Source organism: Urtica dioica, chromosome 1 (genome assembly GCF_054948205.1).
Source record: "Urtica dioica subsp. dioica isolate 48M chromosome 1, U.dioica_male_clone48M_v1_H2, whole genome shotgun sequence".
Lineage (NCBI taxonomy): Eukaryota > Viridiplantae > Streptophyta > Magnoliopsida > Rosales > Urticaceae > Urtica > Urtica dioica.
Genome location: NC_142756.1, coordinates 3,325,779 through 3,397,135, shown reverse-complemented (window position 1 = coordinate 3,397,135; position 71,357 = coordinate 3,325,779). Strand labels below are relative to the sequence as shown.

Genomic DNA, 71,357 nt, shown 5'->3' with positions numbered 1-71,357 from the left:
AAATTATCAATATAATATAACCTTTTTTTTCTTAATTTCAACTCAACTTATTGGCCATTCACTTGAGCCCCGTAAGAGAGCAGGAAGGAAGGCGGTAAGTTTTCTATTTATCGATTTTTCATAGTAGTATTTTCAAATTGAAATAAAATGATAATTTATTATTTCTAGTATTACCTTTTAATTTATATTCATTTTTTACATTCTCACTCTTTTTTTTTAATAATATATGTGATAAGTATGTTACCCTGTTTTTCAATATTTGCTTTTCAAATTTTAGACAAAGAGAAAAAACGAAGATATATCGCTGAACATTTCGGAGTTATTAGATACTATGAAGAAAAGATATATCGCTGAAATTGGATTGCTCCAATTTGTTACAAAATCTGACAAAGCTATGAGATATTTATAATCACTTTAGGCAACAAAATTTTCTTTACAATTTCGATGTGGGACTTTTCTTTTTGTACAAGTCACGAGTTGGGAAACTGCCTCACAACTTATATATTGATTTCTTTTTTTAAAAATCATCATCATCATCATCATCATCATCATCATCATCATCATTATTATTATTATTATTGATATTTAGTATACATATATTTTCATTAGTATACATAAGTTGCTTTGTTAATATAAGTATCTTAATAACATAAAAATAAAATGTTTTAAATGAGTACAAATTTTACACTCTTTATATAAAAAAAAAATTATTTTATATGAAATTATCGATATATCTATCGGTATTCGATATATCATTAATTTTGGATCAGTATAAATCGGTAGTGGTATTAAAATTACTATGACCTACCAGCGGTATACCCGTTGGTAGCCGATATATCAGTAAAATTTGAAATCTTATTTATATTTTTAGTTTGCCATTTAATCAATCTTTAGTAAATTTTTGGTAAATAAACATTCACAATATATTTTTTTTATTGAATATGAACAATATTTATGAATGAGTTATATACCAAAAATTTACAAAATATTTGTTATTTAGAATTTGTTTTAGTTTCGGTGGCTTAATTTGCTAATTTTTGTATTTTAAATTATCAATATAATATAACTTTTGTTTCTTAATTTCAGCTCAACTTATTGGCGATTGACTTGAGCCCAGAGAGCAGGAAGGCGATAAGTTTCTATTTATGGATTTTCATAGTATAAAGCTAATTTATTAGTATTCTCAAATTTAAATAAAATGATAATTTGTTATTGCTAGTATTACGTTTTAACTTATATTCATTTTTTACACTCTCACTCTTTTTTTTTTTTAAATAATATATGCGATAAGTATGAGACCTTGTTTATTAGTATTCTCAATTTTTTTTTAATAATATATGTGATAAGTATGTGATCCTGTTTTTCCTTTTAAGTTATTTAGTTTATTTATATTTATTTTACAATGTAATCAATTATTTTTGTTAAACTTGTGGTTTATATATTTATTTTTGTTAATTGAGATTTGCTAATAATTTTTCAATATTTGCTTTTCAAATTTTAGAGACATGTTTTGCGAATGCTACGGCGGCATGCATTGAAGCGCGATTCCGCAAAGAGAAAAACGAAGATATATCGTTGGGCATTTCAGAGTTAATAGATACTATGGAGAAGCAAGGATATTTCAGGAACTCGGAGATGGCTGTTTATCTTATACATAAATTTGGAATGGTAAGATAAGATTTTTATAGTATTTTTTTTATATTATTTGAATTACATGCTAATTTACCGTTCATCTATTTATATGCTTAATTAAAAAAAAAAGGACGGATATTACGAATATCCGATTTCGTCCTACGAAATTCTTTACAAGGCCAAAGACATCATCAAGGCCATCGACGGAGATGGGCAAGTCATCGTGTCGGTGGAGGTTCGGCCACGTTTCAAAAAACTGATCGGGAGCATGGTAATTTTCTATAATCTAACTTGCTTTTTATTATTTGTTATAGATATAATTGCTTGTAATCTATTTATAAGTTTATATTAATAAATAATTATACGTGTAGGAGATTTACTATCCGGAACCACCCGCGCCGATTTTCAGGAAATATCATGCTATGGTCGATTTTGGCCATGGTATACGTGGTAAAAAGAGGTATTATTTTTTTCAAAACAGCCACGGAGTCGATTGGGGACATAATGGCATGGGACGTTTGCTGTGCGACGACAAAAGTTATCCCATATCCGCGATCAGAATCAAGCTGTAGAAATATGCATATGCTCTCGTATATAATATCTTGCCATGATATTGGATTATATTAGTACAATTTTCAAAACTTTAGCACTTGGTTTGTCTTTATTTTTCATTTTAATCAAGAGTTATGTGATTTAGAGTATAAAATAGTTGATAATTGGTCAATTTAATGCTTTCACAATCAAACCTTTTATTTTTTTTATATGCTTTGATATAAGTGTTATATGCTTGATATAAGTGATTTCGTGTTAATTATTCATTGTTTTTACACTATGGTACAAGTTTTCCCTCTAAAATAAGTTCTTACTTGAGGTCTATATACAACTTGATGATACTATTGTTTTCCTGATAAGAAATCTATCCGCTAAAAATAAAAATACTATTTTGGGGCTTTTGTTATTAGTAATTTACAGATTTTTCAAAGGGTCTCATGCATAGACATTCCATGTTAGAATATCTTACCAAACTAGATATCAAAACCTATACATCTGCGGCCCGAACGAATTACGTACAATTTTCATGACTTTGTCATCTTAAATCATTATCTCTTTGTTTATCTTACAACTCTTTGACTCGGTATATAACGAAGTGATTGTGTTATAATATTTTATCATTGTGCTATTTTTTTAGCATGAAGATCCATACTTATTGACTAACATCGAAGAATAATAATGACAAATTTTAGGTAGTCAAATTAAGGTATAAACACTATATACATCTTTGATGACATATATATAAATATATATTATTGTTTGCCTGATACTCGATAAAAAAAATTCTCAACGTTGGCTCTCTGTCTGATTGTTAATCAATCGCAGAAATTGCATCATTTGGGAAACTAATTAAGAAACTAGCTACTGACTACTGATTGGGATTTGTTTATCTATATTTCTTTTTCAAACATTCCTTCAGATCTTCTCAATATGTGCAGTTTAGTCAAGGGTGTGGCTAGTTGAGATCACGTCACGTCAATTATGTCACAAACACACATCGTCAATATGTAATACAACATTTTGATTATATCCTGAATCTAGCTTTTTGCACATTTTGATTTTTAAGGAGTAGTACAACATTTGGCAAAAAGCAACAAAAAAGAAAAGTCATTTGATATATGTGAATGAATGAAGGTAAAACAAAATATGTTATAAAATTGTCTAGCTAGGCTCAGTCATTTCACCAAATCATCACCAAACCCATCGTTTTGAATATACGATAAATCGATCAAACATCACATCCGACGCATAAAACAAACAAGCAAAAAAAATAAAGCTCGAGGTACTTCTCATCAAAACCCAAGCTGTGTACTCAAATGACGTCACTCTCTCTCCTTCATGCTTAGCGTTAGGTCTTAGCTTTTGTTACTTGTTTATGTAACCAAAATATTCCGATGAACACAAGGGTATTCTCGGAAATGACGCATAAAATTGAACTCAAGATCCAGATAATAAACACAAACACACAGAAGAATAAGAACGAAGAGATTGTAGCAATGACGATGAGTGAGTGTAGTAGTTACAATAATAGCTAAAATCTATTCATTTTTCATACTAATTAACCATTTTATTCAAGTAACAAACTAGATGTAGAAGAAAAGAAGCACTTAAACCCTGAAATTAAACTAGTTTTGAATCGAAGAACAACCCAAACCAACACACAGAGACATTCGAAGCTAGATCGGGTATAAAGAAGAAAGAGATATTTTAAGGAGACGATTCATTATAAGCGATTCGATGATATGAGTGAGTCCGGTTACAATAATATATCTGAAATCAGCACATTTCCAAACTAATTATAACAAACTAGAGAGAGAAACACTTAAGCCCTAAGTAATCAAAGTAGCTTTGTATCTATCGGCGATAACAACCCAAACACACATACAGATCAGACCTAGATCAGATATATCTCTCTACATATATATGTATTTAATTATATATGTGTGGGAATAATGAGAAGTACTACAAGTGAAGCGAGAGATCCAGAGGCTCCGAAGAGGAAAAGAGAGCTTCGGCGGTGGAGGAAGGAGAGAGAGACTCCGGCGTCGACGCGGCGGCGCTGTGGAGATGGTGGTGGTTGTGGTACTGGTAAAAGTACTCCTCGGCGGCGACGTACCTGGTGTAGTCCTCGCGGCCATGGATTTGGTGAGAGTCCTGAGCCGTCGCGGTGGGCCCCACTCCCACCCAGTAGTGCACCGGCGGATTCGTCGGCGGCGGCGGTGCGGCGGCGGAGGGGACGGAGCGTCTGGCGGCGGCTCTCTCGCGCTTGTGGGCGTTCTGGTGGCCGCCGAGGGCTTGCGAGGTGTAGAACTTGCGAGGACAGTACAGGCACGGGAACAGCCGCGACGAACCTCTTTTCGTCGCCGGAGCCGCCGGAGCCTCGTGGTGGTTCTGGTACTGGTACTGGTTGTTGTTGTTGTTCAGAAACTCGTACTGAGCCATTTCTCTCTCTCTCTCTCTCTACGCTCTGTTTTTTATTCTCTTTAACGGCCAACTTTTGCTTTGTTATTGGTTTGTTGTGTGTGTGTACTGTGTATATGTATATATATATAGAGATAGAGAGCTATATACTACACACTCACTCACACTGACACACATACAAACACCGCTTTTCCGTTCTCTCTGCTACGTGATATTCCTTCTCCTCTTTTTTTTTTTTTTTTTTTTTTTTCTCTCTCTCTCTCTATCTTATTACGGATTTGCCCTTATTTCACGCTTCGCATACATTTTTAACCACATTAATCAAATGGCGGATTTGCCCCCCTCTACTTTCTTCTTCTGCGTTTTGTTTAGTTTTTTTTTTTTTTGAAAAAGCGTTTTGTTTAGTTGATGTTGTTCTTTATTGATTTTTTATTTTATTTTTTAATATCCTATCTGTAGTGGGTAATGTAAATGGACATTTTCAGTATTATTATTATTTTGTTGGAAACATGTTTATCCAAATATGAGCATGCAGTTAAATTTAATGTTCATGCAGCTTTTATATATTTTTTAGTCATTTAAATATAAAGTATAATCGGCTACATTAACCACATGTCCTATTCGCCCCTACCTTATTGTATTATTAGCTTAAATATTTTCAACCTTTTATTTTTGTTTCGTTAACTGGCAAAGAGAGTAAATTAAATGCTAATTTTGACTACTGATTTCTGTATATAACTTTTACGTATTTAAAAATACAGAAGATTTTTTTTTTATGGGGAATAAAAAATAGAAAAGATAATATGTACACGACAACACTCATCAGGGCATGGCTTCACATTATTTTCATATTACATAATATATATCATGGATCAGCTGTGATAGGACACGTGTACGAATTGCAATAATTCAAACTACCACGCAGCAACAGAATATTTTAGTGAAGGAAGGTCACAGTTACTGTGGAGCTGTTGGCAAAAAAAAAAAAAAAAAAAAAAACTGATAGAAGCATAGCTGTCGTTACTGTGAAATACTAGCCGAGAAAGTGAGGGTGAGGGCAAAATGGGAAGAGTGTATGAAACTTTGAATGAATGATAACGCAATCCCCAAAAGGACACAGAAAGTGGTGACTACTACACTATACGCTCACTTCATTTCATGATCCAATGCAAACCACTTTCTCTCTCTCTCTTTTATTCTCTTTCTCTCTATTCTCTGCATTTGTTGTGTCGGAAACCAACTGCGTTCGATTATCCCCTCCCACTCTCTTTTCCGTTATCCTTTTTCATCAAATAAATAAAATCACCGCTAATCACACCGTACACGTAGTTAGGCACGACACGTGTCTTAAATTGATTGGCAAGTTCAGTTAGCGTTATATAGGCGTGGTCGCGCGCAGGGACGGAGGGGACTTTGTTTGTTAGAGAGAGAAGAGCGATCATCACGTCCCAAAAATAATAGTCTGTCTCTCTCCTCCCACACACACACATATATATATATATATATATATATATATATATATATATAGAAGAAAAAAAATGATAAAAAAGAGGATCATCATCATACCTCCTAGGAGAAACAATCTCACCGTGCATGCAATAATGATACTACAAAGGAAAACAATTTCACCATGCATGCAATATATTATGCAACGTTCGATAAAATATATATATATATATATATATATATATATATATATATATTATGCAACGATTACTTTCTTACATTTATAAACACACATTAACTATACATATACCTTTCCCTAAAAAAGAAAAGAAAATACATGTACCAGCTTTTATTATTAATACAGATTTTTTTTTTTTTTTGGTATGAATATAATAATTTGCATGAAAGAATGCTACCTAAAATATATATTTATATAAACGGATTAATAAATGAAATATTTGTATGAGCGATTAATTATATATTTTGTATATGCAAGTAGTGTCTTATATGCATGCATGGGAGACATGCATGGGAGGCATAGCTGCCAAACGTATCTTTACTATTTATTGCTTTACAAAATAGGGGTTGATACTTTTTGTTAGACATGTCTACTCTTTTTCCTAAAAACGTGATAAGAAAAGAAACTCTCTCTGTCTCACGAGTCACAAACTTACACCATATATAATCAAGCATGATAACACACAAACCAGTTATATAATCTGATTTGCTTCACCATTGATATAATCTTCCAAGGTTTCCCTTTTTGTGTTTTAGAGTAAACGACAAACGTCCATCTCTGACTCCGCCTAATTATTCAGATTCCAATTCCACTCCCACCGTCACACACACTGCCACGTCATTTCGACCAAATTGGACCTTCTGAACACAATCGGCCCAAAATATAAGTAATAATAGGCCAATATTCTTGCCCATTTTGATGATACTGCTGACACGGAAGGCGAATTCTTGCGGATTTTTTATACTTAAATCGTGATTTTGTATGTAATTTGTGCTTTGGTAAGTGATGAATATTTATAGATAGAGAGAGAGAGAGATTTAAAACGTCATATCATATTTCCAAACGCTTGCACGTAATTTTTTTTTTTTTTTTGCACTTTAGCTTCTCCGTCACTATGCTTTGGAAACCACCTATTCGGTATTGGAGGACCAATTTAAAAGAGAGCGTACTTAAAAAAAAAAAAAAAAAAAAAAAAAAAAGAGAGAACAGATTGTCACTTTTTTCTGACAAAATTCTGTTCTTATTAGGATTTACGTAGCTACTGTCTTAAAAATGTTGCAGTTTAAGTAGTAATTATTTTCCTGAAATTGACGTTGCGAATCAAATAAAACATGTGCATTATCATATAAAAGGATAAGTTAATCGCAACATATTCCGAGTTTGTAAAGAAATTCTCGATGACGCGCGTCCAATATTTATCCAGATCGAACAAACCTCCACGACATGAATAAATCCTGTAATCTGTTGATCATAAACGATCATGTTTATAAAACCGGTGATAAGGAAATTAATCAGCCACGTCGCTCTTCGGTGCTTCCCTATTGGTCAGTTTGATTATGGCCTCACCGGTCATTTGTCCAACTTTACTCATCAACCTAGTTCATGATGCTGATTAAGATATCATATATGTGATTTATTTGCGCAAGTTTACAAACTCTAGTGATAACTCAAACAATATTTCCTTAACGGACAGAGCTTCCTTGAAACTCCAAAGCTAGTGTACTAATGTGTTAAGCTCACAGTACTCTAGGCTCTAGCTAGATAATAATGTTTCAAATTCGTACACCGACTCGAACGAGTGATTTGTGTCGGTTATGGTACTGCATTTCACATGTTAAAATTCATGGATTTGCGAGTTTGTTTATGATTGTGGTGGGACATAAAATGTGATAGAGAAAAGAAAATAAAAAAATTGGCTACGTAAGCCACCTAAACTATAGAAATTGTAAATTAATCAACTTTTGGTAAATACTTTGTAAATAACCAACTTGCATACGTGGCAGCCTATTAACTACTTTTTTTTACATGTTTGACTGGATTAAATAAATCTTTTACTAATCTGTTAATAAGTTAACTTGGCTATTTACAATAAATTAACGAAATGTGTGCTATATCTCAATTCACTATAACCGTGTGGCTATATAACTTAATAACCCAAATAAAATTGAGGTTTCAAAAATTAATAGGAAGACTCTTTCAATTAAAGAAAAAGGAACACACTTTTTTTTCATTGATTTAATGTTCAATATTCTTAGAGAAATTTCGTAAAGTCGACTAGATAATGAATATAAAAAAGGACCGGTTAGTTATCTAGCCCAAATTGACCACCTCATTTAAAATTTTAGCCGTCAACTATTACTTAAATTAGGTAACTAGCCCAATTCACTACCAAACAATATTATATTCCTATCTTACCCCTCATCAGATACACACCAAAATTTCCGCATTCGAGTCCGAATCTTTCAATCCTTCGATATTGCCTCCGAACTCTCCGTCGATTTCGAATCCTTTAATCCTCCGATATTGCGTCCGACCTACTTTTTCGTCACAAATTTTCTGATTTCGCCACTTTCGAAGCCGACGAAAACGTCTCCGTACTCAGACTTGGAAAAAATAGTAAGTAAATATTATTTCCAATTCGATTAACCCATAGAACACCATAATTGAAACCCTAGCTCCCATCTCAGTTCTCTGTTAGATTAACTATTAAATATGGTAAATAATATTTCCAATTTGACTAACCCATAGAACACCATAACCGAAATTCTGAAACTTTAATGGTAAATAATATTTACAGTCGGGCCATTAGATAGTAAATATTATTTACCATTCGAAAAAGCAAAATACTTGTCTCCGATTTGGCGAATGATTCCATGATTCAAATCTGATGATGAATAACTGGAAAAAATTTGGAATTAACAAACAAATAAGAACGAAGTTTTATGAAACCAAAGAACCTAAACACCTACACTAGACAAATAGAAACTAAGAAGGATTAAATGACTAACCTAGACGAACAAATAATATAAGAACAATAGAAGAACATCTAAAAAATCGACGATCCTAAACATCTATTCAAAATGAGTCGTCGAATATCCTCGTTGCAAATCGCATGATAATTTTAATGGTAAATAATATTTACAGTCCGACCATTCGATAGTAAATATTATTTACCATTCGAAAAAGCTAAATACCTGTCTCCGATTTGGAGAACGATTCCATGATTCAAATCCGATGATGAATAACTAGAAAAAATTTGGAATTAATAAACAAATAAAAACGAAGTTTTATGAAACCAATGGCAATTTTGGAAGTATGAGAAATATGGGCTATTTCCCTAAATAAATAGATAGTTGAGCTATAATTCAAAAGTCCCATCTATAAGTAGGCTAATTGTTTAAAAATCTCTATAAAAATGGATCTCTTATTTAAGAAATCTATAAATATAAATAAAGATTTTTGACCTAATTTAGAATAAAAAGACTCTTAAACGCATTTAAACAAACTTTTTTTAATTGCCATTTCTAATTCCATCATATTTAATCTTATTTCATAGTATTTCCTCTTATTTCATCGTATTCCATCTTATTTATTTCATTGTATTCCATATTAAAAATCGTATTTCATCAGAGATAATAAAATACGATAGAATAAGATGGAATGAGAAAATGAAATGAAATGAAAAGGTTAATTTAAATGCATTTATCTTTATTTGAAATTTGGTCAAAAGTTCATATTTAGATATTTTTTAAATAAAAAGTATATTTGTCATATTTATCTACACAAAATGTATATGATTATTAGGTATATAGCCATATTTACAGTTTAAGATTACTATATAATCAATATTTTGTAAATATTTGGTAAATAGTCACGTCCACGTACACAAATACTCCACCTTTTTTATTTCAATAAAAAGACAAATCAGGAATGCCACGTCATGTTTGTGGCTATGTACCAAATATTCATCAAATGTTGACTATATAACAATCCCAAACGTCTAAGCTGTCTACTTACCTAAATTTCTTAATATAATAAATTATGCTATTATACAAACACATCACATAATTAAATAAATATGAGCGATATCGCGGATCGGTTTTGATTTCACCAATCTGTTACCTGATTTAATGTTAATTTTTTTTAATATATATATATATATATATATATATATATATATATATATTACTATTCTTTAATTGTTTACCGTTTCAATTGGGCAATATTTACGTTAGACTAAGCATAAAAATGGGTGGAATTTTAAAAAACGAAAAGAACAAAATACTTGAAATACTTTCTTTGCAAACGTAATCTCTTAAAAATCTCATTTATTTATTTATTTTCATTATTTTCTTTGTTGTTCATAATTTTATTATATAGTCTTTTAGTGGTTTCTCGGTTTAGAGTTTCATTAGAAATAAAATTAAAATGATATGAAAATAAAAATATATATAAGATATTTATCGAAAGTTTTAACATGTTGGGATATTGTAAGAAGAGTTGCCATCTTATTATTTATGAAATTTCCAAAAAAAAAAAAAAAAAAATTTAAAAAGAAAAGGGGGAAGATGATTAGAATAGTTTTTTAAAAAGTGCATAGTGAGTGTTTTAATGAATTTTTCTTACAAATAAAACTTAAATAAAGCCAAAAATAGTATAAAAAAATAAAAATAAATAAGAATATAAACATCAACATAAATAATTGTTTACATCTTTAAAACAGCTATGTTTGCGATAAAAGCTTTAAACATATTATTCCTGAGATTAGTTTCAAAAACGCACTAGATATGCAATTTCGACAGACAAAAATCTGCGAAGCCCAACTCGACCGTCGTTTCATCGCGGCCCAATTTTGATCGTCGTTTCTTTTTGTAAACGACATGAGCATTAGCTCGGAATGAAGACCTAATCTGATATAATCTCGTGTTTGTTTCGTAGCAGACTCGCGATTCTTCTCTCTCGTGCTTGTATTCGAGTGCGATTCCGGTCGACGGAGAGGACAGTCAGTGCGTGTTTGCTGTAATTGATAGTGCTGCGAAGCTTTGTAGCAATGGTGAGACCTCTTGCGGCGAAAGGGACGAAGAGAAAGAAGAAGAACGAAGATAGATACGACAGAGAAGAGGAATCAGAGAACGAAGCGTTCGAAGACAATGCGAAAGAAACCGCGGAGCTCGATGGAATCCCGATCGCTCCGAGCGACAATAGCCAGGCGAAAAAGCCCGGCGTTATCTTCATACTCGAGAAAGCTTCTCTCGAAGTAGCACAAGTCGGAAAGGTATGTGCTGTGTTTCAAATCCGCGTTTGTTATTGTTGAAAAGAGTTTGAGCTTGTGTTGCTTATTTATTTTATTTTCATGGCAGAAACCAAAGCTTCTGAGCTCCGACGAACACACTGAGTTCCTTCAGAGGAAAAACAAGAACCCCGCAGATTTCAGGCCTGATATTACTCATCAGGTTTTCAATTACTCTTCTTATTAGTCTGTAAGCTTATTGCAGTGCTTACTTTTTGTATAATTTTATTGCTGGTTTTACTAATTTGCAAATCATTCTAAGTATGTGAATATGGGTCTTTTTGTTAACCTTGGTTCTATATGCAAGATATCCTCTGCTAAGCTTTTTGATGCTCATTTTACTTGTCAATTAAATGGTGCTGATCGTGGTATATCTAGTTTTTTTTACCTAGATTATAAAGATAAGAAAATGAAAATAATAGAAAGAAAATCGGGGTTATGTGGTATTTATGAATTGTGGACTCAAGATGGGATGAGAAACGATAATAAGTTTGGAAATAGATTTCAATTGGAGAGTGCTTATTCTGACGTATGAGTCAAAACAATACACAGGCACTGTTGATGATATTGGACAGCCCGTTGAACAAAGCTGGGAGGATTAAAGGTGTGTATGTGAGAACAGAGAAAGGTGTTCTTATTCAAGTCAATCCGACCACTCGTATTCCGAGAACCTTCAAACGATTTTGTGGTCTAATGTGTAAGACTTGTTTCCAATTCATTCAACTTCTTTGCATGTCCGGTCTCTCACTGCTTCTTTCGTTGAGTCACTCTGTTGTTTGTTATGTTACACAGCTACGCTGCTTCAGGACATGAGTGTCAAAGCCGTTGGGAAGCGCGAGAAGCTTCTGCGAGTGATCAAGAACCCAGTCACGAAATACCTTCCGGTCAACTCTCGCAAAATAGGACTATCTTACAGCTCCGATAAGTTGGTCAAAATGCGAGATTACGTGGCCGGGTCGAGTGACGACACGGATCTCGTCTTTGTGGTATATAAATATTTGCTTGTTTTGTTTTTCAGGTGTAAATATTTGCTTGTTTTTTTTTATTCTAATCAATTTGCGTTCCAGATTGGTGCGATGTCTCATGGAAAGATCGAGGCGGACTATATCGATGACTTCGTCGCAGGTATATTTTTTAACTGACCAAATTGAGTGTTTCTGTAATTCTTAATATAAGATTAAATAAAAACATAAATATTACGAGGAATAATCTCAATAGCTAATTTGTTTTGTGTTGCAGTTTCTAGCTATCCTTTGAGTGCAGCCTATTGTATTACAATGATCTGCCAGGCTCTAGAAGACAAGTTTAAAATCTGGTGAACAAGAGAAAGCTAAATAGTGAGAGCTTTGCTAGGAATTATGTTCAAGCCACGTGGTATGGCAGGATATTTATATCGCAATTTTGAAGAGGGTAGTGTGTGTGTGTGTGTTTTTTTTTTTTTTTTGCCATATGATATTGGTTGTAATATGTATGGTTTGATACATAAATAGTATCAGTTCGATAAATGTAACTTGGAATCATAATATCATATTCAAAGACCAATTTTCCAATTACTTGAACGTTAGCCTCTCCATACGCATGGAAAAAACCAGCATCTTTAATATTTTTTTAGTAATTCAATATCCAATTTTCTTTAAAAATATATTTAAAAAACTGAAATTCAAGCTAAAAAAAAAAAAGATAATGGGCGCTGTTTCATATTCTCGGCTTTATATGCCAGCAAAGGCAAACAGAGGAATGTCCTTTTATTTTAAGGAAATTCTTCTTTTTATCCCTATTTTCACTGTCCAAAGAAGTCTTGCGGAGCTCTGTAGTCACGTGATATTTGCCGTTGACTATTACACATTTACAAGCAAGAACAAGTAGGAGCTAAAAAAAACTGCCATTGATGATATTTGACAATCTAATTTGGATGATATTTGACAATATAATTTGGTTTGAAGAAAATATCAGAAAGGTGTGGCTGCTGCTTCAATCATCTTCTTAACTCTAGTCAGCTTTTCAATCTCCTTGAGAACCTGAAAATAATCAAACCACACTTCTCAATCTCATCATCTTCTCTGAACATATAGAGAAATTAATTTACTTGCCTCCAAAACCATGTCCTCAGTTGTAACAGCTGTTAGGTCATCATAGCCTAATTTCGACGCCACTTCTGTTTCAGAGACGAGACAAACCAACCTCAGTCTCAATCTCAAAACAGTCACAACAAAAACAAAAATATAATGAAAAAAAGGGGTTTTTACTTTGGAGAGAGATAGTAGCATCAGCAGTGGCATAACCCCCTCTCAAATCTTCTAACTGACCCACCAACACAGATCACGTATTATTATTAATCAGCAACGGGTTTCCGATGAAGGAATATGCTAAAATTGACAAGAGTCCCTTCGTTCGTACCTCTTCATTGAGTTCTGTTTCCGTTGAAAAAGGTACATCAATCCACAACGAAAGCCCATATCTCAGAAGACCCCTGTAAAACATCACACATCGCAATAATGGCTTGGTGCGACTTGACTTGCATCGTAAGTAACTAAAAACCAAATGGAATAAAAAAAGGCATTTTCCTTATCCTTACAGATTGGTGGAGCTCTGAACCGCACCATTTCCGGCACAAACAACCAATCGCCCCATAGACGACAATTGCTTCAACACTTCAGTCTACCGAACATGATAATATTAATAGCACATAATACACATGGAAATCCACATTTTGAAATTACTAAACCGACCTCGGATTCGCGAAACCCTTCCTCGCTAATCTCCTTCAACCCGGATTTACCGCCGGCGGCTTCTTCCACCAAATTGTCACTGAATGAAATCAAGGCCAATCCACATACATTTTGACCACGCAAACATATATGTATGTATATTTTACATAAATACATACACAGACATACCTATCAAAGTAATAGTATCGTAGTGTTTCCGCTAAGAGTTTTCCCAAGCTAGTTTTCACGGAGTTGTTCATCCCTTTGAAAAACAAAAAAAAAATGAAAAGAAAAAAGGGTCATAATTTGGAGTTGGAATGGAATTAGAAAAGCGCGCGCAAATCTGACTAGGAAATCAAAATAAAAAGAAAAGAATAGAGAGAGATACTCATATACATACCTACGAGAAATATAGAGGTCCCTTTGAGTTGGGGCATTAAATCAGTGGCTTTTTTCTGAAACAAAACCCAACCATAAATACTTAGAATCAGCATCACTCATAACTTCTTCTAATGAATTGATTAATCGGAAACTGCACCTTGACGGCGAGTGAGCGATCAGGCACAACGCCGGTGGCGGTGGTGGTCGCCGCCGCCGCTGAGATCAAGATTTGAAGAGGTTCATAGTAAGTTACTAAGCTATAATCCTTTGGTCGAACAATCGGTGTTCGTCCGAATCAAGTACCAAAATCAAAGAGTCGATTCGGTGAACTTACGCGAAGAAGAACCATCGGAAAGAGAGCAGGTGAGAGGAAGTGTTTGTCGACGGAGCTTGAAAAGACGATTGACGGAATTGGGAGAGATGCTCCGAATTCCCGGAAGAGAGCAACAATGGAGGTTCGTTGTTGTTGGTAATGTCGTAATTGGTACTACGGACATCTCTCTCGCGCCCCTCGCAATTGATTATCCTCTTTCACTACACTAATCTTTCCTCTCACTTTGCTTCGGTTTTTTTTTCAGTCTTCTTATCCTCTTAGCTATTTCTATTCGAGAAATTTAATATATACATTTTTTTTTTTGCTTGAAGAAATTTAATATATGCATTTATACACATTATGACCTTCCTTAAAAAAATAAAAAATAAAAAGACCTGTAAATTATTTTCTTACCCGTTGAATTCGAAAATTAAGAAACAACATTTTTTTTCTTATGGAAACTATACTTAGTTCGTTTACTTTTCCTATTAGTTGTATTTTATCAACTCCTCAAATTATTTGAGAAATTTTATTAGTACACTGAAGAAAGTATCCTGTATATAATCTCCAACTTCAATACTCCTAATTTCTTTTCTCTTTTCAAGTTTTTTATTTTATTTTTTATCAAATCATTTTTCAAGTTCATTTTACTCAAAATCTCTATTGTTTAGCTTATATTGTCTCTTGTTCACTTATAAAACTAAAAACTATTTTCAAACTAAAAAATTGATTTTCTTTTTTCATCGTATTATTGTATATGTTTGACAAATGTTGAAGTTTGTAAGAAAATAATGAATTTTTTTTATCATTATTCATCACGATCCATCATTTTATTTTATTTATTTATTTTTGCGATTGATTCTGATGAAATTCACCGTGTTCTTCAACATTCTTCACCATGCCTCAAATAAATCGAAAATACGAAAAATAAATTTCTAGCTGAAAAATGAAATTTGAATGTGATTATTAGACTTTTGGGAGTGAAAATACAGTTAGAATGAAAGAAAAAAATTAGGTTGGTGAAAACAAAATTTAGATTAAAAACGGAGTTAGAGAAGAAAAGTAACGAAGTATCAAACTGAAAGACAGTTTTTGTCTAATTTGCAAGGATATGTCCACATCCCATCCATTACTGATGCTGTCACCACAGAAACCAATCTCAATGGAGAGATTGAAAGTTGAAGGCAGCTTTGGTCAAAAGATCCGTTTTACATTCTTTGGTATCTAATTGTCCTCTTCTCAATCATTATTAATGATTTTGAATAATTTATTTATACATTTACTATGGAAACATAAATTACGCATGTGCTTGGCGTAATTAGTGTTAAACAAAGCTCCAAATGTAACAGCACACATAGTTTGTTGTGTACGAAGGAGAAAAGAAGCGAAAAAGGATACATATAGCGTGGGGATGAGATTGAGAGGCTAAACTCAACTCAATCCATTTCCATTATAACATTAATATTTACACATCTCCACCTATCACCAAAACAATCTTCTTCCGCTGACCAAACTCCAAAATTTCAAATAATAATATAAAAATTTAAAAAAAAAAAAAAACTAAAAAAGATAAAGAAAGCACAGCTTCAATTTTTATCATTCAGCTCCCACCTGCATCCACTGTTCAAATCATCTACACCTTTAGCTTTCCACACACATATAACCACATTAATTACTCTCTAATTCTTAACTCAACTATCCTAGATTTATGGTCCTTAGTACTGTACGCTCACCTCGGATCGGACTAGACTGAGAGGTCGAATCAGAGACGGTCGGAATCGGGTTCACGTTCGAGAGTGAAATCGGAGTCAGCGGCGGTGAAGCTACATCTTCGCCCTTGCTTGAAGAAACTCCGTGTTGTCGAGGAGACTCGAACCGTTTGGCCACATGCAAAGCCATGTCTCTTTGAGAACTGGACGGGATCGAGAAGCTTCGAGGAATGATCAGCGGCGGCGTCGGAAGAGGTGACGCCATGCTTATTCTGTTTGCACCGCCGCCGAGCTCTTGATTTCTCGAAACCAACGGCGCAGAGTGGCCAATAATGAGGCTCGGAGATCTCGACGCCTTGGTTCCGAAACCGCCCGGTGGTCGAGGAAGCTCGTGAAGCTCGCTTATCTTCGGGGAAGAAGAGAGCGGAGGCGAAGCGCTCGGAGATAGCTTTGGGGAACCGATTGGGCCGCTAGAGGACGAAGGAGGTTTAGTCGAGGACGGTCTGCTGGTCAATGGGCCGGAGAAAGCTTGCCTCTTGATCTTCTTAGAATCGGACGAGGTCAACACATTATCGAGCTGTGGTAGAGCGAGTCCCTCGTTCAGAGGAGGTAACAACGCAGAAGCTTTATTACTGTTCTCCTTGAAGGTCAGCTGTGATCTCAACTTGTGGGGTCCGTGTGAAGTACCGTCGTTGTCGTGATCTTGTTCGTGTTTTTTCAGGTCCAACGGAGACGAATGCCATATATTGTGGGACGGTCCACTCGGCTTTGTTAGGCTCGACGTGCTATTTCTCGACTGTGTCAAGGCCTTTGCGTCGCGAGGAGTGGGAAGGACGTACGTGTGAGATTTTCGAGCGGGCAAAGGAAGTAGTTGTCTTGCTTTTTCGGCTGGATCGAACTTCTTCTCCGCGTATATTGGGGCTGAGTAGCTTGTGACTCGGTTTTCTCTACTCGGGATCTTGATATCTCCTTGGTCTCTATCTAGAAGCATCTACGAAAAAAAAAGGTATAGATAAGACCTCGACAGTTGAGAAAATTGGAATATGTCATATTTCAATTATTTCGCACAATAAAACTCAAACTTGGGATATGAATTTCTGATGGAAGGACAAATGGGACCATACCTCAGCATCTTCCACCTTCGAGCGCCGAGGAGATAGAGCTACATCTTCATCCATCTGCCAAATCAACCCCAGATGTCTTTAAAGAAAATAGAGGAAACGCAAGGTCACAAATGCGTAAGAATAGGGAATTATGAAATAATTAGACATTATAATAGGCTTTGTTCAGTGGTTACCACTTTTATTTAATTTTATTTATGTGGTGTCAAGATAGGAGTAAAATCAGCTGCAGCAAAACCTTATTTGCCATCTTCTATTCGTAAGGAGTTTCAGTACTTTTATTTCTCCGAGATTTGGCTACAAACCTGTGATAACCCTATAACAGAGCATCATCTAGAAAAGAGCCACATGTGATACATACAAATTGATCCAAACATATTTAGACATATACTCCTCCCTCAACCTCGTGTTCTTATTAAAATTTACTCGCCAGATAGATCAATGACTTTTCACCGCAAACTGCACTTCCTAATGAATATCATGTTATAAAGATGATACAGTGGCCAATTCTAGTAGTAACTATGATCCTTACAACTAAACTCATTTCCTAATACACTATTCTCAACACTCAAGATTACATTAGCAGTATTATAATTACCTCCAATGAATCCCTTGGTGGCAGAAAATCCATTGCTTGTTTATTTGGTCGATAGTCAAAACTTAACTCGCCATCCTCATTGTAATCATTTCCATTCCCACCATCATCCCGACCGCTTTCTCCAATATTAATATCTTCAAGGCCGCTGAATTGGTATTCAATATGTTGCCGCTCCGTAACCAACCTCACATGTGGCTCAACAGCCTCAAGTGATTTAAGTCCCTTCCGGAAGAAATTTAACTGAATTCAAAGTAGGACATGATGATACACATTAAAAAGAAAATCTCAAAGAAATGTACCAGATTCTGAACTTTGAGATGCAAAATAAAACCTGGGCTGCATGGTGACGAGCTGCCTGTGTGAGAAGACTCCGGGATTGTCCTTGCTTTAGAGATTTCAGACGAAAAACACATAAAGTTGCCTCTTCATCATATGCTTCATGAGCTGCTCGTAATTGCTGAGGACTAAAAGTTTCAATTTTTCCGCTTTTCGGTTTACCCTTTTCTTTTTGTTGTGCCAGCATGTAGTCGTATACAGACCTAGAAAAAGCTTTCAAAGTAAGAAGACAGTTTATTCCATAGCATAAAATTGGTTAACAAAAAAAAAACGGTAAAACGAGAGTTTGTTCCATAACATTAAATTGGGTAATGAGAAAAGGTACATACCTTTTCTCATCACATTGCCGCTTCATCTCCTGCACCAAAGAGCAGATTATCAGCCTGGTTGGATAAAGAAACAAAACACATCCTTGAACAAACTTTATCTGCTTGTTTTACATGTCTTCGAAGATACCAAATAGCAGGACAGCTTTTCAAGGGTAACACAAAGAAATTTGTAGAAAGAAACATATCCAATGCATTGACATGACAATGTATGGGAGGAAAAAGAAAGAAAAAAAAATGAGCAAGCACTAATATGAAATAAAACACGACTGAAAAATAGGAGAGATGCATTATCTTAAATCCTCCTGCAATTCTAGAAGTGTAGACTGCAAACACAAACCTCTACTGTGCGAAGCTCATTAAGAAGAGACTCTGATGGGTTTGTAACTGTCACAAATATATGAGCACGCTGAAGCAGAAAAATAATCAGTCAACACCGGAACAAGTCGAAACAAATACTAAACAAATTGTGGAGAGGGGATTTAATAAACTTCTACAATAGTAAGAATCATATACAAGTAACAGCACTGTTACAAGCACTCACATAGCTATCCACAAGTTTCTGAAGTTCAAATTGTACTTTCCCCAACATTAGCAAAGCATTACCTGCAATTAATAATCTCATTAATGCAAAAGTTGCATCTTATTCAGAATACAAAACATCAAAACCCATGCTAATTCTGTAAGAACGTGATTTTCAACACAAAACACAGAGTGGTGACACTAAAAACTTAAATCGTTCAATCAACAGATTTACCAATATTTACCAAGATTTACCCTTAGCTTGCAAAGAGCTGCAAAGAATAAATTAGTACCCGGAACCACATTTACCCATTTAACTGTCACCTATAGAAATGTCCACTTACCACTTTCTTCGTCTTCTTGTAATGGAACTTTTTCCATTAAACAAGCTCCCATTTCCTGCAGTGATTCGGAGAATTCTGCAATATAACTTGAATCAAAAAGGGATTCTAGGATCTTAGCTTGAAAGACTACAAAGGTCTACAAACAAAGCCTGGCATACAAACATTTAGCATCATGGAGATAAAAAGGAAAAGAAAGAAGAAAAAAATATATAGAAAATTCAAACAATTTTGTAAAAAATTTACTGCAGTCCTAGAAGCTTATTTAGAAAACTACGATAGATTGAATTGAAAGAAAGATAATTGAAATTATAGTGTCTACCATATGCACTATTTGCTGTAGCCGCAGCAGCAGAAAGCAAGCTGTCATAGCAATTTCTTATCTCTTGCATGTCCTATAGAAAATGAGCAAACTAAGTAAATCATCAGTTAAGAAAGTGAATTGGAATTAAGGCATGATATGTAGTCAGCAAAATAGAACCATCTCTTTTGTATTTTTGACTTGAGAGCAATACTAGTCTCTTTTTCATTAAGCACACTCAAACCCACCATACACACTATACATTCCAATTACCAATATTTATAAATCCACTGTAGCATCACACAGTCATTCCCATTATAAATATCATGATCTTCAGCAGCCATTCCTGACCAAGATCAAAAGATTCCAATTGAACCCGAATCTCCTATATCTTCTCATTCTGAAAAATAATTGCATTATGTGCATTGCATTCATCAAGTTCTCCATTAGTTCTTTTCTTCTCCTTAGATTTGTTAACGTTGAATTTGAAATCAAACTCAATAGACAGAGAATGTGAACCAAACTAATATGAATTGACTCGGAACAAAGCCATACAATTAGCTCATTATCACTTAGTTTCGTTTTTAAGCGTTAATGTCACTGATCCAACTTCCCGAACAGACAAACAAAAGTATACAGTGGATTAATTAGTGTGAAGATTAAAATAACAAATTAAAAAAAAAAACCTTGGAAGCCTGAGCAAGTTCATCTAGCTGAGCCGATAGTTGAAAGTCTTTCTTGTCCTTTGAATCGTGTCTATAAAGTCCGAATTTCCGAAGCTTCCCGAGCGGAGACTTCATTTCTATATCTCCAAACCCTAACGCGGAGCCGAAATCGAATCGGTTCTCTGAATTCCGAATTTACGCGACAAATCGAGAAATGAGCGAGACAAATCTGCGAGGCGAGAGAGATTAATTGCGCAACTTCGACGGCATTGAAGAGTAGAGACCACCAGGAACGAGCGAGGACGAAGAAGAAGAACGAAAAGAGAAAAGTTTGCTGCGAGAGAGAGAGAGAGAAAGAGAAAGAAAAACACAGCTTGTCGGGTCAAAACGACTCGTAACAGATCAACGAAAAACAAAAGAGAAAAGAGAAATCAGAGAGACGAAAATCAAATACGAATAATAAAAAACTCATTTAATAATACAAGAAAAACCAAAAAGGAAATTATTAGAAAAGCCCATATTTCTGACGTCATTTTTTTTAATTATCAAAGCAGACTGAAAATCACAATAATAAGAATCAGCAAGCCCCTGAGAAAGTGCCACGTTTCTAGTAAGGGTACTTTTGGGATTTCAAACAGTTTTGTACCCGGAAGAAATAAATCACGTATGCGTAGTCGTACGTAAGCTTCGCCGAATTCGCCGTTAGATAATCAGGGTGTGTGATACATGCTGAAGTATTTTGACGTGGCAATATCTTATTGGTTGAATCAAATGACATGTCCGCATGAGTATACTCTTTTGCTTGGAGTTGATGTATTGTAGTAAGGAATCAGTCAAAGTCAGATATATTAAAAAATCCATATAATATTGATGAATGCTGACAAGGAAAGAAGCGGTTCTAGAACCAAAAAACTATCTTACTTTGAAGTTTGACCACCATGGCGAGTGGGTCAGATTCTCCACCTCCACTCATCCCCCGAATTACCCGTTTTGCCCTCCAAATATATAATATAATAATGGTTCATAATTCTCATTTATCAAATTTTAAATACCAATCCTTCGGTTAGCTAGAATATGATGATCTATATATCTGTTTATTATGTGAATCAATATTTATATATGTATAATATAGGGTGTACAAAGTTAAGAAAGTTACGGTTGATGGTCATATAGTAAATATATAGTAAATGAAAAGAGAAGTTGGTGAAACTGAAAATGAGTGTTTGGTGTGGATTTTGATGGAAGTGTGAAGTGTGTGTGTATAGTTATAGGTCAGTGTTGAATGAGAAAAGCATTAATTTAATGGCTTTATTTTTTTTTCTCCGATGGAACTATAGAGCAACTCTATCATTTACTCAATTGCGTGCATTAAAAGTAAGTATCTAAAACAATTCGATATAACTATATATATTATATATATACATATTTTATTATTGTTGAATATTATGAAACAATAAAAGGACTTTTTCCATTTTATTGACTCCGATGAGCTGAAAAATTAGAATACGAGCGTTCACAATCACAGACTAAACTAGTGCAATATTACTTTTCTTGTATAATTTAATCAAAAGAAAACAAAAGACAAAAGCCCTGAAGATATTGATTGTCTTCTGTTATTGATGTATGTCTGTAACTTGTTTAAAACTATTATCCGAAATGATTAAGACGTGAAACGAAAAAAATAATACTGTAAGTTTGAACAGAGATTTTCTTCTCTCTTTTTTCTTGGTCAAAAATAAGAGCGTGATACGCTTCAAACCTAGCATATATGTATAAGTACATAGGGCACCAAATTCACATCCTTTTTTTATTACTCAAATTCTATTGGCTAAGTACTTATTATAAATCTAATGATCAATAAATCAAAGTTAAATTTTTCTCAGTTCTGGTAAAAAATGGTCAATCGTTTGCTATTATACTCATGGTTACATGGATTTTATTTTATTTTTTATTTCAAATGTCCCACTTTCAACTTGTACGTATGAACTTTTCATTTTTGGCGTGCCTTAGCTGTGAATCATTGAAGACTTGATGTACCACAATTCAGATAATTGCATGAAATACATATTTACACTCTTAAAGGCAGAATAAGAAGAAAAGTAGTAAATATACTGCTAGTAATTAAGGAACGAATACATGATCAAACTATGTTATAAAAAAAAAATATATTCAAGATTGAGACTTTTGGCGAAGAGATTTTTGCTGCTTAGAACTCCGCAAAAATATGGCGCCCATAAATCTTTTAACTCTGCTTTCTTTTTTGACAGTTTTTGAAGATTCACCTCCTAATTCCTGATTAAAAACAATCAATTAAATAAGTTAATCATAAATATATAACAGTATTCAATATATATATATATATATATATACACACACGCATGCCTGCCAACTTCAAATATTGGTAGCTCTAGCTATCGTAGTATGAGACATATAAAAAATAACTTCGTGTTTTCCTTTTCATTAATTCATCACCGATATCCTCATAAACACACACACACACACACACACATATATATACACAAACACACACAAGGACGAATCTACTCCAAGTCTGGGAAGGCTTTTTGCCCATTTTTTTTTATAAATATAAAATTTTACATTTTTTTATCCTCCCCCCCCCCCCCCCCCCCCCCAAATTATATTTTTTCCCCTTAACCTGAATTCCTAGCTTGGTTCCTGTTAATATATATATAAATCAGATAACGAACCTTGTCCGAATTCAGAAGACGTTCGTCACTGTTCCGTGCCATGTTTGATTTTTTCTTTGGTACATGATCAACGATATTACCTGCACGTAATCCATTCGTAAAATTCATCATATATAAATTCTGATTATGTGCGTGGATATTATTAGAGTGATATATTAATCAGCAAGTTCTCACCAACAGTGTTTCTTGGGCGAGAAGGGCTTTTCCAGACCTGATGACCGTTGGGATCGCAATAAACCCTAAAACTCGGCGATCCAGGGTACTTCAAGAAATCTTGTCTCTGATCGATATCCAATAAGTGATCATCTTCGCTGTCCAATCGATTTTTCGAACCTTTCTCGTGATTACCATCGTTATTTGGTTGCGAAGAATCACTTCTCCGACCATGTTTATGAGGATCGTTGTCGGAGTTAATTTGCTGCCGGGACTTATTACTCAGCACGGTCTCTTCTCGTTTAAACTGAGAAACTCCACAACCCATAATTAATAACTCGCGTTCTAAATAAAGAAATACAATATTGTAATATAATTTATTAAAATTTAAAAGTATAAAAGTGAATTCGCGCTGCTTTGAGATTACGATTGAAGACATAAAAAAGGGGTAACTAAAAATAGGGTTTTGGGACGAATTACGAGCGACCCAACAAGTGTTGCGGTTTCAGTAATAGGGTTTTTAATCAGCCATGCATACGTAACTACACTGTCCAATATATTCAATATAGATATAGGCACATAACAATATGTCAATATAGAATTCCGTTAAGCATAAAAACTAATAGTTGTTTGTGCTAACAATCATCCAATTAAGTAGCATATATATATACAGTTGTGAAATGAACAACCCAGGAGTGATCTGAATAAGCGGTGCAATATTTTAAAACAGAGTATCTCATGCAATATATCTATATAGGAGAGTTTAATTCGTTGAGTGGTTAGAGGCGGTTTTAACGAAGGGAAACGAATGGATATTGATTTTAATGAGATAGCCCATATAAGCATGAGACACATTAAGCCCACACATAAATTGTGAAAATTTCGAAAAAAAACTGCCTAAGATGCTCTTCTTGATCTATTTCTTCTTCTTCATTATGCTCCTTTTTCTTTTCTTTTTTTTTTTCTTTTTTAACTTCACAAACACACTCCATTATTGAAAGAAAGAAAAAAATTAAGCCTCTTTATCAGCTTATATGGCTTTTTGTTTACAAAAGGTTCAGCTTATAATTTTATAAGCACTATTGATTTCAACCTCGTAAATACATTTGCCATCCGCTAGGTAGGTTATTTTGTATTTCTAGGACTAATCCAGTTAAAAACAAAACGTGGTCGTACATAAGCCATAACATTAACTCATTCACATATCCATGTAGGTTGAGCCATGATCTGCAGCTAGGGACGAATTAAAAAAAATAATAAAAAAACCCTAAATTTTGTATGGTATATAAGAAAACAAATTTATTAGGGGGCATATATAAAAAATCATATAATTTTAAGCTAAAAGTATAAAAATGAGAAAAAAAAAATAGAGGTAGAAAGTTTTAATTTTTAATAAAAGGTAAGAGGGAACATGTCCTTACTCCTTATCCCACAGCCGAATACTACGTATATATGAATGTATTATTAGTAGGAAACTTATAATTCTTTTTATCATATTAGCTTTATTTCTCTATTTGACATCCCAGGAATTTTTTTTTTTCCTTTTGGGAAAACAGAATGGTATAATAAGAATCTGAGCTGAGACACCGAATCAGCTAAAATATAGTTAACTAAAAAAACAGCTAAAATATAATGTGCAATAAAATCACAACATAGTCGATTCAGATACGTATAATATTACCAAATCCGTTTATTAAGCGCTATATATGTTTGAAGCTTGGATATATAACAAAATGAAAATTTGGAATAAAAAATTCCAGGGGTATCAACATTCTCTATGGCTAATTTGTTTGGATTCTCATGGCAACATAAATCAAACTGACGTTAATGGAAAAGTAAAAATAAAAACTAATTAATACGAAACATTATGCAACAAATACTTTTTTCAAACATAGATAAATACTTATTTTAGTAATTTGTCTTTCTTAATTTTATCTTGTTTATTTATATAGAAAAATAATATATTAGTAAATTAGGACAAATAATGAAGAAAAAAAATAAGATATATATTGATGCGCCGCATTTAAGAAAAATATATAAATACGATAAAAAAAGAATAAGTGATGCTTCACTCGGGGGATAAACACGTAATGAATAACACTGTCGCTAAGGTTATCTTACGTATTTGACTTTTTGGCTATGATAAAAAAAGGACCTACACATTCCCTCCAAAAGCATATGTTAAAAATCACGTCGCCTCAGAAAATATTAGAGCAATTTTAGGGTTTATGAGCATATATTTCTTTAAAAGCGTTAGCAAACCACTAAATAACTAACACTCGAAACACGATCGATAAGTGGATCAATATAAACAAGAAGAAGACCAAACCATGTGAATCACCGAGTCTCCAATACCATCACATTTTAAAAACAAGTGGACATGGGAGGAATTAAAAATTATAGTTCATCACGGGTATCAACATACAAAACAACAAAAAAGACAATTCACCATGAACACGCAAATAAACTTCTTGGTAATTTTCTCGAACTCTTAAATTATCATGTTTTAAGAGCTCGAAGCATGATCATTGCGGATGAGATTTACAGATATAGTTAAAGATTTACATGTATCCCTAGATATGATTACATATGATTACAAAACAGTTGATTTTGTGTTCATATTGTAAAGGGTTAGAGAGACTGCCCTCATGTCATCAACCACCTCAGACAATGAAGATAAAGAATGTGGACTGACAGAGTGAGCTGGCTATTATTGAGCATAACCATATTCATTTATAGTTGATAGCTTGTGTTAAAAGCACCTGATGTAAATTCAACCAACTAAAGAGAATTCGGTTAGAAGAGATTCTCATTCTCTCTCTAACAAACACCAAATCACGTCTCAATTCATAACTTGGTATCAAAGCTTCTTTAATGGCATTCGAAGGATCTTCCTCTTCGCCATCTCATATCAGTGTTTCACTGCGAGGCTATGGTGGTTCTCAATTCACTAGAACTCTCAACTCTGTAATCTCGGTCAAGCTTGATCGCGACAACTACTTGGTGTGGTGTTCATAAGTTCTACCAGAAATCATTGGACACAATCTCCAAAGATTCATCTTCGGAACAAAGCTATGTCCGCCAGATTTTGTCGACACGATCAGAGAAGACGAAGTGAAGATTAGATCGAGAAATGAAGGATTCAATTTGTGAATCAAAGAGGATCAACTCCTTCTCAGCTGGATGTTATCCTCTTTGTCTACCACGATCCTTCGATCGGTGAATCGTATGCGCTTTGCACATGGAATTTGGACAGAGCTCGAAAGCAGATTCGTTGTTCGATCAAAGGCTGGAGTGATGACTTTGAACCTTTAACTCTAGTCAACAAAGAAAAAGGAACTCTCTCTGTATCTGATTACTTTTCAAAGAAGGAGAGTAACGTCGATGCTCTATTCCTTGCTGAAAGCGATCTATTAGAGGATAGCCTAATCATGTCAATTCTTAAGGGCTTGTCATCTGAATACGATGTGATAGTCACTCAAGATGTTACAGTCCAAGACGTTCTCTCGATGGCATTCTCACAAGAAACCATGATTGAACAACAAAATGACTTAGTTGATGCTAAGATTCATGGATCGAATGTCAACTATACCAACGCGAGAGGAAGAGGACACATACATGGACGATTTGGAAGGAGACGAGGCTACGGCGAACGCAGCAGCAATAACTCCAAGCCGATATGCCCGATTTGCAGAAAAGCAGGTCACCCATGCATGGCGTGCTGGCATAGGCTTGATGATTCCTATCAGAGTGCTACTCCGATAGCAACCAAAACCAAGACTCCAGCGGCGTTCTACACCGGCTCTGAATCAGTCGTGGTTCCAATGTAGTACATGGACTTCGTACTACAAACCATGTCATGTCGGAGCTCTCCTACCTTGATCTCCACTCGGAGTACAAGGAAAATAGAAGGTCAAGGTCGGAAACAGTTAAACTTTGAACATTACACATATTGGCTCAATTTTCATACCTAACCACATCGAACAAAAATTCACATTAAAGAATATTCGAGAGTGCCAAAAATAAAGAAAATGTTGTTAGTGTATCAAATTCACAACTAACAATGACGTTTACATTGAATTTCATTCAAAAGAACGGGTGTAGTACTTCTACAAGCGAGACTTGATAGTGGGCTTTACTTGTTGCCTACAAATTGTGTTGTTGATAAAGTCAATTCCTGTAATGTTGTCAGTGTTAGTTCTCTACAATCAAATATTGTGTCTAGTGATCAAAATAGGAATGTTGTGTTGAAACCAACTTGCTTTACTATTACTTTGGCATATCAGTTAAATGTGTGGCATAGACATTTGTGTCATGCTTCACACAAAACTGTTGTAAGTGTCATGAAACAATGTAAAATCAATTATTCAATAAATGACAAATATGAGTTTTGCGATGCGTGTCAATTAGGCAAAAGTCATGCTTTACCTTTTCCTATCTCACAGACTAAAACACATAGATCTCTTGAACTCATTCAAACAGATTTATGGGAACCAGCCCCAATTACATTCAACCAAAGTTTTAGATATGATATTCACTTTATAGATTACTACTCTAGGTTCACATATATTTACCCTCTTATATCAAATCAGAGGCCCTATGTGTTTTCAAACGCTTCAAAAAATTAGTAGAAAAATCATTGGCTACAAAAATATGTGCTATTCAGAGTGATTGGGGATGTGAGTATAGATCTTTAACCTCTTTTCTTGCTGAACATAGAATCGTTGCTCACCATTCATGTCCTCATATACATGCTCAAAATGAAAAAGCTTAGCGTAATCATAGACTCATGGTTGAACTAGGACTCGCAATGCTTGCTCAGTCTCTTTACCTTTATGGTTGGATTATTTTTTGTCGGCAACCTTTGTGATAAATACTCTGCCAACAGTTGTCCTAGAATATCTTAGTCCTTACCAAAAACCGTTCAACAAAGTTCCAAATTACCATTTTCTCAGGGTGTTTAATTGTAATTTTTTTTCACACATTAGATCTTACAATAGATTTGAGCTTCAATTTAGGTCTACTAAGTGTGTTTCATTGGGTACAATTCTCTACATAAAGGGAATAAGTGTCTCAGTCAATCAGGTAGAGTGTATATCAACATCACACCAAATGCCATTTTTAATGAAAAAGAGTTTCCTTTTTTGGATCTATTTCCTTAATCAATGGACAACTATGTCTAGTCACTTTCATGCTTCTTTTGTTGCTGTTGGACCTGTAACAAGTCCATCACACTACATAATCTGAATCTACTCATATTTAAACACAACCTTCACCACCACCATTACCATTACAATCACAAATCATTTCCTGTGAACCACATATGCAACTTTCACCTGTATCAAACAAACTCCTCATCAGAACCCTATACACCCACAAATAAGTTGTCATCTGCACCACAACCTACCCTTAGTCCCTCATGTCACCCTATGAATACCAGTTCCAAGTCTAGTATTCATGAGCCCAAGATAATCACAGTCACACCATCTCTCTATTTTACCTGGACCGGTTGAGCCAGAGACCATTCAACAAGCCATCTTCAATCCCAAGGAAATGTGTCATGGATACTGAAATGAAAGCTCTAATTGATAATGATACTTGGTCTCTTGTTTCATTTCCTTTTGGTCACATCATCATTGGCAATAAATGGGTGAACAAGCCAAAGTTAAACTCAGATGGTTCTCTACCGAAACACAAGGCACGCCTTGTGGTGCAAGGATTCTCTCAAACTCCCGGTGTAGATTTCTCATATACGTTTAGTCCAGTGATCAAGCCTGCAGTTGTCAGAATGGTTATTCTCTGGCTCTGTATGATGGATGAGATGTTAAACAGCTAGATGTGAACAATGCGTTTTTGAATGACGTGCTCACTGAAGATGTCTACATGAGACAAACAATTGGTTACATTCATAGCTCAACCCCTGACTATGTGTGTAAATTGAAAAAGGCTATGTACAGCTTGAAACAAGCACCACATGCTTGGTTTGACAGACTCAAGCTTACTCTTTTGAAATGGGGCTTTACCGGTTCTAATGCTGATACGTCTTTGTTCATATACACAACAGATCAAGTCTATGTTCTTCTCGTTGTGTATGTGGATGATATTTTGGTCACTGGTTTATTACCCTCAATTCATCGAACAGTTCACTGTGGACCTCAATGTCGAGTTTACTCTCAAGAAGCTTGGCTTCTTGCACTACTTTCTAGGAGTTGAGGCTTACAGAGATCACACAAGATTGTACTTATATCAGCCAAAGTATATTGTTGACTTGCTCATAAGGTTGAACATGACAAGTTTCAATCCGTGCACCAGTCATGCAGCACCAAATACAACCGTGTCCAAGCTTGATGGGGAGTCATTAGAGAATGCAATCTTGTACACGAGTTTTATTGGTGCCTTGCAGTATGTGATTGTGACACGCCCTGACATTCCCTATATTGTTAACAAGTTGAGTCAATTTTCCAAGTACTGACTAAGACTCATTGACTTGCATGTAAGAGAGTGCTTAGATATGTCAGTTACACATGGCATCACCTTCAAACCAGCGAAACAGCTTACCCTTATCAGCTTTGCCGATGATGATTGGGCAAGTTTCCATGATAACAAAAGATCAACCAGTGCTTACCGTGTATTTCTGGTTGATTTCTTGGTTTTATGGAGCTCAAGAACGCAATGAGTGGTTGTAAGGTCAAGTACAGAACCTGAGTATAGAGCACTTGCACATGTCTCAACTAAGATTTTATGGCTAAAGTCACTACTAGGAGAGTTTAAGGTAGAGTTGTGTCGTAAATCAGTTGTGTAGTGTGATAATCTCGGAGCTGCGGCTATGGCTGCTAATCCGGTATTACATGCTAGAACTAAACACATAGAACTGGACATTCATTTTGTGAGAGATATATATGGTGTTACAGAAATAGCTTATTGATATCATATACATGCCCAATTCTTATCAGACATCCGATGCATTGATAAAGGGGTTATCAGTCTCTAGATTCACAAAAATGAAGAACAAGCTTCATGCGGAAGAATCCCCATTTTGCTTGAGAGGGGATGTTAGATAGACTATTGCCACGTCAAATAATGAAGATAAAGAACATGGACTGATAGAGTGATCTGGCTGTTAGTGAACTGTGATGTAATAACCACATGCAGTTATAGTTGATAGCCTATATTTAAAGTAATTGATATGTAAATTCAACCAATTAATGAAAATTCGGTTAGAAAAGATTCTCTCTCTAAAAAACACCAAATCACGTCTCAATTCATATTAAAGTGACGTATATATATATATATATATATATATATATATATATATATATATATATATATAGTGACGGATCTAGGTGGGGGCCAGGGTGGGCCAATGCCCCCCCTCAATTTTTGAAAATTATTTTTTTAACCCCAAATTTTTATATTTTTTATAATTTTACCTCTAAATTTTATTAATAATTATGTTTTTGACCAAAATTTGTAAGTTTTTTTTTCAATAATGCCCCTCCTAAAAAATATATCTCAAATTTGCCCCCCTTGATGGAAATCCTGGATCCGTCACTGTAATATATATATTAAGTACTCGTGTGTCTAAATATTTTTGACTTATGGGTATCTTTTACACTTTAAATCTCAGTGTGTCGTGTGGATTTGAATTATATTCCTTTCTTCAATTTTACTTATCATCAGTGTCCTCTTTTTGGGGCACGAAATGTATTGTCAAAAGTTACTCTCGCTGGATTCGTTTAGAAAATGGTTCGAGATATGGATCAAGATATGGTACTAATTCCTAGTCACTGTTACTCAGAATCTCGTTTGCTTTAAGCTTAAGGATTAAATTCAAGCCACGTTATTACAAATTACCACCGCCAAGAAAAGAAACGCAAGGAATAATAACGCCGTTTTTTTGTTTGGACAATTAATGTATAAACCAAAATTGTCAAGGTTTTCAAAAGGTAATAAATGACATATATTACTATTCTTCTGTTGATAATATGTACACAATATGTATGAACACAAGACAAAGACTAAAGTCAACAATATACACCGTAAGGTGTTTAAATTTATTGCCATGTTTTGTCGACATTCGTACTTACTAACAATCATAAAGCGAAAGCTTATCGCGATTGAAACAAAAGCTTAGGCAAAATCACACAAACAATTCTTGAACCAATTTCTCCGATAAAGTCTCGTCACTTGAGAGAAGAAACAGTCCAAAAAGGACCACGGTTACAACGTGTTGAAACTTGAAAGAAAGACCAAGGTATTATCAAAGGTAGTTATTAGTTCATTACCAGCTACCAATAAATTAATATAACCCACGTTCCCAACCAAACTCACTGACAAAGATTTAAATATAAACATTTGAATGTTGTTAAGACGTAATTCATTTCACACATTTAGAAAAATCAAATTTGTAAGTTAGTAAAACGTTCAAAATACTCTTTTAAAAGATATCAAAATCAATAGAAAAATAAAGACAAAAACTTTTAAAACGATCTTAAAAATCAATACAAAATACTTCGAAATCACTAATGTCAGAATAATTTATTTTCAAATTATTTACTTTCATTTTTTATATCTTCGAAAGTTTTGTCTTTTATTTTTTTAGTGGTTTTAAAATTTTTTCTTTTATCTTTCTAATCATTTTGAACATTTTTTTAATAATGATATATATTTTAAATATTTTATCTACTCAAAAACTTTAATTTTTTTAAAAATGTTCAACATAAAACTTAACTTTCAAATATGAAGTAAGATTAAGTTTTGTTCCACAAGTTTTCTATTATTATGGTTAGTCGTTACCTCTATTATTTTATATCATTATTATATTATTGTGTGTCCCGTCCAGCTAGCAAATGTCAAAAGCTAACAGTACATTTTCTTTTTTTGGATTTTTCCAGAAGTAAATCAAATCAGACACGTTAGGTTGCACTGTAAAAATGAATCATTAATTGATCATTTGTCATTTTTGGGTCTGGTTTGGGTTTTGGGTCAAATTGTGATGTTTGGGAAAAGACAAAGAAAACATGACTGTCTCTTCGTCTCGGTAAACATATTAATTCTATTTTCTTTTAAAAATCAGATTATAAATTATGATCAAAGAGAACACACAATAAATAATGTCTCTGTTGTCGTGTAATTAGGATAAAAAAAAAAACCGTGATATGTGCATTGAATATGTACAATCCAATCGAATGCCATTGCAGTTGGGGAACTCAACTCAATGCCAGAACAAGAATCTTCTGTATTTTTTTATGCCAACTATCGTAACCATTATTTTCAAGTTTCAACAACAAAAAATAAAATAAATTCCTATTACTTTATTTATTTAATCAAAGATTCGACAAAGAGGTACACTAATAAAATAAAAATAAAAAATCAGATGCCAGTGACGCCCACATGTGCGGTGTGGTGTCCAAACTTAAAGCCAATCGCTTTGCATCTTCTTTTGTGTTTCCATTACAAAGGAGTGCAAAAAAGCATATCTTCTTTTTCCCCTTTCAGTATCTAAGTAAATTATTCTAATTAACTAAACTTTGCGACAAATTTTTATTTAATAATAATAAAACGCTTGTCTTCTACTTTGGATGCTTTTTTATTACTTATTCAAAATTCGCTTGCTTTTCAATGATAAAAGATTTAAATACTGAAGGGGTAAAAAAAAAAAAGAACAATCAGATCAGTTTTATGATTGTATAATTTTTTTTTACACAAACTAAAGCAGTGATTGAATAATTAAAATATATATATATATGTATATCATCATGGAGTTATGGATTGGATTCGCTTGACAAATTACACTCTCATGATCAGAAATGGCAAAATCAATGCATTTGGTGTCTCCTCTTCAGAAGCTTAATTCTTTCTAAACAGAAATTAACGAGACGAGATTACACATTTCCTAATTAGCAAGCATTATTGTTTACACTTTTATGGTGCTCTCTGTCGTCTTTATCATCATCATCATCATCATCAGTGATTATACTCGAATCAGACAAATCATCCACAGTCACATCGCAAGAACAAGGCTTGTTATTGTTAGTGACTACTAAACTAATCTTCTTCTTCTTTTCCTTCCTATTCCCAGGCCTTCTCTTCTTCTGAAGAACACCACACACAACCCAATACTCGTTCCCTTCCACCGGAGATATCTTTACATAAACAACAACACAAAATTAATCAAATATGGCAACTTTCACTTAAAAATAAATTATTTTATTGAAAATAAAGAAACGTAGATTCTTTTAAAAAAGAGAAGATTTGATTTTTTTTTTTTTTTTTTTTTACCAGATGAAGTGAATTTGGGGTTGGGCCAGAGCGAGCGAGGTGATATTCATGCAAAAGCCAGCGAGTCTTCGTATTACTGTTTCTCTGACAAAAAGCCATTGTTCTCCGAATCCCAACGGTCTGATTTGGATTATCAGAGGCCATAATAACCCTTCCTTTCCCAACGGGTTTCCAATACCCACCAAATCTCTTCACATTCTCGTCCTTCTTTTTCTTGTAAAAGAAGTACCTCTTTTCCCTCACATCCCCTATTTTTTTTTTTTTTAAAAATAAGAATAAGCATATTTCCAAACCCTAAATCAGAGGGCAAAGAAACTAAATAAAAAAATAACGGAAATTACCTGGCAAGGAGAGAGGATCGATCTGGAGAACGTCGAGCTCCGGGATGATCGAAGCGGGTAAAGGAAGAGAAAGTGCTTTCTTCTTCAGGTAGTGAACGACGAGCTCTTCGTCGGTGGGTCTGAATCGGTACCCGATCGGGAGTTTCGGAGCGCCATGGATTTCGAAGCTTCGAGCTTTCTCCATTGTCGCACGAAACCGAGGGCTTGGCGTGTGGGTTTTGTGAGTGGCTATTAATGTTAATCAATGAGATTGAGGAGATGAGAAGAGAAGAAGAAGGAAAAGTGTAGAAGAGACATAATAATATTATTAATGGGAGTGACTTCGTGTGGTTGGAGATTTTGCGATTCGCGTTAAATAGCCAAAGAAGAAAAGGATATTAAAAATAAGAAATAAAAATAAAAAGAAGAGGTTTTTTTTTTTTTTTAGAGGAAGTTGTGACGAGTGAGTCGTGTTCGGACTCGGAAACCTGTTTGACTTCCTAAAAAGGCCAACCAAAGCCAAACCAACAAAAAAAAAGTAATAAATAAATAAAACACTCTTCTCCAATCCAAATCCTGATCTAACACTCGGAAAACCTTTTTATGTATTTTGTTTTTTGGGTTTTCACAAAACGTGTGGGAATTCGAAAAGGACAAAAAAGACCCTACGCCTCGGGTCAACAAAGATGAACCCATCTGTGACTGTGAGACCATGTTTGCCACGTTGTGCACTGTTTTTTATTTTATTACATATAGTTTTATTCTGGAAGCTTTCGTATAATTTTTTAACGATCTGATTACGTAACCAAGCTTAAACTTAGTTTAAAAAAAGTCAACATTTGTTTTATTTTGTAATCTAGTTATTCATCAAAATTTATAAATGAAAAATATCCGAATTATTTTTACTTAGCCAAATCACAAAAATCAACTTCTAGCCCACATTTTAAGATTATGTCATTAATAATCAACGAAATCAATTAAATAATTGCATAGATCACGTTTCACAATTTAAAAATAAAAAATAAAGTCATTATTAAATAAGAAAAATAAAAGATAAGATAATAAACATTGCTCATAACATGTTGAAGACATCTACACACACCTCATTAAGAAATCTAAAAAACACATATATAAAATGAATCTGTCTTTTTTGGGATAGGTTTGAATAGTTACCATCATTTATTTTGATAAATAAATGTTAAATGTTAATTTTGGTAAATTCGTTTATTTTGATAAATAATTGTTAATTTTGATAAATGGTTAATGATACTTAATTTGAAAATAATTTAATAAATCACAACTGAATTTGAAACATCAATTCCTGTCATTAAAAAAATTGACACACGTTATTGGGATAGAAAATCAAAGTCACTCAAATCTACATAGCAACTAAATGTCGTAAATAAAGAAAGAGAATTTTGTGAAATAAATGAGTATAAAGTGTATTAAACATTGGCAATTTAGGTGCGTTAAAACGTTGACTATAATGAATTTTTTACTGATATTTAAACAAAGGATAATAATGTAATTTGCTATACAAAAAATCAAGCCACGTCATCAAATGTGACTACATTTAAAACTTAATTGAAATGTAAGCTAAATTGCAATTCCAATGTTTCAAATAACTTAGTCCGTGAGATTTTTATAATATTCACTGTTTTTTTATTCTATTATTTATTTCTTCCCTTGTTTATCAAAAAAGGAAAATAGTTTTTTTTTTAGATTTAAATAGTTTTATTTCTATTTTTGGCCAGCGCGACAAAATAATAAGATTAAGAAATTCCATTTGAATCTGATATATGTCACGATATGCAGAATTCTAGATCATAAGTAAATAACTATATTTAACTAGCTCCACTTTTTTTCTGGTGTGATACAAATATTGTACGAAATATATATACCATGTATACTATTTTTGTGACATAATTTTAGTTTTCATTTTTCCGTGATTCGAACACATCTTCTTGCCGAGAAGGTTGCGTGTTTGCCGTTGAACTCGTTCTTCTTGTCGACATGATCACCGGCTTTGAAAATTAAAATTCTAGAAAAGCAATTATTTTTCAAATCAATACTGCTAACATGCTTTACTCATGTTCTTTATTACTGAACCTATGTTGCTATCTTGTAACTATAGAGCGTATATTATCTAGAGTTCGTGTAACTTACGCTAAGAATATAAGACATAAACAATATTTGTATATTGTAAATATAATTTGGATTTTCTACTTATAAACCTTAATGAAAATAGGATAAATTGGAGGCAACGTCAGCGCATTATCAAAGAGTAATTTCTTCTCATGATACAACGACAAACAAGAAGAACAATGCAACGAGTAGTTTAACATGGTGAACTTACATATTTGGTCTAAACTAAAATGGACTATAAAAGTGAAAAAAGACTAGATAAAGGATGAGGGCGAAGATTTAATTTGAATGAAAAAAGTTGCATTTGATTGTTTTCAAGATATTTTAAAACATTTTTTGAGCTGATCATGGCAAAAAAACATATTTTAAAAAACGCGTAAGCATTTGATTCAGAATGGTGATTTTTGGTGCACGATAAAGAGCATCCATGCTTAACAAGTTATCACTTAATTAGTAAATGGTGATTTTTTATGAAGACTTTACGCACTGAGATACTTCACTTATGCGGAATAACAATTTGCTAATTTTTTTTATTACAATCTTTGATCTAGCTTTATAAATTTATTAATGTCCATGTTTTTATACTTTTGGCAAAGAGAAAAATAGTGCATGTTAGACCTGTCTATTTCAATTTTTTTGACGCACACTTGAATTATTGTAATATAATCATGAACTACACAATACTATTTTTCCAATATTAAGTATAATAACACATAAAGAGGTGCAAATGAATAATATTTGATCAAAACTTAAAAATTGATCGGTTGTGTTTGGTAGTTAACTCAAAAAGTTTTTTGTTTTTTGTTTTCTAATTTTTGTAGTTGTATTGAAAAACTGTTTTGTAGTTGTTTTCAAAAAGTTGTTTGGTACAGTTTTCATTTTTGTTTTTGAGAAAGTGAAAAAACTGAAAAAAGTGTTTGGTATAGTTTTATTTTTGTTTTTGAAAGAATGAAAAGAGAAGATGAGGAGAAAGAGGAGAGAAGAGAAGAAATTTTTTTTCAAAAACACCTTTTATTTGTTTTCAGTTTTCTTTACTTTTTTCCAAAACAACTTCAAAATTTTTTGAAATTTTTTTCCGAAAACACTTTACCAAACATGTTTTCAATTTTTGTTTTCAATTTTTTCAACTCAAAAACTAAAAAACAGTTTTTGAGATGAGAAACAAACATGACCGATGTATTTCATTTTTTTCTGCGTGGAAGTTCTTATTTGACAGAGTACAACAAATGCAAAACTATTGTCCATAATTGATATTAGTTCTGTTAATAATATTCCATAATAATTCAACCATGATCATGATACCAAAGATCATACACATTTACACGCCAAAATTACTTAATTTAAAAATACGAAAGCATGGTTGTGTTGTGTGGGTTAAAAATGTATAAGGAATAGAAATTAGAGCCTCAAACACCGGACCTGAAGAAGCGTGTATTGAACGCATAAAATATTAATTTACTTTATTAATCGAAAGTGGATTTTCGTTAAGCACGTACACCTTTGGACTTTGAGAAGAAAGACCAATTAAATACGACAATTATATAATGCGTCTTTCTATACGCATAGATGTTGTATAAGTTATTCAGTTATATTTATATAATATTCTACGTACGCTCCACCACTATGGGTTGTTCTTACTTCTTGATATTGAAATTGTCTATCTTCGTATTTTTTTTAGCTCCGAGATTCGCTATCATTGATGCCTCTGATTTTCTTTCCAATAATATATATTATATCACCTCACTTATTGTACATAAATGCAACAATTATTTATTTAAAGAAATAGTTTGTTGTTATTCGAGAATCCTTGGGTGTTTGTTCTTACACAACCCTTTAATGCCGTGAACGGGAAAATGACTAACATTTCTATTTTTACCAAGTTTTAAATATACCATGTGTATCGACTGAAGCACCATTTTTTGTTACTTTTGGCCATATTCTTGAAAATGCAAATTCATAATAGTAATAATGATCTTTGCTTGTAGTTTAATTAATGTTTCCGTGAAGAGGCAAAATTTGTGGTCGTGAGTAGTAATTGCTTGTGATTTATGCGATCATTTCTCCATGAGACGACATATTAAGAGTAATCTACGTGTAATTATGAAAATGTGTAGCCATTGTACAGAAAAAAGCCAAATCAAAATGATGCTACAAAAATTTAGGGCAATTATGGTTTGATTTTATTTTTTCCCTAGCGTAGAATCTTAAGACAATGATTAAAGAAAACAAGACATAATAAACTTTTAGGTTAAGCAGTGGTAACTGAAGTAGTGAGCACTTCTACGGTTTATCTACATGAAATTATATTTTCCTAAGAGACGAATATATAATATAGAGTAGTCTACGTCTAATTATGAAAATGTGTGTTGCCATTGTCTAGGAAAAAAAGGCCAAATCAAAGTATTCTACACAAATTTAGAGCTATTATTGTATGATTTACTGAAATCATTCTCTTTTTTAATTAATTTCCTTCGTAATTAATAGCGAAATATATTGATCATTGAGAAAACGAGTCAAAATTATGAGTATGTGGGACATCAAAAACAAAAAAATTCCCCACAAACATGTTCCCTTATTATTATCATTCGAGTATTTTCATTATTTATATAATCCTATCAAATATGCACTTAAATATCTTAAACATTGAAATACAAATCACAAAAATACCCTTTAACCTTCAATTTGGTGCTTATCTTGTATTCGTATCCTATAAGGGATTTAAGCTCGAGCAATGGATGAGAAAGTGGCCAATATTAAACGAGTCTTTTTTAGTCTTTCTACTTTTCAGTTCAATCGCCTCTCGTGTTTTATAGCTACGAGTTTACGTTGCTCACCATCAAGTTGGTGGCGTCATCAGGTTGGCGGCATCATCAAGTTGGCGGCAATCATGGCATTGGTGATCATTTGGAGTTGGCAGCAATCCGAGTTGGAGGCACTTTGGTTGGCGTCAAGGTGAAGGTTGGCGACCGAAGTGGTTGATGGCAAGGTAGAGTGGAGTTGGTGGCATCAACACTTGGCGGCAAGAGTGAGTTGATGACAAGGTGTAGTTCGTGGTCAAATGAAGGGTTGGCGCAAGGAGTCTTTGAAAGCCTTCCGAGTAGCTTCAAGGACCTAATTAGTTTGTGAGCTTGTTTCGAGTGTTTTTCTCTTATTTTTTTACATGAATGTTTTGTCAAGGAAATGAGCTTGAGAACTTCATTTTGAGAGCTTGTTCGAGGGATGTTTTATGGCCAATATGGGTTTACGGTAAGCCATGTTTTGTGACCAATATGGGTTGAGGACAAGACATGTTTGATTACCAAAGTGAGTTAAATGTAAGGGTCGGGTTGAAGGCAAAACTTGGGTTGAAAGTAAGAGTCAAAGTTGACTCAAAGTTTGACCAAATGACTTTGATTGTGAGCTTGGGCTTTATGTATGAGCTTGCCTTATTGTTTTTGTTCTTGGAATGTCATTTTTACCTTGTGAAAATGACATCATAACATTGACCAATAGTATCACTTTTCAATATATATATATATATATATGAGACATCAAGACATTTTTTTTCCCGCACAAACACGTTCCCTTATTATTATCATTTGAGTGTTTTCAGTTATTTATATAATCCAAGCATACATACACTATTAAATATATATATATATATATATATATATATATATATATATATATAAACATGGGTTCGAGATATATAGTCATATGAAAATTTAAGTTTTGTCATATAATCATTTTTTTGTTAAATTTGAAGTAAATAGCAACGAGATTTTATTAACAAAAGCATAAATGAAATGTTAAAAACGTCAAATAAACCTACATCATTATAATAACTATTTATTTAAAATTTATATAAAAAAAAATTAATTATTTAGAAAATTCCAAATTTTAGTGTTTGCTTATATTTGTTTAAATATTGAAATACTAATCACAAAAATAACCTTTGGCCTAGGTGCTTATATTGTATTCGTGTCCTAGAAGGGATTTCAGCTCGGGCAGAGGATGAAAAAGTGGCCAATATTGACCGAGTCTTTCGGTGTCTTTCTACTCCATCCAAGTTCAATCGCCTCTCGTTATAGAGGAGTCAAGTCCGTGCAAAACACAAATGCTTAAGTCACACACGCACACAACACAACAAATTAAAAGTTTGACCAATTTATATATACCCCAATTGACATTTGTACAGTACTTGTGAGGAGTGAGGACCTTGTACTTCTAAGTTCTAATCCGTACGGAAGCTCTCAAAATTAGAAAAGTTCTGTTCCAAATTTAGTTCATGCATAAAAATTATTATTTTACGCTTCAATGTGAAAACAAGCAACCAATTCCTATATTGTCCTCTCTCTCTCTCTCTCTCTCTCTCTCTTTCTTTCTTTTTTCTATTTTTTTCTAGAATGAACGACTTGATCAACATATTCATCAAAAACTTATTTCATGATACATACTTTAATCATGTGTTTAATGCATTTTCCCACTCTGGTAAATATTAATATCATTTCATGTCCAAATAATTTGGTCCAAGAAGTCACTTAAGAGGGCACGTAACTTCAAAAGAATCAAATTACAGTGTGTACACGTAGACATGCATAAAAAGTGGATTCCATACACGAATGAGGCAATTGTACAATATAAACTTAGGATTCTTGTTTTTTAAAAGAGAGAGAGAGAGGAAAAGAAAATAAGTGCTACGAATCTATATGTTTTTTTTTAATAAACTACGAATCTATATGTTTTTTTTAATAAACTACGAATCTATATGTTGATTGTATGTGAAGTTATATCGTATCTAGACACTAATCTTTATAGTGGCTGAATTTCTACATGATCTCACTTTTTAGGCTATAGAGTATATCATATCCTGCTGCTTTATATCCGATGACATTAAAATTTTACTTTCTAAAATATTTTGTGATCATGTATAAACCATATATAAAAAAATTATATATGTTTATAAATAACTATATTTATAATAAAAATAATAAACAAAAAATTGGCTACATAAGTCACCTAAACTATAGAATTGTAAATTAGCCAACTTTTGGTAAATACTTTGTAAATAGCCAACTTGCATACGTGACAGCCTATTAACTACTTATTTTTTTTTTGTAATTAAGTTAAATGGCCTCCCGAAGATAAGCAATTTTTTTTAGCCCACCTTTCGTTAATATGCTGTAAATAGCCAGTGTCATTTATTTACAGCAGACGAAATGACGCATATGTCCAGCAGTTTCCCGCCCAAGAAATATATTCATTTAATTAAAAAAATAAATCAGATTTCGGCATTAACTACTCGCGCGGATTTGGTGGGATATTCATTTAAACCAAATTAAAACCACCACAAGTAATCGAACGAAACACAATCCAAAAGGAAAAAAAAATGCAGAAACCCTAAGCAGCGATTCGACATTAACCAGAGGATCTATCACGCGTTTGAAGATCTAAGACAGAAATCAACACCGACGGCGAAATACCCAAAAATCAGGTATGCATGGACTATTTCCTTGCATGCTCAACATTTTCGTTTTTGTTTTAACATTCATACATTCATATTCTCGTTCTTCGTCCTCTTCTCGACGTTCCACGTTGAGAGGCAGATCTGCCACGAAAAAAAGCCTTGTCGCCGGGAAAAATTCCGGCGCTTCTCACTTCGTCCTCCTCTTCGCGATCTGCCACGAAGAACAGCCTCGTCACCGGGAAAAACTCCAGCGCCTCTCACTTCGTCCTCCTCTCCGCGATCTGCGTCCAAAGGTCCCGATCGGAATCATGGACTCCGCGAAGAACAGTTTTTTTTTTGTTGTTTCTCACATTAATAGTGTGTTCGTGTAAATAGAAAACATATTTACAGTATATTCGTGTAAATACAAAGCATATTTACAGTATATTCATTGTAAATACAAAACATATTTACAGTATATTCACTGTAAATACAAAGCATATTTACAGTATGTTCGTGTAAATAAACTGAAAAAAAATTGGAAATATTTTGGGCACGAAAATTTTGGAAATTATGAATATATGGAAGACAAAATAATATCAATAAATGAAGAATATATTTACAGATTTTATCCATAATGAATTGCCACGAAAATAGATACTAATTACCTAAACTCAACACTGAAAACTTCTAAATACATAACAATAAATGGGCTATTAACTTTCAAAATCTGCATGAAATTTCAAATTTCAAATTTGAAAACTTCCGTATTCTGTTTCATTATTTGATTCGAAATTTGAAAAAAAAAGTGCCTAATTAAAAAAATATGCGAATCAAATAAGGGCAAAAGTGTAAACATAATTTAATTAATAATCTGTCACGTAAGCAATATGGCTATTTACAGGAAATTAACGAAAGGTTGGCTAAAAAAAATTGTTAGTGTTTAAGATGGCTACGTAGCCAATTATTTGTATTTTTTTTACATGTTTGCCCTTAATAATTTTGGCCAAGTTTTTAAATTAGGCAGTTATTTTTTTTTTTAATTTGAATCAAATATTCTAATCGATTAGGCAAGTTTTCAAACGTGGAATTTGAATTTTTCAGCAGATTTTGAAAGTTTCATCCGCATGTTTCTAGTTGATTTGATTTCTATTTTCGGTTTATAGCATTAAATTACAATCTTTCAATATTTTCCATTTATTGAAAATCTGATATTTATTTTGGCTGCATTTTCCTGATCCCCTTTTTACCGCCAATTTTACATTCAAATTCTATTTCCTTCAGCGTGTTTGATAATTCCAGATTGTTGAACGTCCAAATTTCTTTCTCACTGTTTTTCATAACCGTCTATTCGCTTGACAGTAAATTAATATTTTCAGTTATTTACAATAATTTTCTGTAAAAAAAAAAAAAAGCATACATTTACAATACTCAACACATTAACATCATAAATTTCGTCCTCGTTGACTTATTAACACCATATTTACACCATGTGTAACGATTATTTTACAACAATTTACGATTATTAACACCATATTTACACCATGTGTTAATAATCCCACGTACAGAAGAAAAAATCAACCATATATTTTGTTGATATTAAGAAAAATGAAAACGTGAATTCAATTTGGCGTAAAAAACTGAATGGCTATGAACAAACCACGATCTCATCAACGATCGGGTTCGACGGCTACATAAAGCGGCTCGAGATCTTGTTCTTCGACTCCGACTCCGGCTCTGGCGGACTCAACGCTCTGCTCCCCGAAAAAAAAAACTCTGGCTCCACAAAACAATGAAAGCACAAACATAAACACAACATTAAAAATAAATTAGGAGGATGAGGCTTCAGAGGAGGAGTTTTTTCCATATCACCGCCAAACTCTGCAACTTTTGATTACATAAATGAAACCCTAAACTCAAATGTCTCACCTTCTTATGCGATTTATTTTGAGGATCGATGCAAGTGGAAAAACTTGCGGCACAACTCGGATCCTTGCATCGATCCCACCGAACCTACACCTCGTCGCCGGCCTCTCCCTCGCCGTCTCCGCTGTCAGTTACTCCCCCAGTCAAAAAAGCAAATGATAGAAGTTGTCTCGATTTGACTTTGATTTAACTGGCTGTGGAGAGTTAAAGAGAGAGTATAGAGATCTGTATATATGGAATTTTAAATGTTTCCTCGATTTACGCGAGTAGTTATGGCCAAATATTTGTTTTCCATTTAAATTAATGAGCTGAAAATAATGGACGAGAATTTGGCGGGATTAAATAAGTCTTTTACTAATCTGTTAATAAGTCCACTCGGCTATTTACAATAAATTAACCAAAGGTGGGTTATATCTCAATTCACTATAATCGTGTGGCTATATAATTTAATAACCCAATAATTAATTATTCTACAGTAACATTTTTTTTTCTTTTTCTTAAAAATCATATATAAAATCTCGATACCAAAAAAACAGGAGAGAGGAGAACAAATCAAGATAAAGAAACTTTTTTACAGGTGACAAGTAACTAATAACGGAAAACTAAATACGTGTCAAGATACTATGTCTTGTGAGCAGGTAATTAAGGGTTTGGTTCTTCGTTTTAATTTCAAGTATGCACAAGTCGATAGTACAGAAAAAGAGGGTTAAGCTATTAATTTGGAGAACGAAAAATATTTTTTTATTCCACAACTACTATTATCGATAGATGAAGTTCTTCTTGTAAATTCTGAACCTCTGGCTTCTAAATATTTGAAGACCAATGTCCAGTCTTCTAAACCGTTTTCTGGATGAACCAAGACATAAGTTTCGGCTAACTTTTTTTTTTTTTTTATGCTTGATTGAATCAATGAGATGAAACGATAAAACAAGTTTCCAAGAGAGTAGGAGTTAAAAAAATCTCAGATACATAGTTCACTATGTAGTGTGTTAGTCTAATTTACCTCTTCTCAATATCTCTACTTATAGTTTTTCTAGATCAAGAGAATCTAGGAAAAATCAAATATTGTATTTAACCCAAAATAATTTATTTAATTTTATTCTCAATAAAACACCTCTAGTGACACCTCGTGACACGCTTTACGAAGATGAAGACCGTATACTAATGCCACCACCTTGAACCTTTCCCTCCATGAGTTCGCTTAATGTAGCGACTATATCTCTATCGGTCATAATGACGTCAACTTCATTATCTCCCACCTTAAGTGTCGACAATCTTGATTATAATCACTGGGTTTGTCACACATAGCATCCCACTAGAGCCTCTACGCTTGAACCCGACTAATCACCACACTAGTAACGTGCGAAGCAAGGCCAAGTGACCAAGGCCTGTCCTGACCTAAGGCGGGCAAGGCTTGTGCCTTGGGCCAAAAAAAAAATTTATTTTACACTTTTTGTCTATTTTTAAGAAAATTTACATTTTTTTACTCTAAAAATTTACACTTTTGACCCATTTTTTACCGTGAAAATTTAATTTTTTATTAGTATTATAGGGCTCCAAAATATTGAATCGCCTAGAGTCCCCGGTGAGTTTGGGCCGGCCCTGCAAGTGACACACTCTTAGCTCCATAACATTCAAATGATGGTTATTTCCCTTAATCTTCATAAGATGCTCACATCAATACTATATTATTCATGTCGCTCTCTTTTCTCATACTATTTTATGCTTTAGTAAAGAACCAATGGAAACTCATTTTTTCCAACAATTCTTATCTCAGCAGCATTGACGTACTCAATTTCAATGGCATGAGGTTTACGTTATTATGCCGTTTTTGTGCTTCCTCAAAGAAGCATGTCGTTTTAGTGTTCTTCCTTGTCGCTTTCTTTTATTGGTGTTTCTATACAATCGTCTTTTTTGCATAATCCAATGAGCCACTGTACTGAGAGATACCTGCAGTTTCAATATTTATATTATAAAAGAAAATTCACCATTAGAACAAGCATGTTGATTGGAAGATAAACATCAAAACTGAAAATGGAAAAGGAAGTACAACAGCCCCGGAAAAAAGGAAAACAAAATTATATAGAGAACTTCAAATGACGTGATTTAACAAAAAAAAAAAATATAGATGTGTACATCAATCAAGCTATGGCCTCAAAGTGAAGGGCTATCGACAAGAATCTGTATCAACTCGGTCGATTTGTCTAAGTTCAAGGAACGATGACCAAGCTGCTGGTACTTGTTTATTAGTCGCATAGATTACTCGAGGAAGCAATGTGGGAGGATTTCACCAAATTCAACAAGCTTGAATCGAGTGATCATGCAGGGCTTCAAGAGACATTTCGCTACTGTGATCTTCTCTCCGTTGTACTTTATTTTCTTATGGACTGGATTATAATGAGTACTAGCTGTTAGGGACAACATTGATTTTTGGATTTACTCCATTTAAATGGCTCTTTGTCCGCTATTAGGTCGTTTTGTGCTTCTTCGAATATGCATGTCGTTTAATATTTGGTCGCCGCCATTTTTTTCGCCTTTCTATCGAGAGTTATTGGTGTCTCTACACAATCGACATTTATGCATATAATCCAATAAACCGATGAGCTGAGAGATACTCGCGGTTACAATATTTAAAAGTGATACAACTACAACCAAACCGAGCGTTGCTCGATGAACAAAACAGAGTACAATGGCCGTGGAAAACTTGCAGGCATACATATGAAGCAGAGGAAAAAAAAAAATGATACAGAACTTCAGATAATAACCTGGTTTGTAAAAGAGAAAAAATTATGTACATCATTTTTAAACTATGGCCTCATGATCAAGGGCTATCAATAATAATAAGCAATGTCATACAGGGCTATCAATGATAAGCAATGTCAATACATCAAATCTGTATCAATTCCGGTATGAGTTTCAATAGAAACGAAAGCTCCTTCTGCGAGAAAACCGGCTTCGATTTCGCCTCCGTCGTCTCGTCGCTCTCGACCAATTCGGAAATCGCCTCCGTGATCTCTTTGACCTGGTCAACGATCACTCCGTGGATCCCCATAAGATGTTGCATGTGAACGGCCTCAGGAACGTTGCTGGTACAACACAATACACACGGAAACACCGGATTAAAAACTCCGTTCATTTTCTCATCTGAGCTAAATCTTACGTTTCAGGCTTGGCTGTGGCTTTTGCTTACTTGAGTTTGCCGTATGTTAGGAGCGAGAGATCGGCTTCTTTGACTTTGTTGACCGCGCTGGGATTTCTGAAGACGCCTTTGACTTCCGACACAATTCCGTGGAGACCTCCTTCCAAGCACACTTTAATGGCTTCCTCTAGAGAATTCCTTCTCGCATCGTAGAAAATCTCGGTCCCTCCATTCGTCAAAAAGTAGACCTGACGCCATAACAATAACCTCAAATCCATCAGTGAATGAACAGAAACAGATCTCAACGGTAACGATCGATCGATCTACAAGAGGATCAAAGAAGATCTTACAGGGTATTTGTTCTGGAGAGTTCGAACGAGCAAAGCGGCGTCGGGGTTGAAGGAAGAGAAGATGATCCGTCTCTCATTGGCGTGGCCGGAGAGAACGCGCAAGACGGCGTGAATCGCGTGAGAGAGACGCTCTCTGTCGTAGACGATGTGGTCGTCGAACTTGAGCTCGACATTGAAGCCGAGCGATGGGTCGACCTTTTCTAGGGCTTCTTGGAGAGTGCAGAGAGAGTCGTCTTTCTCGACGCTCCACTCCGTGATCTTCCTGTCCTTCGATTTCCTCAGCAGAAACTTCCCTTCTTTCCCGGCTTCCCTCTGAGGACCGTAGCACAGGAATTCCGAGAGCGATAGATCTGTGACTCTCTTCTCGAACACGATTCCCTGTCGTTTTCACAAATCCAATCCACAGTTCCATAAACGAAACCCTAAAAATTGAATTCACTACATGTTCTTTCAACAACAAAAAAAAAAAAAATCAAACACTGTGTGTCATCCTAATTACCGATTTGTGAAAATTTAAACATGATTGAAGAGTAATTAAGCTTACGTTGTCTTTGGAGAGGATAAAGTCGTCGTGGAAAATCACCGGGCAATCGTCTCTAGTCACCTGAAAAAAAAAAAAAAAAAAATCAGTTTGACTTTAATTTTGTTTCCACGAAGGAGATTACTAAAATGCCCTGGAAATATTTAATAAACTGTTTTTCGGATAAGGACAAAAATAAAACAAAATAATGACCTGAACGTCGAATTCGATGAAATCGACGGGAAAAGCAGAAGCGGCGTTGAAGGAAAGAATGGAATTCTCTTTTATTCCTGTCATTCTCGCGTCGTTCATTCCGCTTCCTCTGTGTCCGATCACCATAAACCTCGAAGCTCTCTTCAACAAACCACTTCCCAATTCAACAGCTATAAAACACATACGCAAACACATTTGTATAAATAACAAGAATTATTGGATCAGAGCTTCAACGATTAGGTTTGATATACTCACCATTGGGAAGGCGAGGCGAGTAGAGAGAGAGAGCAGGAGTCTCCTGGACGTGATCGAGGTTCGGCACATCGGACACGTGTACGGCCTTCAAAGCCATTCTCGACCAAAGCTCTGAAGAAGAAGACGAATAAAGAAGAAGAAGAATTTCCTCAGAGAGAGGATTAATGAGAATGGTAATTAGAAGAAGAATGTATGAATAACATTCGCGGCGCAGAAGGGATTTATTAAGGCATGGCCTAAAGAAAGCCCTTGCTACGAATCTCCGCGTAGAATATTCCCATATAACCTATATTCGGTCATAAATAATATACTTTTGGATATTCTTTTTTTCATTGATATTCTTCTTTCTCTCACGCCGTCTTTTTTTGCCGTTTGAGTCCTCTCGGAAAGTGTCTGCGAGATTTCTATTATTGTCCTTGAGTCGTCAAAATAAGACGCTTCCTAATGGTTACCGTCACGGGCGCTAAAGAAAATTCCAAAGCGAATATTTTCTATTAAAAAAAAAAAGAAAAAAAAAAGGGAAACAAAAGGGAAAGTGAGAACTTCTGGGAACGCAAAGTTGTTGGGATGAGTCACAGCCAGCCCAGTTCCAATTGGGATTTGGATAAAGTTTAATTTTATTATTTATTTCTATATCATCCCGTGTTTCGCACCAAAATGCAGACTAATCTACACGTAAGCAGATAAAAATATATATAGATATTCAATGGGTTCAAATTATTACCATAAAGTATAACCCACTATTGTGAATTTTACGCTAATTCGTTAAATGTGAGCTGTAAAACCAATAAACCATTTATGTTAATGTTATCGACAGCAATTCGTTGCAATAATAACAAATAAATAAAAATAACAGAAGTGTACATTGATGCCTTGGAATAACAACAAAATAAAGCAATGCCATTTGAAATGTAAGATGTTGTCAAAACAAGATGATGCCAAGCAATTGGGAAAGAAGAAGATAAAAGAGTGATGTGTTGCCACGGCATCATTATGTGTAGACACTGACACGTTTTGTTGGTCGCTCATAATGTATGCAAATATCGTGGAGAGATTCAGAACTAACAGAACCCAGTCTATTAATATTTAATATGCATATATATAGCAGTTTCAAAAAAAAATATGCATATATATATATATATATATATATATATATATATATATATATATAATGTACATTAATGTGTAGTTGAGATCTATGCAGCTTATTACCATACCCCTTATTTTATTCCCGGACTTTGTCACTAAATAATGCTGCCACCGCATTGTCCACATTTGGGTCTTTTATTTATTTATTTTAATACGTAATCCTCTCTTCAACAAACATGTAGGACTCGTATATAACAATAAATGCCATCTTATTATTTTAACTATTTCATAGCAAAAATATTAATTTTTATTTCATTTTACAAATTTTTTAAACTATCAACCCAAATTTGTATTGTCAAAGAACAAAGGGGACCTAACGCATTATTAAACTAACTAGCCGAAATATCTCCCTATTTTAAAATGGAATAAAACTCTTAGCCCACGGAAACATCGTCCACCAATCTAGGTCCGCGAGACATCTATCCAATCGGCCCTCAGCTCCTCCTGATGAGGCCTTCCTTCTCCAGGTGAAAGGGTCTCCCTCAAAACCCAAGTCGAATAGGTCACAATCCTCCATCGTCTTCCTGAACTCCTCCAATAATTTTGGTTCCCGGGACTTGTCTCCGTTAAGCTCCGAGTTGGCCGCAACTTCATTCAGATTCCCCCCAAAACAGAAACGGCCCCCCGCAGATGCCCCGAAGGCGTCTAACGAGCTCTCATGAATGTTTCCTTTGACTAGCCATCGGATCATCATACAAGCCCACAAACCTCCACGAATTGCCTCCTTCTTTCTTTACCAATCCCTAGATGTGGAAGCGGGAATAGGAACTCACCTCAAACCTCCACGAATTAACGTTTGGATTTATAAATGTTTATTTTCTAATCGCGTATATTTAATAACCGGTAATAACTATTAATAAATTTTTGGGATTCTGCCGTAACATTTGAGTTTCTAATTTTTTTTTTCTTTCTAAATTGTGCATAATTAATAACTGATAATTGTTGTTAATAACTTTATGGTTTCGAAGTTTTCTACGATAACATTTAGATATAATCGTGCATAGTTGATAACCAATAATAATTATGAACAAAATTTATTTTGAATTATACCGTACTTATTTTGATTGATTATGCTTCTATGCCCGTAAAAACGGTGAAGCTATGCATCAACGCATTTTACCTGGTGTGGATACACAGCGATGCATTTAATAGTTTAACCACGTATTCCAAAATAATTAAACTTTTATGTTCTATTTGTTGACACTATAAACATGATATTTACATTGGATGTAGATCGTGTACAATGTAGTTAGATTTATATACACATAATAATTTAATATTTATTGTGATTTTTTTTTCTTGATGTAGCTGAATCTTAACAATTTAACATGTCAATTAGTTAAAAATGAGTATATTTATTCATAACTACTACTTTTCTCGGTCTCACATAAACACGGAAAGATCTTTTATCCATACCATACTGAATTCCAACGTAAATTCCTGATAAAATCAAAAACACCTTTAATTTTATTTTTATTTAAAGTTTTCATTCTTTCTTTTCGTGGATTTGGCTCCATCGGGACTGACGGGGCTTGAACCCGTAGCTTCCGTCTTGACAGGGCGGTGCTTTGACCAATTGAACTACAATCCCAAGGAAATAATAGAATAAAGTGTATAATACACATATTCATATGATTTTACTCAAATGTTTTTCAATATGTTATTTAGCAAGACCAGCATGGATAATTAATAATCTGTTCACTATTTCCAAATAAATAGGATAGTTAATCTTTCAAATAAAAAGTTATTTTTTTATTTCCTCTTTTCCTTAGACTTTAGACTTGCAGATCTTTAAGATATTAATCTAGATCATTATCAAGACCAAAACTTCTCAGGAATAGAAAATGGTGATATTGGTAAAGATAAAATATAGCACTATCCACATCTAAAAATTTGACCTTTTTTTCTATTGAGATCGCACATTTTTTAAGTTCATGAAATTTATAGGTACCAACTTGTCACTGTGGTCTACATTTTACGTTAACCATTCTACGTAGACCGTCTATACCTTCAACTAAATCAAAAGGAACGAAGTTTATATCAACTGACCCAAATATTTATTGATAAAATTAAAAGGGAATTCTACATCTCTAAAATCTTCACAACCGCTATTCATTGTCTACTCTTGAGAAGAGATGCATTCTTGTATTGTAAGTGTAGAGAATTGTAATTAATAATGCATTTATTACTCTGGCCGGCTAAAAAAAATTAAAGTAAATTAAAGACAACTATAATTTCCAGTTATCTTCTTAGAACGAACAACATAGGCTTAAAAATAAAAAGCAATAATTACAAGTCATTATTGGCATTAGTTGCGGAATTAGGATTCATTCAACTTTCGCTTCACCGTTGAGATTGGGTGATCGGCTGTTAGCTTGGGGACCGTAAATGTGACCCATCTTAACCCGTTTAGTCTCGAGATACTTCTTGTTCTCCTTTGTGATAAGGCTTATCAATGGAACCCGTCCCGCCACAGCCAAGCCGTAGCCTTTGAGACCGACGTACTTTGCAGGGTTGTTCGTCATCAGTTTCATCGTCCGAACACCGAGATCTCTTAGTATCTGCAACACGAAAAAAAATCGAACAAGCCAATGCTTAGTCTTACGTTTCAAACCCGAATTTTCGCACTTCTTCTTCTGTTAGCATTTTCTAGGTTCCAAAGATGGCCTTATTTAATTCGGAAAAATTACCTGAGCGCCGATGCCGTATTCACGAGAGTCTACGGGAAGGCCATGCTCTTCGTTGGCTTCGACAGTGTCGCGTCCGTCGTCTTGAAGGTTATAAGCTCGGAGCTTGTGGCCCAAACCAATGCCTCTTCCCTCGTGCCCACGCAAATAGACCAATACGCCCCTGCCCTCGGCCTCGATTTGCTCCATCGCACGATCCAGTTGGGTCCCACAATCGCACCTCGCCGACCCAAATATATCTCCCGTGAGGCACTCCGAGTGTACCCGAACCAAAACATCTTTCCCGTCCCCTATCTCTCCCTTTTTTCCCACCACCAAAAAAATGTTGGTATTAATAAAAATCGGTCTCTGCGCTGTAAAGGAAAAAGAAAAATTGATTTAACTAAATACATAAAAAGAAAAAAAAGAGTTGATTCTCACCTTGACCATTGCAATATGCTCGATCCCATCTAAGATGGATCGATAGCAATAGGATTTGAACGGACCCCACGTTGTGGGTATACGCGCAGCCGAAGAAAGCTCTACCAGTTGATCGCTCTTTCTCCTAAATCTGCAAACCCCGAAATCAAATTCTCTATAGAAAACACAAAAACAGGCTACAAAGAACTTAAATGCCATTTACCTTATCAGATCAGCAATAGAAATGATTTTCAAGTTCTCTTTTTGCGCGAACTCGCGGAGCCTCGGAAGTCTTGCCATTGAACCGTCATCGTCCACGACCTCACAGAGAACCCCGACGGGCCTGAAGCCCGCCAGCACGGCGAGATCAACAGAAGCTTCGGTGTGCCCGGCTCTTTTCAACACGCCTCCTTCTTTATACTTGAGCGGGAATATATGGCCCGGACGGTTGAAATCTTGAGGCTTCGAGTCCCCGGAGGCGAGAGCCAACACCGTTACTGCCCTGTCACAAGCCGACATGTCCGTGCTTGTACCGCGCTTTGCATCCTAACTTAATACATACGCGATCACGCGTTGAGAAACAGTCGATCACAAACAGAAAAAGAAAAAAAAACCTGGTTCTTTTAATAATTAGTGAGAAAGTCAACAAATTTTAAGAGTTTCATTGCCGTCACAATCACCCCTTACGTTTTGCTAAATTCACCTTGTAGTATGTATAATAAATATAAAACTGACGGGATGTGAATGAAAACTCTGACGAAACAAAAATACGTACCACAGTCACAGCAAAGGCAAACTATGCCCGTCCCGTGCTTCACGATGAAAGCCATGGCTTCGGGCGTAGCCGACTCCGCCGCCATAATCAGATCTCCTTCGTTCTCTCTGTCCTCGTCATCGACCGCCGATACAAGCTGCCATTTCAAACAAAGAAATATACATGATCAATCAATCGGCCGATCAAAACCTTTTCTTGGTCGAGGCAAAAAAAGAATGCCTCACAGAAGAATAAATATCCCACCTTTCCTTGGCGAATATCTTCGATGGCCTCGGGAATCGAAGCAAACCCTTCTGTCGGGCGATCAAGATCAAACTCGCCGTTGTCGACGGGAAATCCGCCAGTGGTCGGCGCAATATCCGACGAAAGTGATCCTAATGCGACCGTGTTGCCGTTAGAATATGCCAAGGTGTCACTGTCCCCCGAATCGAGAGCCGCTCTAGTCACCCCCGGATATTTAACTAATTAACACTAAGTGATGATTTACTGCCTAGCCGGGACAAGTATAGATTTTGAGCTTGCAAATTACTGAATAATTTAACGTTTTTGGAAGTCCTGCAAAACAAAATGGTCAGAGAAAGCAGAAAACTAGCCTAAATATATCAAAAATTGATGATATCGGATGAGATTTACACAAACCTAATCCTCTCATAATCAGATAGCATAAAAAATCATGCAACAGATTACTCACACGAAGAGAAAAAAAAAATCGAGCGGGAGAGAGTCCAAAAATGTACCTGTATGGTCGGAAGGATTCTGGCAAGGTTTTAAACGCCGACAAAATCCAGCGACTTTCGCCGGCTCCGCCGCTGCCGGTGGACTGGCGGCCGACGAAGAGTATATTTCTCGTTTTGTCGTTTGTTTTCGTTCGTTCGGCTGAAAAACGACCGAGAGTTGTCGTTATAATTAAGGCAAAAAACTGACCTCATTTCGTCGACAATAATTGTCGAGGGTTTTCGTTGGAAAAGGAAAGGTTGGGCGATTATCGGTGACTGGGCATTCGCGGTGGAGAGAAGTTGAACGTTGGCGAGAGTCGCCGGGGATTCGATGTCGAGGGTTTTCTTTTCCTTGGCTGGAGAAGAACGAAAGAAGAAGAAAGAATCGGCTTAAATATATTTGGTCTGTAGAAAAAGGGTTAAAAATATCTGCAGAGTCACTTGAGCAATAGAGGCTGCGGAGTGAACTCACAATTATTAAATATAGCATTTTTTGCTACATAAACAAAAATAATATGTACACGTATGTATTATAATTTTATTTAAACAAAATTATGTACATATAAAGTTATTATGTACAAAAATAATATATCTACAACAAAATAATACTTCTAAGTATATATATAAAGTTATTTTTTATTTAAAACAAGTTTACGTATGTATTATAATTTTAATATATATTTTGCTATAATATGTTTAATATATTCTGCAACATGATTTTCGTTCGATTTTTCATGGACATGTCGATTTTTTATGAAAAACGATATTTAAAAATGGTAAATAAATTTTCATTTTTTTAGTCGACTTATCGATTTTTCGTAATTCAAAATACTCGAAACGATAGCGAAAACGGCATTTTGAACTTTGGATTTTGGAGCCCTAAATTAAGATGTATCTATTGTCTCCTTCTCCTCTCAGTTCGTTCGAGAGGGGAAGGAGACAATAGATACATGTTCATAGCAAATATAGCATGAAAGATGCGGGGGTATTTTGAATAAAAGCAAAATTAAAAGAATAATGAATATTTTTGTTAGGCGAGCGAAAAAAAAAGAAAAAAAAAAAGAAGAAGAAGAAGAAGACCATGCATAGGATAGAGATAACAAAGAAGAATAAAAAAAAAAAAAAAAAAAAAAAACCGATGATGTGTGTTGCTAACATTATAATAATATCTACACCGTTTAATTTTACTAGATCCGACAGTTGACACTTGAAGATTCCATATGATATGGTTGACGTTTTCTAATTTGTTGTTTGGTTCTCCTTGACTCAACGGTCCACTCTACATCAAGGTTTAAAATTACGGAAAATTACGGTAATTTGAGAAGTCTGACACGTTTACGACCATATGTGCGTTTCGTCATTTTGTGTCGCAGATATTGTGTCGAAATTGCGTTGAAATTTTCATGTCGTTGTGTCCATTAATGTCCTTTAGCCCATGATATAAAACACAAAAAAAATCATGTCATTTTTCGTCACAATTTCCGTCGTATTTCACGCCACAATTCCAGCCCTGTCGTCCAAAAGCCGACCAAGCCAATACAAATTCAACAATATTTCGGAAAATTGCGTTTATTTGTGTTTTTCAGCATATAAATTGTAACTTTTAAGGTTTTTTCATTTTTTTTTTCTTTGGATGTTATTTGTACTTGTTTCATGGTGAACATATGATTGTTTTAATGTTTTTGGAGATTTTACACATTTTAAATTGATGTTAATTGAAAGTTAATTGTTAGAAAATTGTGTGTGTGTGTGTGTGTGAACAAGTATTTGAAAATATGAAAAAAAATTATAATTTGTTAGTGAATTTCATATTTGGGGTAGTCTATAAATTTATGATGAGTTTAGAACTTATTATGTGTGTTACTTATATTGTTCTTGACTTTGATATTTATAACTTATTATGTGTGTTTATTATATGTATTTGACTTTGAAGTTTGAACTTATTATGGTTGTGTATTATGTGTACTTGTAATTGAAACTTATTATGTATGTTTAGAATTTCTTATGTGTATGGAACTTATTTTTTATATTTGAAATCGTGCAACATTAGTTCCATCACAATTTTCGTATTTTAACACAATTTCTGTCGGTTACCGCAATTTTTGTCGACATAATTCTTTCAAATTTTTACATTATTTCCGTCGCAATTTTCAACGGTCACTGTAATTTTCGTTTTTTGTGGACCATCGACACAAAATCGACAACGGACATTTCAAACCTTGGTCTACACTAGGTAATTCGTTGAAAAACTAGCACTTTTGTTTTCTCGTTTAGATATTAGCAAACTATTTGGGAATTTGAACTCTTATAAATGATCAAGTTGCTATTTCCGTGTAAATAAGTCTTCCCTTTTCAAGTCTGATATTTTTCCTTTCACGGTTCAGAAAATGGCACTGATTGCCTTTTGTTCTCATTCATGATGACCCAACTTTATATAATTAATGAGATATCTCAGAATGAAACATTATTCTTTTTACGTGAGATTTGAAAGAAAAATCCGTTGATTCTCTGATTTCTCTTTGCCATAATGACCAACAAGAACACGCTATTATTATTACTATTGACCAGAAAGGTAATACTCACTAACGATGTTTTCCGTGGAGACGGTCTCACAAGCAATGAACTTTTAATGGAAAAGCACAATTTCTCAAAAATAAATAATACTATACACATCCATATTTACGCAAGAAAGTGAGGATCTAATTCCACAACTTATGCAAAGGCATCAGATTCTCTGCTATAACTAATTAATTCAAAAAACAAACAGCAATGACAGAAAATGGAAGGGCCGTAGAAAGCTCACTCACTCACAACAAACACACCATTTTTTTTTGCCCACCTTCCTAAGAAAAGCACATTACCCAAATCAAAACATACACAAACATCCCCACCAGCCAAAGATCTATATAAAAATTATAATTAGAATCAAAATAACTCAAAAAAAAAAAAAAAAGTCAGTTCCCCATCTTAATCTTACAGAATATCACCGTGTCGTCGACGTGGGATTCAAATGAGAACGTAAAACAGTGTTACATTTGCGATGATTCTTTCCTCTGACTCTCGCCGCCGGTGAAGCTTCCGCTCGTACTCCCGCCAACTCTGGCGGAGAGAGCGAGAACCTCCGGCGACATGTCCCAGCTTCCGCTCTTCCTTCCCCAACTGGACCGCCTCGGGTGAACGCCGCCGCCGCCGCCACGATCCGCCACCTCATCGGCCGTACTTCTTAAGTCCGAGGTCAAGTCTCCCAACTCGCCTTCCTTGACGTTGACTCGGTCGCTGCTGAGCTGTCCTCCGTCGAGATGATCGGCCCCGGAGCCCAAGTCTCCCCACACAGTCTTTCTTCCCATCTCTATGTCGTCCACGGCTTTTCCCATGTTGGGACTCATGAAACCTCCTCCACCGGGTCGCCCCGAGGGAAACCCGGCTTCTCTCGGCACCATTGCTCTGAAGTCGTTCTTGGAAGCGGGAGTGGCGGTGAAGAATGTCTCCATGAAATTCTCAACCACTCCTTTGTTGTACGGGTTGGCTCGCCTGTCGTATCGGTACCTGAAGTTTTCATACGTAGTCTGAAAAAAAAAAAAGAAAAAAAAAAGAGCCATGTTATATAGTTGAAAATAAAAACAAGGGACAATTTTCTAGTCCGATCAGAAAACGTGCAGAAGTAGCCAAATACCCTAATTGAAAGAAAATTTGTGAGGTAATACTTTCTAGGGATTGGGTCATTTGAGAAATATTGTTGAGAAAGAATTCGAGGAGAGCCACAGGTCTCTCGAGCAACCCGGAGCTCTCATTTTCTACCAGTTCTCACCTTTCCGCTTTATTGAGCACCAGAGATTCAATTGAATGTTTCTTTAACAACTTAAAATGAAATACTACATGTTTTACACATTAATGACACAATCTTCCTTGCTATATAATTTTTTAAAATCTAGGAATGCCAAAAACATTGTCCAAGGAGGGAATCGAACCGGGGCCTATTAAGATCACAATAATCGCTCTTGCTATTAGACAAATCCCTTTTAGGTTGCCTCGCACAATATAATAAAGAGCCCTTATTTGTGTTCCTGATTTAAAAATCCTTATGTTTGCCGAGACCACCTAACCTCGACTTCCATTGAGTTTAAGACACGGATCTTTTAAATGCTGGACGATATTTGGAGATTTGGCTGACCTGATTCGTGCTGATGAGATACAAGTGAAACGCGGTGAGTCCACCGACAAACCACATCGATATGAAAGTGTAGATTATCAGAACGATGGAAGCCGGGGTTTTGATCATCGCTTTCCAAATCGAAGCCTCTTCTGTGCTCATTATCCTCCGAATGTAGACCCAGCAGAATGCAAACACGTATATACACAGAAGGGTTGTCGAGAAAACAAACATGAAGAAAAACCTGTAGTTTCTCTGAACACAAGCAACCCCAACAAATCAAGAGAGAAAACCCCTTTGTCAGCGAATTCAAAATCGAATAAAGACACGATATTCAATTCAATTCAATTCAAATTCACTTCAGTTCATCACATTACATTACCAGGCCTATACACTGGCCAACCCAAGGGCAATGGTGGTCGAATCGCTCGACGCAATTGTTGCAAATTGAACAGTGTGAACACCGAGGAGGTCTATAGAGCATACAAGTATCGCAATACTTGATCTTGATTGTGTGACCGTTGAACTGAACTTCTTTCACTCTCGGAAGCCTCAACTGAGGAGTTTGTCCGGCGCCAGTTTCCGCGTTCCCTTCGTAGCTTTCCGGCTCCGGCGGGTGGGCGTTCCGGGGAATTATTCCGGGATCTCTTCCCGAAGTTAGCAGGAGAAGAATTAATACCTAAACTCATAACATAATGGATTCAAAAAGAGAAAAAGAAAAAATAAAAAAGAAAAATCATATCAAATCAATCTGCATCATCATCATCACCGTTACTCTATAACTAATTAGTTGTGTGACTTGTGTCAGACTGATTGATTGCGAAAGTTAGATTCGTGAAAATGACTCACGTAGAGAGTGAAGACGACGGCGGTGACCAGAATGGAGACTCCCCAGTGATCGGAGAAGTCATCGAAGAGCTTTCTGGCGACGAAGACGCAGAAGAGAGTGACCGGCGCGACGATTAGGAAAACGGTCAGCCCTAACGATCTCACATCGGGTCCGAATATGAACCTTCCTTGAAGGAAAAATTTCTGCACAACGAAAACGAAGCAAAAGTTGTAAGTTTTGGATGAAACCCTAGTCCCCAAATCTTCGAACAAATAGAATAAAGCAACGAGGCGTACATTGCTTCCCTTCCAAGCTTGGTAAACCCTCAGATCGCCTGTGCTCATGGCGGAGGAGGAAGAGAATCGATGTTAGAGAGAGAGAGAGAGAGAGCGATTAAGAGAGAGAAAGAAGTGTCGAACTCAAATCAATGATGATGCGTCGTTGTTCTTCTTTCCTCATTGGGCTTTGTGTTTTCCCTTTTTCATTATTCAGTCATACACAGCCACACTTCTCTCTCTCTCTTCTTTTGGCTACTTTAGTTATATAATAATCGTCACAAAAAGATCTGTAAATGAAAAACAAAAAATTCCGATGCCGGGAATCGAACCCGGGTCGCCTGGGTGAAAGCCAGATATCCTAACCGCTGGACGACATCGGATTTGTGTCTGTAGATTTATAATAATACATAAAATTTGGTAACAGTGGGTAAATTCCAGATTCTACATATTGTCATAGATCTATTATTTTTTGTCATTTATCTGCTTGAAATTGCACATAAAAAAACATGAAAACGCATACCACTATATAAGCAAGATCTATGATCATTTCAATTTAATTTCAAAACATATGTATGTATATATATATATATATGATCATTTCTATTCGAGGTTTGAGATGCTAACATTAACCACGATTATGAGTCCGTCAATTATATTCATGATTATCGGTAAAGTAAACGAAATTTAAATACATATTTTATTCAGTTTACTTGAAAATTGTCAATATGATTTTTTGGATAATGTTTGCCGTCCACGTGACGGAGTGAAAATTTATCACATGTACTGCCGTTTGAAATTGTTAACTTCACTTTTCAGATGATCTTGAAAAGTTGCTACATAATCAATAAAAGAAAAACTCGATCTATCAGAGCGCGGAGGAATTTACATCGATGAACACTTCAACATTTAATATTTTTGTTGTTGGATTGTCGTCTTTTAACCTCCTTTATCGTTTTTCTCATAAAAAATAATGATAATAGGCTATTCATATGCATAATTATATAAATAAATAAAAATTGTCAGTATTTATATAGTTTCAATTATAATCATTTTACCAACTTTAAATAAACAACCTTGTCCTTAAAAAAACATCAAACATTTGTGTTATCGCTTTTTTGTTGAAGTAATTGTATTGACATTACTATTTCTTTTTATTTTATTAACGTAATAAATATGATTTTTTAAAAATTATATTTTTTTGGTATTGGTGTTTAGAGAAATGATACAATATGATCAATCTAATAAAACCTAAAATAACAAAATATTTTTTGACCTTTCATGTTTGGCTATACAAAAATTTGAGACATTACAATTAAATAATTATAATTATTTTTATGTGATTAAATATTTTTTTAACTTAAAAAACTCTCGCACGATGCAAGCGTACATGTCGTCACGTAGTATATGTGTATGGTTTTTTATTTAACACTAATTTAGATGCAAAAATGAACAAAAACAATAAAATAAAAATTTGAGAAATGATATGGAGAGTGAATGGGTATGACTTTGTTGGGTTCTTCGATTCATTCAGTTCTAAAGATTCTAGCAACAGTTAGTATGTGGGTAAATCTAGTCTAATTCCCTCTTAAACAGACCTAATTGGTCGACGAAGTACATCACACTCCTCCTATGTGTTTAGCCACCTATGATTAGGATTAAGCAAAGCAATGTTGAGACGAGCACAAGGGAATAAACACAAAAGAGATACATATTCATTAAATAAACAATAATCAAATCCAAAATAACAATAAATCCAAAGTCTCAAATGGACTTCAAGCAAATTAATGTAAAACAGGAAGTGGTAGAGGATAAAACTGTGGATGTGATGTTGTCTATGGTGCCCACAAGAAGAGTTGTAGTCTTTACTTTTGTACATTTGATGTAATAAAGTCTCACGAAGACTCTTGCTTGTAATTGCTTATTCATTAATAAAAAGTTGAAACGTTCATTCATTATTCCTTGTGTGAAGCTTTATGATAAAACCTTAGTCTTTAGTCCATAAACAAACCTAACAACACATGAAGAGACAAATGTAGATTTGCATGAACAAACTCTTCATGGTTTGCTTAAAACGATATATTCGCAATCTAAGGGTCAAAGGACTATTGACCTCCGTATGATTGTTAGGAGAATCTATGATGTCTGGTTATGGGACATTGAGAGTTGGAGACTCTATAGTTCTTCTAGGTATCTTCCGAAGGTACTGAATTGACCAGTGCACTTATAGAGACAAGATAAGAACAAATCATTTAACCTCTTATGTCTCGAAGTCACTACGTATGAATTGCATTATGCTTACCTTAATCCTGAAATGAGACATGCCATTTCACAGCTTACGTATTCTCATTTGAGAAAGTCAGAGTTCGGACTCACTATGTGATTCTGAACATAACCTATTGGTGAAGTACTAAGTTGTGAAGATTTCATGAGTAACTTTGTGAAGTTCTCATATATATGGAATTCATGTACAAGATTGCTGAAATGCAATATATATCACCTCATGCTTTGTTCTTTGGAATGTGAATAAATGAACTGACCAGTGTCCAAATTGAGTCTTGACTCTTTTGGATGAAACAATGTGACTTGTTAGCTCATCGTCAATACATTGTTTCTAACTTATTCACAAGCGACAAAAGAGTTGAGGAAATAACAGCTAGAAGGGTAAAATGATAATTTTGTAAATCCCGACTAGCTGATGATATTCATGAAGGGTAAACATAGATAATATTCAGTGGATCCACTCATTACAATTAGGTTGAGTTCTTGAGTAGAAAATAAATTCATTTGAATCGAGATATTTTCAGTGTCAACTATTTAGTGGAGTCAGTTGACATTAAGCTAAACTTGGAAAAGGTTTGTGAAATTTTGAGTCCAAGTATTTAGCTCAAGCTTTGTTCATTTAGATCCATGAGGTCACTGTCACAAATCATATCGAGTAGGAATAGTTAAACTAGAAGTTAAGTCAAAACAAGAACGAGACAAGTTTTACGAAAATTGTCAAAATGGTATTTTTGTCTTTTTGGACATAGGATGAAATGAATGTCAATAAATTTTTTGACATGGTCATATGATGACTTACATCCACTCGGCCAAGTTAATTTGTTTGGGCCTTGTGGATTAATTTCATTTCATAAGAGTTTTGTTGAAAATTCTTAATGGGTCTTTTATCATGTTGTCATGAACAAATGAAGAAGCTTCTAGAAGCTCCTTCTAGGAGACTTGGCCGCCCATCCCATAGAAAGAAAAGGGAGATTATTTTGTGCATTAATGTATGAAGATACCTGCCAAAAGAAAAATAGGAAACAAATTTTCTCTATGAGGAAAGAAGGATTTCGGCCAAGACAAGTCAAGGGAGAAGAAAAATAAAAGAGGAAACAAATCCAAGGTTTCTAAAAACCTTATTTGGCCGTGTGACTATATTAGGGGAAGAGCAAATTTTGCTCATGAATATGTTATATTCTATAGAAGAGGAAACTACCTTATTGAAGGTAATCTCTCCCCTATAAATAGATGCCTCATTCCTCTCATTTTATTCATTTCACATAAGTTAGAGATTGAGAGCTTATCTCTCTAGACATTGTGGTGGCCGACTTCTCCTCTATCTCTCTCTAGTTTTCTTTCATTTTTGTTTTGGCACCTAGGTCCACATTTGACCTAGTGTTTTAGCTATTCGACTTTGAGACTTGTTCTCGAGTCGTCGTGTTTAACTGTGCCCACTCACTAATTCCTTTTCTCTCGAGTGATTTTAGTGATAGAAACTTTCGTGGTTGCTCGAGTTGCCGAGGAAAGAAGAAAGACGTGCTGCGAGGAGAGACGAACGTTGCAACATTCCAAAAGCTTTTCAACGTTCAAGCTTCTAAAAAGGTTAGTAAATTTATAATGCTCATTTATAGTTTTTATTTACATGTACTTGCTCTTTGTCTAGGTTAGTAAAATCGTTTTACTTGTTTTAAAGAAAATTTTTAAATTTCGCCGCTTGCTCGAAGCGTTAAACTTTTTCTTAACTCTAGATCAATTTCAACATGTGATGGTGGCGAGGAATTAGTTGGAGATGCTTGTCACTAGATCTCTCCTCATCATTCTTCTTCTTCTTCAAAAGTTTAAATGACTTCTTCTCCCAAATCATCTATCTGTTCCGCTCTCTCTCTCTCTCTCCAAAATTAAGTCTCATCACAAATCATGAAAACTAAACATAATAAAGAGTATTTAGTATTTTCATGAGTATTTTCGGAGCGTTTTGGATCCTTGGATGTGATCCAAGGGTCAAGATTAGTTTAAAATCGCGAAAACTATAATTTTGGTCGTGTCATCACGCACGTCGCATCTACCTCACGTGTTGATCGCATGAGACTCTGTTCAGCACACACAACAAATTTGAATTTGCCATAACTCCTTGCTCCAAACCCCGATTCCGACAAACGAAATGCGTTTGAAAGCTAAGAGAAATATCTATTCAGTTATGAAAAGAACTCATCCAAAATCTTCAATTATATATGAATCTCCAAATTGTACATAAGAGAGCAGTCTATTTCTTGTTTTACTCTAAATTGTCTAAAAAGTCTTGGAATCATTATGAAATAGTTCAATTATCGTAACATTTGTAGCTCTTTAAGAACCTATAAAATAAAATTAAAACTACAAAAAAACATCAAAAGTTTTAAAAACAAATCTCGATTCTTACTAAAAAAATATTGATAAGTGTGAATGAACCGCACTTATCATTATTTATTAGATTTTTGTTAATAAAATAAATAATATATTTTTATCTATTATTAATTTATTATGTTCATTTTTTGAATAATTTTTTTTATGATGACTTGAATTCACCTTTTTATAAACATATAATTTATGGCCTAGATTCATTTTTAAGGTGTGAGAAAAATTTGAAAGAGAGTTAATCATATATCACATTTAAACTTTTTCCATTAAAATTTTAGTTGAATTATCTAAAAATTAAAAAAATATATCAAATTAAAGCAATATAGATATGACTTGAACTATTGTTTTAATTTTTGAAGAGTTAGTGTGATAGTTTTATTAGAGATAGTACTTATAAGTATAACAGTTTTTTCAAAACTAAATTATCACATTTAAGAGAGAAGTATAGAGGGTATTTTCGGAATTTAGAACTCAAACATACGGGAAATTTCGAACTACGACGCCTCCAAAGAATACGAAAAATAAATTTTAAAACAAAAAACAAAAAACAAAAAAAGCCTAACCCAAACTCAAACAAACATAAACCTCAAAAAGCCATGTTGTTGTTCTCGTTGTTGTTTCTTTTGGGATGTTAAGTTATTATTGGACTTAAAATTCCACTAAACCTAGAATTCCCAAATTCAATACTGATTGTCTGTCTGATAGTTTCCATGGATGAAGAGACTGACCTTTCCTATTGAATCCTTCGCTTTTATCTCGTTCGGTTCGTTCCCTCACTCACTCTATCTAGGGCTTGTTCTTAATTCTTCTTTATTATCTCATCTTCATGGATTTCTCTTTTATTAACTAGTTCATGTTTCTTACTTATCTCTGTTAAGTCTATTTATTGGTTTCGTTTTGTTTTCCACTGGCAATTAACTGAATAGGTAATAAAGATTGTTTTTTTTTTTTTTTTTTTTTAAAACGGAGTATATGCAAATATTATGATTTGAAGGAATTGGTATTACCATGTGTTTGACGAGTTTTTAACGATAGGATTACAATGTATTCTTATTAAATAAAACCGATAAATAAAAATTCACAAGATTTATGTTACTGATAGAGAGCAATTGGATGGTGTAAATATTCTCATCAAGGTCGGAACTTGTGGCCTAAATACGTTTGATTGATCTGTTGTTATTGCAATGTGAAAAGGTTGACTAATATTGTGCTTCGAGTCAACAAACAAATCGCCGGTTTCATTTGGCAGCCATGGGAAGTATATTCAATCCTCAGATTTTAGTGGAGAAGCTTGCGAAGCTCAACAATTCCCAGGCCAGCATAGAGAGTATCCTTTTTTCCATATAATAATGAATAATGTATTTTAACACTCTTCTGAAAGCAAGATTTGTGATTCTCTTGATTAAGTTGTTTATTCCTTAATTTTGGGAAAAAGCTTTGTCGCATTGGTGTATTTTCCACATGAACAAAGCGAGGCAAGTGGTTGAAACATGGGACAGGCAGTTTCACTGTTCGCCGCGCGACCAAAGGCTGGCTTTTCTGTACCTCGCGAACGACATTCTTCAGAACAGCCGGCGGAAAGGTTCGGAGTTTGTCGCCGAGTTCTGGAAGGTTCTTCCCGATGCTCTGCGCGATGTGATTGACCATGGGGACGAGTTCGGAAGAAACGCTGCTATGCGACTGGTATTCTTATTTAAACCCTGCAATATGCACCGTAACGTTTTTTTATTTGTTTGTTTGTTTACTTATGCATGATTTAGTTGTGAAATTGATTTTGGCTCGAGCAAAATTTTTTAGCTTCTAGTTGATGGGGAGACAGATTTAGTGTGTGCGTGTGTGTGTGACTAATTCATTACGCCTATGTTTGAAACCCGGATTTTACGATGGAAAATGATAATTTGAAGGAAAATTGAAGGAAAAATAAAATTATGTATTCTATTGTGTTTGAATTCAGAAAATTTTGAGGGAAAGAAAATCAAACTTGTGGCACACGAGCGAACCAAAATCCTTCACGAGCGAATTCGCTAGGATTTCCAATTTTTTTAATCCCAATTTTAGTCACTTTCCCTAATTTTTTTTTATTAAACCTGTATTCCAAAAATTACAAGGAAAATTCGTTCACAAAATATGAACGTATACCCTAAGGTTTCGGATTCTTGGTAGTAAAGGGAATGTGTTAAGTGTCATGTTGTTTGGTTGGGAAACAGCTTGTGATATAGGTTTCATTCTTTTACCTCGTAGATTACCATATGGGAAGAGAGAAAGGTTTTCGGTTCTCGTGGGCAAATGCTCAAGGAAGAGCTCATGGGAAGGCACCTGGAGAAGAGTACTGGGAACGGAAAGCAAGTTATTGCCAAATCGGTAATGAAATTATACGCGTTGAAAAAAAAAAAAAAAATATATATATATATATATATATATATAATGGAAATGTGAATGCAAAAGCTGTTCCTTCTAATTCCTATTTTCTGTACTTGAAACAATCAGAAAATTTCTGGTGGGAATACGGTGGACAAACTGGTTTCGGGCTATCAGGTTGTAAAAGCGCAAGGGGACGAAGAAATGATATTAAACAAGTGTCGTGGGGCTATCAACTTTGTCGAGAAAGTGGAGAAGGAGATTGGTAGTGATTTTAATGCAGGTATTTTATGCTTGGATTGTATTGTTTTTAGGTTTCATTTTAATAGCCAAAATAGTCTCTGAAATTCATTATATTCTCTGGTATCTTGGTCTTCACTATACAACCTTTTGGAGTAAGAAGCAGTTTATTCAATTTGAAAAAAAAAATCATGGAATTGCAACACATAAACAACTTAAAACATATTTCTAAAACATAACTTATTAATTTTATAAAATAGACTAAAAATATTATAATGAACTCAAAAAAGTAAATAAAGTTAAACATTTGTGGATTTTTAGCGCAAGATTTTGTTTTAAAAGAAACACCGGGACTTCTATTTATTGATCAAGGCTAAACCGGAGACGAGTACAAAGCAAGACTACGAGAAAAGGCTAAAGGCCCGGAACAAATATTAAACAAACTTGCCATCCTGAGACCCTAAGCCAACGCTCGAAAACAAGAAACCTGAAAAAGGAGAAAATTACAGAGCACTATACCAGTCCCAAGCCATGTCAGCCAAAGAAATTTTAGACAGAAATTTTAATGATACTTTTAAAAATCTGGCAACAAGTTATTTGGTCTTAAGTGTTAATGGAAAACCTGTTCTCGTAAAACTTCATTCGAGTCTCCTATGCATATATCGGTTTTCGTAAAACTTTCCAATGGGGACAGGGCAATTTCACGGATCGACACTCGTTGAGGAGCTTCAGGGTCAGCATTCTGTACTGCAAGACTGTGTCGAACAACTAACTTCATTCGAGTCATCAAGAGCGAGTCTCGTCTCTCTTTTGAGAGAAGCTCTTCATGAACAGGTTTGTTCTCCCCAGAATTCCCAAAGCAGCCATGGATCGTGTGTGAATCTGATTCTATTCTCTCTTTCTTTTTTTCTTCTCAGGAATTTAAACTGGATCAAGTCCGTAATCAACTTCAGGTAAACCCACCTCCGATGTCAAGCGTTCAAACTCGGATCCTGTGTCCACTTTCTGTGGCTCCTTCTACGTCCGTCCAATTAAATCATCACTCTTTAAAACTCTTTTTAAACAGAAAAAAATATATTGATAATAAAAATGATGCTGTGTCATACTTTAATTCGAGAGATTCCTCTATTTCTCTGTCTCCGGTTAAATTATGTTTGTGTGTTTCAGACGGCTCAGTCTCAGTCGGAGCAAGCCAATAGCATTTGTCGCCAAGTGCTAGGCGAGCACGAGAACGTGGGGCCAAAAGAAGTCCACGCTCACAGAGAGCAATCGGCTCCGGTGATGTACGCTCCGGCGCCGGCGGCGGAGGAAGACCCGCGGAAATCAGCCGCGGCAGCCATGGCAGCGAAGCTCACAGCCTCGACCTCGTCAGCTCAGATGCTCTCCTACGTCCTGTCCTCGCTGGCGTCCGAGGGCGTTATCGGAAACCCCTCAAAAGACTCTTCCTCCTCTGTCGCCGAGTCTCTGCCGCCGGAGAAGAGACCGAAGCTCGACCAGTCTTCGGCGACGGAGCCGCCGCCGCCCCCGTCTTCTTCACCGCCGCCACCGCCTCCGCTTCCTCCGATGCCACAGCTCAACTACCCCGGGCTTGCCCACGGCTTTGTTGCTGCGCCGTACAGCTACGGCGCGCCTCCGCCCCCGGTGATGCCTTCGTATTCGCAGTTGAACGGAGGAGTCTCTCCTTACACGGCGGCGCCGCCGCCGAATTCTTACCAGCCGTTTCAGGCTCCGGACGGTACTTTCTATAACCACCCTTCGTCGATGCCGATTTCCCGCCAATGAAGTTTCTCCGTACTTTTTTTTTTTTTTTTTTTTTTTTTTTTTTTTTTTTTTTTTTTTTTTTAATTTTATTACCCCTCATTTGTGGCTTATTCAAGTGATTTTTGGCTATAAGCACCTCTTAGATTTGCACATAGTTAGTCGTTTGTAACTTGTGATTTGAGTAGCTTTTTGAATTCTTGGGCTAGCAACTTAGCATAATTATTATTATTATTATTGAAGCGTTCTTTCGAGCCCTAAATGACAAAATGGAGCTTGGAGGTCTTAATGATACGGTCATAACTTCGATACCAAATATTAAGGATCCCAAAAAAAATCCAAGATTAAGCCGACGAGTCTGTGGACCATAACCTAGAAGATCATATCTAACATATCTAATTTGTATCGCTCATCAGTAGAGGCACTTTATGGAGGTTTCGATCTAAAAATATTGTAGTGCTTTTATGGGAGCTTTTATGGGAGGAAAACAAATCTTTGATAATGTTATTATCATTTTTTAAGGCACTGGCAATCGTCGTGGGGCTGTAAACTTGACATATCAAAGACGTATGACCGGGTCGTGTTGAACTATTGGGTGACCTTAATCATGCGGTGTCTTCGAACCTAATCAAGGCCTTTGCTAATGTGATCCATTATACTTATTTATTTATTTATTTTTACTCGAAAAGGTCTCTCGGCTCATTTCTGTTGACGGAGTCGGAGTCACTTTAAAAGGGTTATGGTTTGGGGATCCCAAGTTCTTTGTCTCTCCTTTATTTTTTCGCGGATGGTAGCTTGATTTTTTTTTTTCAAGGACAATGGATGAGATTTGTGTTTTGAAGCTTATGTACGGGCGTCCGACCAATTAAGTGTTCAATTACAACAAATTGGAAACATGGTTTGGAAATTTTTTAAGAAAGAATAGGTGAGAGGTTGACTAGTTCTCTTGAAAATAGATTTATTGAATGTCGTGATCGCTATTTAGGAATAAAGTTGGCCATGTGGAACCTGGAAAAGGGGATCCCCTAGTCTTGTCCCATGTTTTGCGGGAAATAGGACTCTCAGAACAGTAAAAAAGGGTACCGGAAAATTCCGAAACTATTTTCCATGGTATCGGAATTTCTGGTATCATATTTTGCGGTTATGAGATTCTCATACTTCCCATATCTTTTACTTTAATCATGAATGCAGTTGAAAAACAAGAAAAATTTCCCTATTTACAATTAAAAAATGGTACTAAATGGTGTTAAAGGGAGATTCCGGTTCTGTCAAAAGTCTCGATTTCATAATACGGAAAATAGGATCCCGAGGGATCCCATGTGGCTAGCTTTATAGGACTTAATATGTCCACCGATCGAAATAAAATGGAGTTGCTTCGGTGGATTAGAGATGGGTTTTGACCAAGACAAGGTTTTAAATATCGGCGATATATAGGGATATATCGCCGATATATAGGTTTTTTTGAAGTCTCGGTAAAAAATCATCAATAATCGTTATCGTTTTATAAAATATCCATAAAATATCGGTGATATATCGGTATATCCCTATATATCCGTGAAAAATCACCGGACGATGAAGGATTGTTATGCCATATCGCCGATATCAGCCGATATATCTCTGGTATGAGTATAAAGTTCGGATATTGTTGAATTTTTTTTTTCATTTTTATATCGATTTAACTCTAGTTTTGTTGAAATTTTTTGCATATTTGAGATTAGTACTTGATTATTTTTTAGATCCCCAACTTTTTTTAAATTTCCGACGAGTTTTTCAATTTTCCGACGACCCGCCACCCATTTTGACGGCGGCCGGAGAATTTTCCGGCGAGTTGAAAATTTTCAGAATCTTTATAAAGGTTAGTGTAGAAATTATGATATTCCAACGTGTGAATTGGAATTTATGATTGTGGACGGGAATATGTGATATTTAAATTAGGATAGATAAATTGGAATTGTCATGAACTTTGTAGTATTTGATTTTGTATTTTCATAATTTGGATTCCATGATATATATATATATATATATATATATATATATATATATATATATATATATTTGGTTATTTAAAAATATCTACTTGTTATAGGATTTATGTCGATATATCCGTCGGTAATCGATATATCATCGATATATCACCGATATCATCGGTAGTCGGTATTGAAATTGTTATAGAATATCCGTCGATATATCCGTCGATACTCGATATATCCGTAAAATCAGAACCTCGGTATGGGTATCGGTATCGATATTTTAAACCTTGGACCAAGATATGGAGTTGGAATGTGATATTGCATTTTAGCTCTCCCGGTGGCTAATATTTAAGAATGAGAAAATATTAAATCCAAACATTCAAAACAACCGCAAGAGTTATTCGCCAATATCGACTTTATAGATTTTGATCTTAATTACTCAAATATATTCTGAATTTTACTAGTATTTTTAATTTTATTTTTCTAAATTTCTTAAAATTAATCAATAAGATTTATAGACTATTTTCCTCTACTAAAATATTTTGTATCGAGTTTGCTTGGAAAGATTTTCAGAATGTCTTTTTTTAATTTCTTATTCTTTACTATATCATTTTGTTTTTAAATTAAAAATTCGAAACAAGATATAATCCGTTTGGTCCACTGTATTTCCTCCGATGCAAATAAATTTCCACGTCAACAATAAAATTAGACTGGACTGTATTTTTGAGTTAGATATTAAAGTAGTAAGAGGAGTGAATATTGTCGTTTAAAGTGAAAGCGACAAAGAGGATATGATATGGTAATGTGTTAAAATAAAGTTTGCAAAAACCTAGTTAAGAAAACTTGAAAGTAAAGCTGTATACGTCATCTGGTTGGAGAGACTGAGTGGCATTACGCCATTATATATATATATATAAGTTATTTAAGAAAGAAGAACAAAAGGCTGAGAAAAAGCCGTCCTGTCCTGTTGGCTTTAACGGCTGAACAATGCCCTAAAAAGCTAAAAAGCAGGTTTGGTCATACTTTTAAAAGCAGTGTTGCGTCAGAGTTTGCTCTAACACTATATAATTTATGTATAGACATTACATGGATAGATATAGTATATGCATTCATGGTCAAAGTGGGAGACCGAGAGACAGCACAAGCCACACCAATCCTGCAAAGAGAAGACTCGCTGACCTACAATTCTCCTAAAACATTAATGCCTTCACATCACATCATATCATTACAATTATTAACTATAATATAAGAAAAACATTATCATTTATTCATT

At 34.7% G+C, this 71,357-nt stretch overlaps 5 protein-coding genes, 1 non-coding gene and 2 pseudogenes across 8 annotated transcripts; 2 read left to right on the top strand and 6 right to left on the bottom strand.

Moving 5' to 3' along the window:
• The first annotated feature begins 10,981 nt into the window (after positions 1 to 10,981).
• Positions 10,982 to 12,913, top strand: LOC149406426 (nucleolar essential protein-like protein). The gene is made up of 6 exons (XM_089606003.1): positions 10,982 to 11,345; positions 11,431 to 11,523; positions 11,913 to 12,057; positions 12,153 to 12,346; positions 12,428 to 12,485; positions 12,600 to 12,913. Exons 1-6 carry the CDS (start codon positions 11,121 to 11,123, stop codon positions 12,677 to 12,679), a joined length of 795 nt encoding a protein of 264 aa, XP_089462129.1. The 5' UTR covers positions 10,982 to 11,120; the 3' UTR covers positions 12,680 to 12,913.
• Positions 12,914 to 13,032: 119 nt separating this feature from the next.
• LOC149406425 (uncharacterized protein At2g33490-like) lies at positions 13,033 to 21,113 on the bottom strand (annotated as a pseudogene). The gene is made up of 20 exons (XR_016296683.1): positions 20,703 to 21,113; positions 20,038 to 20,110; positions 19,719 to 19,793; positions 19,397 to 19,458; positions 19,193 to 19,261; positions 18,856 to 18,884; positions 18,522 to 18,729; positions 18,191 to 18,430; positions 17,596 to 17,649; positions 16,459 to 17,462; positions 15,842 to 15,900; positions 14,784 to 14,972; positions 14,607 to 14,665; positions 14,469 to 14,523; positions 14,258 to 14,330; positions 14,090 to 14,168; positions 13,936 to 14,018; positions 13,607 to 13,830; positions 13,451 to 13,515; positions 13,033 to 13,378 (listed from the first exon to the last, which is right to left on the bottom strand). The product of XR_016296683.1 is annotated as an uncharacterized protein At2g33490-like (transcript).
• Positions 21,114 to 33,342: 12,229 nt separating this feature from the next.
• On the bottom strand, positions 33,343 to 34,546 carry LOC149406424 (NAC domain-containing protein 83-like). The gene is made up of 3 exons (XM_089605899.1): positions 34,165 to 34,546; positions 33,824 to 34,071; positions 33,343 to 33,687 (listed from the first exon to the last, which is right to left on the bottom strand). Exons 1-3 carry the CDS (start codon positions 34,346 to 34,348, stop codon positions 33,442 to 33,444), a joined length of 678 nt encoding a protein of 225 aa, XP_089462025.1. The 5' UTR covers positions 34,349 to 34,546; the 3' UTR covers positions 33,343 to 33,441.
• An 11,698-nt stretch (positions 34,547 to 46,244) lies between these two features.
• LOC149406423 (glycerophosphodiester phosphodiesterase GDPD1, chloroplastic-like) lies at positions 46,245 to 48,376 on the bottom strand. Its single transcript, XM_089605813.1, has 6 exons — positions 48,117 to 48,376; positions 47,862 to 48,031; positions 47,673 to 47,732; positions 47,129 to 47,506; positions 46,830 to 47,026; positions 46,245 to 46,725 (listed from the first exon to the last, which is right to left on the bottom strand). The coding sequence occupies exons 1-6, from the start codon at positions 48,211 to 48,213 to the stop codon at positions 46,527 to 46,529; spliced, it is 1,101 nt and encodes a 366-aa protein (XP_089461939.1). The 5' UTR covers positions 48,214 to 48,376; the 3' UTR covers positions 46,245 to 46,526.
• Positions 48,377 to 51,406: 3,030 nt separating this feature from the next.
• LOC149406422 (bifunctional riboflavin biosynthesis protein RIBA 1, chloroplastic-like) lies at positions 51,407 to 54,332 on the bottom strand (annotated as a pseudogene). The gene is made up of 8 exons (XR_016296671.1): positions 54,315 to 54,332; positions 53,864 to 54,002; positions 53,370 to 53,587; positions 53,127 to 53,262; positions 52,575 to 52,965; positions 52,373 to 52,502; positions 51,956 to 52,252; positions 51,407 to 51,826 (listed from the first exon to the last, which is right to left on the bottom strand). The product of XR_016296671.1 is annotated as a bifunctional riboflavin biosynthesis protein RIBA 1, chloroplastic-like (transcript).
• Positions 54,333 to 56,520: 2,188 nt separating this feature from the next.
• LOC149406421 (DHHC-type zinc finger family protein) lies at positions 56,521 to 59,347 on the bottom strand. Its single transcript, XM_089605723.1, has 5 exons — positions 59,118 to 59,347; positions 58,842 to 59,024; positions 58,375 to 58,671; positions 58,014 to 58,247; positions 56,521 to 57,408 (listed from the first exon to the last, which is right to left on the bottom strand). Exons 1-5 carry the CDS (start codon positions 59,163 to 59,165, stop codon positions 56,872 to 56,874), a joined length of 1,299 nt encoding a protein of 432 aa, XP_089461849.1. The 5' UTR covers positions 59,166 to 59,347; the 3' UTR covers positions 56,521 to 56,871.
• Positions 59,348 to 59,407: 60 nt separating this feature from the next.
• On the bottom strand, positions 59,408 to 59,479 carry TRNAE-UUC (transfer RNA glutamic acid (anticodon UUC)). The gene has a single exon. It is a non-coding gene; the product is annotated as a tRNA-Glu (tRNA).
• A 4,847-nt stretch (positions 59,480 to 64,326) lies between these two features.
• LOC149406419 (ENTH/VHS family protein) lies at positions 64,327 to 68,369 on the top strand. Its single transcript, XM_089605614.1, has 8 exons — positions 64,327 to 64,521; positions 64,953 to 65,085; positions 65,194 to 65,441; positions 66,000 to 66,119; positions 66,246 to 66,399; positions 67,051 to 67,190; positions 67,274 to 67,309; positions 67,524 to 68,369. Exons 2-8 carry the CDS (start codon positions 65,010 to 65,012, stop codon positions 68,136 to 68,138), a joined length of 1,389 nt encoding a protein of 462 aa, XP_089461740.1. The 5' UTR covers positions 64,327 to 64,521; positions 64,953 to 65,009; the 3' UTR covers positions 68,139 to 68,369.
• Positions 68,370 to 71,357: the final 2,988 nt, after the last annotated feature.

Coding starts and splice junctions, on each gene's coding strand:
- LOC149406423 (XM_089605813.1), bottom strand. CDS start 48,213: ATGGCTTTGAAGGCCGTACACGTGTCCGATGTGCCGAACCTCGATCAC. Junction 48,032..48,116: donor CTCGCCTCGCCTTCCCAATG/GTGAGTATATCA, acceptor TGTGTTTTATAG/CTGTTGAATTGGGAAGTGGT. Junction 47,733..47,861: donor TCATCGAATTCGACGTTCAG/GTCATTATTTTG, acceptor TTTTTTTTTCAG/GTGACTAGAGACGATTGCCC.
- LOC149406419 (XM_089605614.1), top strand. CDS start 65,010: ATGGGAAGTATATTCAATCCTCAGATTTTAGTGGAGAAGCTTGCGAAG. Junction 65,086..65,193: donor TTCCCAGGCCAGCATAGAGA/GTATCCTTTTTT, acceptor TTTGGGAAAAAG/CTTTGTCGCATTGGTGTATT. Junction 66,400..67,050: donor TGGTAGTGATTTTAATGCAG/GTATTTTATGCT, acceptor CAATGGGGACAG/GGCAATTTCACGGATCGACA.
- LOC149406424 (XM_089605899.1), bottom strand. CDS start 34,348: ATGGAGAAAGCTCGAAGCTTCGAAATCCATGGCGCTCCGAAACTCCCG. Junction 34,072..34,164: donor CGATCCTCTCTCCTTGCCAG/GTAATTTCCGTT, acceptor AAAAAAAAATAG/GGGATGTGAGGGAAAAGAGG. Junction 33,688..33,823: donor CCCCAAATTCACTTCATCTG/GTAAAAAAAAAA, acceptor GTTTATGTAAAG/ATATCTCCGGTGGAAGGGAA.
- LOC149406426 (XM_089606003.1), top strand. CDS start 11,121: ATGGTGAGACCTCTTGCGGCGAAAGGGACGAAGAGAAAGAAGAAGAAC. Junction 12,347..12,427: donor ACACGGATCTCGTCTTTGTG/GTATATAAATAT, acceptor TTTGCGTTCCAG/ATTGGTGCGATGTCTCATGG. Junction 12,486..12,599: donor TATCGATGACTTCGTCGCAG/GTATATTTTTTA, acceptor TTTGTGTTGCAG/TTTCTAGCTATCCTTTGAGT.
- LOC149406421 (XM_089605723.1), bottom strand. CDS start 59,165: ATGAGCACAGGCGATCTGAGGGTTTACCAAGCTTGGAAGGGAAGCAAT. Junction 58,672..58,841: donor CCGTCGTCTTCACTCTCTAC/GTGAGTCATTTT, acceptor TTATGAGTTTAG/GTATTAATTCTTCTCCTGCT. Junction 57,409..58,013: donor ATCTCATCAGCACGAATCAG/GTCAGCCAAATC, acceptor TTTTTTTTTCAG/ACTACGTATGAAAACTTCAG.